The 72089-nt window shown below is 39.5% G+C and overlaps 2 protein-coding genes across 2 annotated transcripts; one reads left to right on the top strand and one right to left on the bottom strand.

Annotated features, from left to right (window-relative positions):
• Positions 1–43540: 43540 nt before the first annotated feature.
• On the top strand, positions 43541–46949 carry LOC136232122 (uncharacterized membrane protein At4g09580). The gene is made up of 4 exons (XM_066021156.1): positions 43541–43992; positions 45569–45839; positions 45918–46088; positions 46505–46949. Exons 1-4 carry the CDS (start codon positions 43769–43771, stop codon positions 46628–46630), a joined length of 792 nt encoding a protein of 263 aa, XP_065877228.1. The 5' UTR covers positions 43541–43768; the 3' UTR covers positions 46631–46949.
• A 969-nt stretch (positions 46950–47918) lies between these two features.
• Positions 47919–50512, bottom strand: LOC136232121 (uncharacterized). The gene is made up of 6 exons (XM_066021155.1): positions 49746–50512; positions 49582–49640; positions 49181–49250; positions 48894–49019; positions 48670–48798; positions 47919–48528 (listed from the first exon to the last, which is right to left on the bottom strand). Exons 1-6 carry the CDS (start codon positions 50424–50426, stop codon positions 48058–48060), a joined length of 1536 nt encoding a protein of 511 aa, XP_065877227.1. The 5' UTR covers positions 50427–50512; the 3' UTR covers positions 47919–48057.
• Between the last annotated feature and the right edge of the window lie 21577 nt (positions 50513–72089).

The following is a 72089-nucleotide window of genomic DNA, read 5'->3' as shown; positions in this document are numbered from 1 at the left end:
GCATCACAAATAGATAAGTCAGTTTGAAATAAAAGATGCTTTAAGATAGATAGTTTGGTCAGCAAACAAACAGATAAAAATGTTGGTCCCTTATAACGTGACAAGTTAGTTCCAAGGTGGGGATAGGAACTATTTAAAATTTTGTCCGTTAAGGCTGACTTCTTTTCTTATGAAAAGGTTTACACAGCGTGACTAAGCAGTTTGAAGACACAAGCTTAGTCAACTTGTGACTAAGTCTGTTTCTTACCTTGAGTCAGGAAATAACACTTAGAGTCTATTCCTGAACTCAGCTTCTTAGTATACTTCACTCAGCATGAGTTCGTTACTTAGTCAGTTTTATAGCAAGCAATATGTAAAGGAGTTTAAGGGTTAGAAAGATATTACTCAGCAGACTTATCCTGGTTCGGCCTCTCCGCCTACGTCCAGTCCCCGGAACTCGTTTCGAGCTTTTTGAATTCTCTACTGAGCTCTTTAAAGGTAGAGCACGAAACCTTTTACAATAGAAGCTGAGTATACAAGAGTACCTTCCTCTATACCTCTACTCACTCCTATATCTACCGCTGAGTACTATAACCGAGTACTCAGCCTCTCCTTTCTATTCTTCTAGAAATGATAAAGTGTTTGTCCTAAACAACGATTGCTAAGACACTTTAGATGATTGAAATCACTCTAGACTTTTACACAATAATATGGAAATTGGTGTAAGGTTTTTGCTTTGCTTTTCTCACAGAACTTCGTGTAGAAATTTGGTCAGCGTTTTGACTAGTTGAAGATCTGCATCGAATGAAGCAAATGAGAGGCCTTTATATAGTGACACTTGAGGCATCGGTCATTTCGAATTTCGAAATAACCGTTGGAGGGAAACGGCTTCCTGTCGTTGTCACTCAGTACGCGCTCAATGTCGTTGGCCAATGAGATTCTTGCATCTTCTTCTGCGGCAGTGCTCGACAGCTTTTCGTCCGGTAAACATAATGTTTCGACATTTTTGGCAAAGTCTTCCAGACAGCTTCCTGTGCCTTCTGAACTTTACCCAAAGTAGAAATACTTTGTCTAGAAGTTGATTCTTGTCTGCCGCTGTCCTGACTGCCTGTCGCTTAACTCAACAGCTTCCTCTTGAAGCTTTTGCTAGAAGGCTTCTCGATCCTTCTTCATGTTGAGTCGTCGTTTTGCATGAAAAGGCTACGTTTCATCTTCTTGGGCCGTGAGGTCTTGATTATGTTGACTTGGGCTTGACTTCCACCCATGGGCTTTTAGACTTTATATCTTAATGTCTTATAGATAAATAAACTCAACATTGAACAAACACATTAGTATAAATAAATCAAAGTATTTAAATTTAATGTGTTAGAATATTTTTTATCAATTACTTAAATAATTTTGTCAAATCAAAATCATGTGGAAAGGTGTTTCAACAAACTCCCCCATTTTAATGTTGGCAAAAATATTCAGTCAAGAACTCAGTGTTGAGCTCCCCCATGATAGTTGACCTTATACTCAGTATACTCCCCCGTAAGGGTTGAGCGGCTGACTTAGATTTACTTTAAACATTTGAAGGTTTAATCAAGTAAGTCTAAGGTCAGTTTTCAGAATTAGGTCAGCTCATGGAACATATTCTATTTAACTCAGTTTATGCGGAAGATTTAGATATCAGAGAGCGCAAAGTATTTCTTTGTTCAATGTGTTTTAAGAAGACATGTAAAAGCGGTCAACATATTGATCAACACAGCATACAATCATAAAGCAATGTAGACAAATAGCACAGTTGATTTAGTGAAGATGTGTTTAACTATTCAATACAAAACATAAGTAAGCATCACACAAGATTGGTCAAATTTTGGAAAAGATAGATGCATGCGTAGTTTTGTATTCAGGTGGTCAGCACAACAAAAATGCATAAGGGAAAGACTACAAGTTTTAACAAAATGAAATCTAGTCAATCCTAGTCAAGCTAAAGCTATTTCTTCTTGTAGTTGAGTTGGGCTTCATGCTCTTTAGCTTTACCCTTTCCCTTTTGTTTTTGCTGACTACCTGAAGCTTCTTCTGAATGTTGGGTTCTTTGAGCTTGAACTTTCTCCCCCGTTTTGCCACCATCAGCAGGAGGAGGAATGAAAGTGTCTTCAATGGCAGCTTGAGTTAGGCGTTTAGAGAATGCCTTTAGCTTTCGTGTGCTGGTATTTATGCCGTCAAAAATAGGAACACCATCATCCAAAATAGCTCGTGGAATCCTGACATCTGCAGCACTCAGCATACTCAGAACATATGCTTGAGACTTTCCAACCCAGTGTATGCTGTCAGTGAGCATTGCAAAAGCTTGATGAAACATCTTTAGCAAAGACGAATCAAAATACTGACGCTGAGCGTTGGTGTGTCGCACGTGGTTGTAAGTAACTCGAGAGTGCTTTAGTATTTCGTTTGTTTTGAGCTGGTCAGTTTCCATCTCTTCCTTGCTTAAGTTTAGCAGACGCACAGCCTCACTAATTTGCTCAATGGAGCATTGGGAGGAGGAAGAGAGTTGGTGATTGGTTTTCTCTTGCTCAGTATGAAGCTGGTTGAATAGTTGATGAACTTCGGCAGAAGTTGCATACATTGAGTTTGCAGCTGACAATTGTTGAAGTTCACCCTGTAAAGAGTTTATATGATTTACCATGGTCAGCTGAAGTTCGGCCAGCTTCGTTATAGAGTCCTGCCTTGAGATTGTAATGAATTCATGACACTCAGAAGATCCTTCAGACCTTTGATCTCAGTTAGAAGCTGAGTGACAGACGAAAGCTGAGTAGGCTCAACATTAATAGACCCAGCGGCATCAGTGTTTGTTTGATGAAGGTCCTGGATAAGAGCTTGAGTTGAGTCAATGATTCTTCGACCAGACTCAGAGGCATTTAGATAGCTAAAGGATCCATCATTTGTTAGCCCAGATGCCGGAGGAGGAGTAGAACCGAATGAAGGCGGTGTTTGGTTCTGCTCAACATTAGAAGTGCCAGCATGATCAGCGGCTGGTTTGGAATTAAGATTTCCAGTAGAAGCTGACTGGATTGGATTCTGCACTTGGATTTGTGGAAGAGGAGGATCGGCAGAAAGTGTTACTTGCTCAGGGTCAGGCTGAAGCTAACTGGACGTTGGAAGCTGAGGAACGTCAAGTATTTCCTTAGAATGCTCAACATGTTGAGGAGCGGAATCTTCGAGCACTTGCTCGGCATCTTCTTGGTTCAAGGGGGCAGATAAGTCGGCATGTTCCTTAGGCTCAGAAACAGAGGCTTGATTTTCTTGTTGCTCTGGTTGAGACTCAGGAGGATTAGAGAAGAACTTAAGGTGTACTTCTGTTAGGTCAGTGATCTCATCCCTCAGCGGTGAGTCACCCATAAGGTCAATGACTGGGGCTCGATATGCCTTCTTATTCTTAAGTCTTCTTAGTCCCTTTAGCTTTGGAGGAGTAGGGTCAGCAGGAATGGACTCAATGGAGTCAGTAGGTGAAGTTTCCCTTTGAACAGCGGGATGATTTGCCGTTGGCTCATCGTCTTCTTCATCAACCAGCTCAGTGTTGATTGGTTCATATTGCTCATCATCAGCTGTCTCCTCAGTGTCAACCTAACCACCCAGTTCTTCTTCTTCTTCAAACTGACCACCTAATTGGTCTTGTTCTTCCTCTTCTTCTGACTGCTGTTCAGTGTCAATGTCTTGACTTTGTACATAATGTGAGTTAGGAGGAATGACGACGTCAGTTGGAAGGGCATCGATGGGTCTTAACTCAAAAGAGAGTTTCTTTTTCTTCCTCGGAGGTTGCTCATCATTGTCCTCTCTTTCTTCTACCTCAGGCTCAGCTTGCCTTGGTCTTTTCTCAGCTGACCTAGGTCCATCCTGACCTTGCTGAATTTGAGGCTTAGTTCCTCTGGACACAAATTTCAGCTTCTTTGGTGGAGAAGCAACTTCTTTAGAGGTGCTTTGAACAGCTTTCCTCTTTCTTTGCGTCCTTCCCTTTCGAGTCACCATTACCTCAGTTTCCTGGTCAGCGGCTGCTTTCCCTTTCTTGGGCACTATTGGTTGATTGTAGAATAGACCAAACAGTGCCGCAACTGTGATCTCTGTCCCTATTGTGTGGATTTCTTCAACTAAGCTCACCCTGTGATCCTTAAGGATTTTGGTGATGATGGACCCCAGCCTAAGGGTTCCAGTGCTCCTTTGAAACCCACCAATTAAGAAGACAGGCATGTTTATCGGTGTATAGGTCAGCATGTGCCAGATGAAGCACTGCTCGAAGTTTGTCGCTGAGTTGGTGCAGTTGATTTTAGGGAAGATGAAATTGGTCAGTATGTAGTGGGCCATCTTCTAATTCCGACCCATGGAGGTACTTGAAATTTCCCCTACATGACCAGGAGGTTTGCAGAACTCAACGACGTAGTTGGTTTTATCTTGGTCACCAGATTTACGAAGAATCGCTCCTTCGTTTTTCAGTTGGAGTAGTGAGGCAAGATAAATAGGGTTTATGAAGATGTCCTTCCCTTTAACCTTGGTAACCATATAGTCCTGGTCATCATCCGCGACCTTTAGGTTAGCATAAAATTCCTTAACTAACTCTGGGTAGGTATCTTCGCGAACTGAGAACAGCTCGGTCCAGCCGTTGTTCTTGATCCAGTCACAAAAGGGTTGCTCAGCTTCCACAAAACCCCTTGAGAACCATCTGGAATGGTCTACCTCATACCCCCTCACACTCTCGTAAACTTGAGTGTAGGTGCGTTCCACAGGCTTCTTTGCCTTATCCTTCTATTGTTTGCCTTTTGAGGAGGCAGCTTGGTCAGCTTTGGTTTGCTTGCTCGGCGTAGTGACCTTGGAGTGGTCACGCTGGGCAGCGGATGAAGGATTTTCATCGGAGCGGTTAACGGCACCAGAGACATTCTGAGAATCTTTCGTCATGATTCTTAGAGAAGTTTGAGAAGTTTGGGAGATTTTAGAGAGAATATGAGAATACCAGAAATTTCTAAGCGTAAAGAGATAAAAGTGGGAAATCATCCACTATTTATAGAGGTGTCGAATTGATCCTAAGCGTTGAGGTGGCCGTTTGACCTCGAGATACTCAATCGACAAATATTCTGGCATTTATGACACATTCGGCGCATGGGTTTTCTAATCATCGCGCTTACGTCATCCTAGGTGGCTATTTAATTCGCGTGTTGTGCATTAAAGTTTGCAACGGATCTTTACTCAGTGTTTAAGAATTTCAAACGTTTAAAGTTCTGAGTAGTCAGTGTTACGCAAACGAATAATTCTCATGCTTAGTTGCTCAGCTTGAGATAAACACTCAGCATGTGAAAGTTATTGATTTAGCATAAATCATTCAACATGGTAATTCACTCGGCATGCATACATTCTATACTTGGAATTTATTGAAGAGGATTAAACATACCAATGGCTTCTCTAAGTATGTTGAATTGCTCACGAGCCAGTGGCTTTGTGAAGATATCAGCAAGCTGCTCATCCATTGGGACATAGGTCAGCTTGATCTCTCCCTTGAGTACATGATCTCTAATGAAGTGATGTCTTATGTTGACATGCTTCATCCAGCTGTGCTGGATTGGGTTCTTTGATAAGTCAATGGCACTTTTGTTGTCACATTTGACTTCAATTGTTTTAGTCCGAATGCCATAATCTTCAAGTTGTTGCTTAATCCATAGGACTTGAGCAACACAGCTTCCAGCAGCAACGTACTCAGCTTCAGTGGTTGACAGGGCTACTGACGCCTGCTTCTTGCTGAACCAGGACATAAGACAGCTCCCAAGGAAGTGGCATCCTCCTGAGGTGCTTTTTCGTTCAAGCTTGTCTCATCCGTAGTCAGCGTCAGTGTATCCAATAAGTGTGAAATCATGAGTATTGGGATACCATAAACCTGCATTCAGTAAGCCTTGCAAATATCTAAGGATTCTTTTTACAGCTATGTAATGAGATTCCTTAGGATTAGATTGATATCTAGCACAATAACATACCAAGAACTGAATGGCCGGCCTACTAGCAGTTAAGTAGAGTAGAGAACCAATCATACCTCGATACAATCTGCTGTCTACTTACTTACCATTTTCATCAGCGCAGAGGACAGTGTCAGTGCCCATTGGGGTAGGTATTGACTTACAATTCTCAAGTTCATACTTCTTCAATATCTCCTTAGCATACTTAGTTTGACTGATGAAGATTCCATTTTTCCCTTGTTTGATTTGAAGTCCAAGGAAGAAATTCAGTTCTCCCATCATTGACATTTCAAACTCAGTCTGCATCTGCTTACTAAATTCCTTGCATATTGACTCATTAGTGGCACCAAAAATAATGTCATCAACATATATTTGAGCCAGCAGGATATCTTTACCATTTCTCTTAATAAATAAGGTTGTATCAGCTTTACCTCTAACATAATTTCTAGTCAACAGGAAACTGGTCAGCCTCTCATACCAAGCACGTGGTGCTTGCTTGAGACCATACAGAGCCTTTTTGAGCTTATAAATGTGGTTTGGGAACTTAGGATCCTCAAACCCTGGAGGCTGATTAACATAAACTTCCTCGTTTATAACTCCATTAAGGAATGCACTTTTAACATCCATTTGAAACAATTTAAAGTTCATATAACTTGCATATGCACATAAAATTCTAATAGCCTCTAGCCTTGCCACTGGGGCAAAGGTCTCACTGTAGTCAATACCTTCTTGCTGACTGTAGCCCTGAGCTACAAGTCTTGCTTTGTTTCTGACCACGTTCCCTTGTTCATCCAGCTTATTGCGAAAGACCCATCTTGTTCCTATGGTCTTCTGGCTTCTTGGTTTTGGCACTAAGTCCCATACTTCATTTCTTCTGAAATGATCAAGTTCTTCTTACATTGCATTCATCCAGAATTCATCATACTCAGCTTCAACGAAATTCTTTGGTTCCTGGATTGAGACGAATGCTACGTTGCTGAGGTATCTCCTGAGTTGATTCCTCGTCATCAGGGTGTTCTCAGCGGCACCAAGAATGGCACTCTCTGAGTGACCTCTTGGTATTCTGATCTCTTTTGGTAGATTGATGTCTTGTGCTGGTTGTGTTTCAACAATCTCTGCAGGTGTAGATTGGTCAGTGAAAATAATTTGAGTTTCACTTTTACCTTTGGTCAGCCCTTGAGGCAATGACTCAGCGGCTATTTCTTGGTCAGCGGGAGCTGAGTGTGGATCATCCTCAGTCAGCTGCATGTCTCTTCCTGTAGGGTTAGTTTCATCGAACTCAACGTGTACTGACTCTTCTAAGACCTGAGTTCGTTTATTGAAACTCGGTATGCTTTGTTGTTTGTTGAGTAGCCTAAAAAGATAACTTCATCAGCTTTTGAGTCAAACTTAGCTAGGCTGTCTTTGGTATTCAAGATAAAACATTTACAACCGAAGGCACAAAAGTATCCAATGTTGGGCTTTCGTCCTTTCCAAAGTTCGTAGGGGGTCTTCTTTAATATAGGTCTAACTAGAGCCCTATTAAGTATGTAGCATGTTGTGTTAACAGCTTCACCCTAAAAGTACTTTGGAAGCCTATGCTCACTCAGCATTTTCCTGGCTATTTCAACCAAGGTTCTGTTTTTCCTTTCAACAACCCCATTTTGTTGAGGCGTTCTAGGAGCAGAAAAATTATGGTCAATGTCGTTGGCTTCACAGAATTCAACAAACTGTTGGTTCTTTAATTCTCCACCATTATCACTACGGATGTGAGCTAACTTAAGGTCTTTATCATTTTCAAGTTTTCTTACTAAATTTGAAAACGTCTCAAAGGTTTCATCATTGCTACTCAGCAAGATGATCCAAGTGTACTGAAAAAAGTTATCTACAATGACCAAGGAAAATCTTCTTCCACCCAAGCTCAGCGGCTGGACTGGACCGAAGAGATCCAAGTGTAGTAACTCTAATGGACGCTTAGTTGAGACAATGTTTTTACTATGAAAAGATTGTTTGGTTTGTTTTCCAGCTTGACAAGCGTGGCATAAGTGATCTTTTTCAAACTTAAGTTCTAGCAGTCCCTCAACCAATTGCTTTCTTGCTAATTTGGCCAAGAGGTCCATGCTTACATGACCAAGTCTCCTGTGCCATAGCCAGGAATTTTCTTCCTTTGACACTAAGTATACAGTTTTTGAAAACTTCTTTTCTAAGTTCAGCATAAAGACATTATCAATACGAGGGGCAGTTAAAATCAACTCATTTGTTTTACCCTCGAATATTTTACATCCAGTGTCATCAAATATAACTTTTCTCCCATTGTCACATAGCTGAGCTACGCTGAGTAAGTTATATTTGAGTCCGCTGACTAGGGAGACAGACTCAATAGTAGGATTACCACCAACGGTTCCTGACCCTACTATCTTACCCCTTTTGTTGTCTCCAAAACTTACACTTCCTCCTCGTTTACGCACAAATGTGATGAACTGGGTTTCATCACCAGTCATATGTCTCAAGCATGCGCTGTCAATGTACCACATCTTTGACTTCTCAGCACACCTCAGGCTTACCTGCAATATAGCTAGTTGCTTTTAGGTACCCAATTCTTTTTGGGTCCTTGTTTGTTAGGTTCAACAGGTAAAGCATCATATTTCATTTTATGACGACATACTAGGACATTGTATCCATTCTTTCCACAGAAGTCACAGCTGACCTTCCGTTTTGGATGTCTCACTGACTGGTGAGCACCCTAGTGCTGAACGTGCTAGCACACCTTTGTGGTGTGTCCTTTCTTCCCACAGAAGTCACACTGGACATTCTGCTGAGGATTCCATCTCTGCTGACTAGTACTTCGGTACCGAGTGTTCATAGGAATATTTCTTTTATTCGGAACCTTAAGTTGGTTCTGAATAGATGTGACATCCTTTTTCAGTTTCTTAGAATCTGATTGGACCTCAGAGACAAACTTTTGCATAATTTCTACATTACTATGCAAAGTTGAGTTGTCCTAGAGAAGATATCGAAGGTCACTCAGTTTGACCTCCTCAGTATCTTCTTGACTTGCTCTTCCTCAGTAAAGATCTTGCCAAGTCTTTTGAGCTCGTTGATTATATTTGTGAATCTTGAGTTCATGTCAGAGATTCCTTCATCATCATTCATTTCAAACAGCTCGTACAACCTCATATGCTGGTTGACCTTGGATTCCTTCACCTTGTTGGTTCCTTCATAGGTGATCTCCAGCTTCTTCCAGATGTCCTGCGCTGATTCACAACCTGAAATCTTGTTGTATTCTGCAGCATCTAACGCACAGTGAAGCATGTTTATAGCCGAAGCATGATTTTGTAGCTTCTTGAGATCATCTTCTGTCCATCTAGTCTCAGCTTTAACAACCGTTTGGCCGTCAATAGTTTCAACAGGAACAAATGGGCCTTGGACTATAGATAGCCATGCACTCATATTTGTTGCCTGAATGAAATTTTTCATTCTATTCTTCCAAAAGGTATAGTTAGACCCGAAGAATAGAGGAGGCCAAGTAATGGACAGCCCCTCAGGTAAAATCTGAGTTGTCTGATTTCCTGGGAGGAACCGAGTGTTGTTCTTAGCCATAGTGGGGATCAGCTCAAGGTAGTTAAACCTTGCACAGTGAGCTTTTAAGCTTTGATACCACTTGTTGGTCCCTTATAACGTGACAAGTTAGTTCCAAGAGGAACTATTTAAAATTTTGTCCGTTAAGGCTGACTTCTTTTCTTATGAAAAGGTTTACACAGCGTGACTAAGCAGTTTGAAGACACAAGCTTAGTCAACTTGTGACTAAGTCTGTTTCTTACATTGAGTCAGGAAATAGCACTTAGAGTCTATTCCTGAACTCAGCTTCTTAGTATACTTCACTCAGCGTGAATTCGTTACTTAGTCAGTTTTATAGCAAGCAATATGTAAAGGAGTTTAAGGGTTAGAAAGATATTACTCAGCAGACTTATCCTAGTTCGGCCTCTCCGCCTACGTCCAGTCCCCGGAACTCGTTCCGAGCTTTTTGAATTCTCTACTGAGCTCTTTAAAGGTAGAGCACGAAACCTTTTACAATAGAAGCTGAGTATACAAGAGTACCTTCCTCTATACCTCTACTCACTCCTATATCTACCACTGAGTACTATAACCGAGTACTCAGCCTCTCCTTTCTATTCTTCTAGAAATGATAAAGTGTTTGTCCTAAACAACGATTGCTAAGACACTTTAGATGATTGAAATCACTCTAGACTTTTACACAATAATATGGAAATTGATGTAAGGTTTTTGCTTTGCTTTTCTCACAGAACTTCGTGTAGAAATTTGGTCAGCGTTTTGACTAGTTGAAGATCTGCATCGAATGAAGCAAATGAGAGGCCTTTATATAGTGACACTTGAGGCATCGGTCATTTCGAATTTCGAAATAACCGTTGGAGGGAAACGGCTTCCTGTCGTTGTCACTCAGTACGCGCTCAGTGTCGTTGGCCAATGAGATTCTTGCATCTTCTATCTGCGGCAGTGCTCGGCAGCTTTTCGTCAGGTAAACAGAATGTTTCGACATTTTTGGCAAAGTCTTCCAGACAGCTTCCTGTGCCTTCTGAACTTTACCCAAAGTAGAAATACTTTATCTAGAAGTTGATTCTTGGATGCCGTTGTCCTGACTGCTTGTCGCTTAACTCAGCAGCTTCCTCTTAAAGCTTTTGCTAGAAGGCTTCTCGATCCTTCTTCATGATGAGTCGTCGTTTTGCATGAAACGACTACGTTTCATCTTCTTGGGCCGTGAGGTCTTGATTATGTTGACTTGGGCTTGACTTCCACTCATGGGCTTTTAGACTTTATATCTTAATGTCTTATAGATAAATAAACTCAACATTGAACAAACACATTAGTATAAATAAATCAAAGCATTAATGTGTGAGAATATTTTTTATCAATTACTTAAATAATTTTGTCAAATCAAAATCATGTGGAAAGATGTTTCAACAAAAAACACCAGACAAGTACTACAAGTCAAATTATAAGATTAACTAATCTATTTCTTCCTGTTGACTTGGGCTTGGTGGGCAGGATTAACTTTGCCTTTTCCCTTGGCGTTTCTTTGTTGCTGACTACCAGATGCTTGTCCTGCTTCCCCTGATTTGTGCTGAGTTCCATCAGCTTGTTCTTTCTCCCCCGATTTGCCAGCATCGGGTGGAGGAGGAATGAAAGTGTCGTTGAGAATAGCACGAGTTAATCTCACTGAGTATGCCTTAAACTGTTTCGTGCTTTCCCTGAGACCATCGAAAACAGGAACGCCATCGTCTATAATGGATCCGGGGACTCGAATAGATGCACTAAGAATACTAAGAATGTATTCCTGTGATTTCTCGATCCAGGTCAACGTGTCAGTCAGCCTAGCATAAGTTTGATGATACATTTTGAGCAAGGCTGAGTCGTAGAACTGACGTTGAGCATTCGTGTGGCGCACATGTTTGAAGGTGGCTTGGGAGTATTGCAGGATTTTATTTGTTTTCACCAAGTCAGTGTCCATCTCTTCCTTACTTAAGTTGAGTAGACGGATAGCTTCGCTAATTTGCTCGATCGAACACTAGGAAGAGGAGGAAATTAGCCCACGAGTATCGGTCAGCTCAGAGTGTAGCTTGGTGAAGTGGTGGTCAACCTCAGCAGAAGTAGCATATCCTGTGTTTACTGCAGACAGAGCATTTATTTGTCCTTGGAGGGAATCCATGTGATTCACCATCATTAACTGCAGTTCAGCCAGCTTCGCTATGGAGTCTTGCTTGGGTTGTTGAGTTTGAACAGTTGTCATGACACTCACAAGGTCTTTGAGACCCTTGATTTTATTCAGGAGCTGAGTGACTGAAGAAAGTTGTGTTGACTCAACATTAACGAACCTAGCAGCATCGGCATGAGAGGAAGTCAAATCCTGGAGAATGGTTTGAGCTGAGTCAATGATTCGACGCCCAGACTCAGTAGCATTGAGGTAGGCATAATTTGCCTCAGGAGTTCGCTTAGCAGCCGGTATAGGAATGGGGCCAGATGGTGGAGGAAGAGGTTGTTTACCAGAACCAGATGGGCCAGCATGATCAACAACTAGACTTTTGTTCAAGTCAGCACTAGGAACTGACTGTTCAACATTCTGCGATGCTGGGTTAGGACGAGGTGGATCGGCAGAGATGTTGACCTGCTCAACATTGGTTTGAATTTGAGTTGACGCAGGAGGAGGTACTTCAGAACTTATAGGATTTTCCTTTGCTCGCTCACCCTCTTGAGCAGCTTGAACTTCGAGCTCTTGCTCGGTAGTGATTGGATTTTCAGGAGTCTTGGCTTGTTCCTCAGTATGAGTAATAGAGGCTTGTTTTTGCTGAAACTGGTCAGGAGTTGGCTCGATGATGGATGAGAAAAATTCGTACTGAAGGCCAGTTAGGTCAGTAATTGGTTCTCGAAGTGGAGAATCAGCTAGTAGGTCTAGAGAGTTGGACTTGTGAGCTTTGCGTTTGAAACGCTTTTCAGAACTGACCGTGTTGGTTGGAGGTGAGGGGTCAGCAGCAATTGAGTCAAGAGACTCAGATGAATAGTTGATCCTTAGGACATCATTAAAGTTCCTCACAGCATGAACACTTACAGTTGGGCCAGCTTGTGGTTCAATTGGCTCAGCATCAGCTGACTTGGTGCCCTTAGTAGCACACTTATCTTGCTCATCATTAACATTGGCTGTTCGCTCAGCTTCAAACTGTCCTCCAAAATCTCCCAAATCATCTTCCTGTTCATAGGGTGTTTTCTCAAGATCAATCTTTTGACTTCTCACGAAGTGGGAATCGTCGGAGATGACAAAGTCAAGAGGGGCAGTATTAATGGGACTCAGATCAGATGTTCTTCTCTTCTTCCTTAGAGGTGTCTCTGGAGTTTCCTCTGTCTCTTCTTCCTCGGGCTCAGTGGGCCTTTTTCCTGCTGACTTAGCTTGCTTAGTAGCAGCTTTCTGCACGCTAGAGACAATCCAAAGTTTCTTTGGGACAATATTGATGTCTTTAGCAGCTTGGTCAGCTTTCCGCTTTTTATCTTGGCAAGTTCGGTCAGTACGGGGTTTTACTGCAGCTTTCTTTCCCTTCTTAGTCGGCATAGCTTGTGCGCCTTCCTCAGCATCAACTTCTTCCTCATTTTCTTCAACAACCCCCTTTCCTTTCTTAGACTTGAGAGGTTGGTTGTATGCTAACCCAAACAGCAGTGCTGCTGTAATCTCAGTTCCCCATGACTCAATTTCACCAACCGTGCTCACCTGATGGTCTTCAAGAATTCTTGTGATGAGAGAGCCCAATCTGAGTTTCTCAGTGCTTCGTTGGAGTGCACCGACAAGAAATACGGGCATATTAAGTGGTTGGTAGGTCAGCATGTGCCAGATAAAATTCTGCTCGAAGTTGGAGGCAGATGAGGCTGAGTTGATTTTAGGAAAGATAAAGTTGGTCAAGATGTAATGAGCCATCTTTTGATCTTGACCCATACACGTGCTGGCTATTTCTCCCTTGTGATTCTTTAGTTTACAAAACTCAACTGGGTAGTCAAGTTTGACGTTTGTGGTTCTAAATTCTTTACCCTTGTTGGGCAGTTTTAGTAAGGTTGCAAGGTATGATGGAGTTACCGTGATGTCTTTGCCCGTGACCTTTGTGACTAGATGGTCAGCGTTGTCCTTATCCACCTTCAGATTCGAATAGAATTCCCTTACTAATCGAGGGTAAGTTTTACCGGAGAGAGAGAATAATTCCGACCACTCGTTCTTGGAGATCCATTCACAGAACGGTTTCTCAGCGGTTACAAAACTCGGGGAGAACCACCGGCAACGAAGTACCTCACAGTTCTTGACATTGTCGTAGACCATAAGAAATTCCTTTTCCTCAGGTTGCTTGTCTTTCTTCTTCTTCTTCTTCTTTTTCGAAGAGATTGCAAGGTCAGCTTGGGGGTTCTTGCTTCGAGTTTGGTCATGCTGACCTTTTCCTTGAGACTTAGTGGGAGTCTCGATGTATTCCTGCTGAGCAGGAGATGGAGGGTTTTCATCGTAGTGATTGCCATCATAACCAGCTCCGGAGATGTTTTGGGAATCCGACATGATTTTTTTAGGGATTCTTTGAGAGTATTTGAAGATTGGGGATTTAGACAGAAATCAATTTGCCAGAGATTTCACAGTGTAAAGAGATGTGAGTGGGAATTCGTCCACTATTTATAGAGGGTCGAGTTGATCTGGAACGTTGGAGTAGCCGTTTTACCTCGAGATGATCAAACGATAATAATCTGGCATTTATGACACGTTCGGCGCAGTTATTTTCTAATTATTGCGCTTACGTCATCCTAGGTGGCTATTTAATGCGTGCGTGCTATTTAATGTTCAAGTGAACGTGACTTGGCATTTAGAATTCCAAACATTTGAGATACTAAGTGCTCAGTTTTACGTAGAAGAAATTTTCATACACAAGTAACTCAGCCTGTAGTAATCACTCAGCATGTATGTCTAGTCAGCATAGGGTGATTCTATATTATTCAGTTTAGCTCAGTTTGAATAAGTTACTTAGCATGCAATAACTACTCGGCATATAGTATAACCACTCAATATTGATCAAGAATTTATTAGACAGGATTACACATACCGAAAGCTTCCCTTAATATGCTGAATTGCTCACGAGCCAGAGGCTTAGTGAAGATATCCGCAAGTTGTTCATCTGTTGGTACGTAGGTCAGCTTGATCTCACCTTTGAGTACATGATCTCTAATGAAGTGATGCCTTATGCTGACATGCTTCATCCTGCTGTGTTGGATTGGATTTTTGGATAGGTCAATAGCGCTTTTGTTATCGCATTTGACTTCAATTGTTTCTGTTTTGACTCCACAATCCTCAAGCTGTTGCTTAATCCATAAGACTTGGGCGACACAGCTTCCAGCAGCAATGTACTCAGCTTCAGTTGTAGACAGCGCAACTGATGACTGCTTCTTGCTGAACCAAGACACTAGACAGCTTCCAAGGAAATGACATCCTCCAGAAGTACTCTTACGATCTAGCTTGTCCCGTCCATAGTCAGCATCAGTGTATCCAATGAGTGTGAAGTCATTTGAGTTTGGATACCACAAACCTGCATTAACTGAGCTCTGCAAATATCTAAAAATTCTTTTCATAGCTATAAGGTGTGATTCTCTGGGGTTAGCTTGATATCTAGCGCAATAGCATACTGAGTACTGAATATCAGGTCTACTAGCAGTATGATAGAGTAGAGAGCCAATCATACCTCGATATAATTTACTGTCTACTGACTTACCTTTCTCATCCGTGCATAGGACAGTGTCAGTACTGTTGGTGTGCCCTAGTTCTTAGGCATTGGTTCATGTATATTGTATTATGCTTTTGATTATTCTTGCATAGATACACTATTTGTGTTACATTAATAAAGGCATTAATCTAATTCATTTATATCTTGTGCTATAATATGAATAGAGAATCCATTGATTGATAATCGTAAAACAATATCCCAAGTCTATTCTATCATGGGAATGATTAGGACCACAGGCTTGTATATTCGACGACTGTATGGTAGTAGTTGATACTAGCCATAGCACTTGATAAGTCAGTTGTGAATATGGGTACATGTTGTATACATGTGACTGGATCGATCCGCCCGAGAAAACTACATGGTGGTTGTGTCATTAGTTTTCTTAAGTAGGTCTCTAACTGTCTTCAGACCAGATTTCATTATAATATCAATGTGGGATTCGGTTCACTTTGACATACGCCTAACAGGTCTGTAACAAGATGCCAAATACAGGTATGATTGGGTGAACAGGTGAACACATTAGTATTGGTAGTGAAGTGATGGAATTACCACTCACATAACAGTGAGATGATATCACAGGCCACTTGATAAGTGAGATTGATAAGTGTGTGGCCACATCCTGATAAGTAGTTTACTTATCTGATTCATTAATCTACTTAAGATCAAGAAATATCATAAACATCAGAGAGGATGACAGCCGCCATGCCACTAGTTTATAATATCGATATCAAATGGTAAAAGGCGTTAAGAGATAACTACAGGGTCTCTGCATCTTTAGACTGCTGAAACTCTGTCTTAGTTAGGGGCAGTAATGGTTTGCTAGAACCCACTTACTGTCTGTGAGCCATAAGCCCACTACTAGCTAAGGACAGTCCCATAGGATCGTGCACATCGAACATCTGAGTTAGAACTTATAGAACGGTACATTGGAGAGATAGAATTTATTAATTGATTGACAGTAAAATGTCAAGGTAATTAATTGGTGGTTATTTAATTGATTAATTGATACTACGTATCAAGGTAATTAATTAATGGTCTTAAGTGTTGAGTATTTAATTGATTAATTAGTTTGCGCGATGTAATTAGTTAATTTGTAAATTAATGAAATTGCATTCGGTGAATAATTAATTAGATCAATACGTTAGTTTATTAATTAGTGTTATTCATTTAATTGGGGTAATTAAATTTAATCTAATCATAATTAATTGCATAGAATAAATATTATTGGTATTTATTTATGTAATTAGATTAGGATTGGATTAGTTTTGTAATTAACCAATTAACCCTAAACCAATTAGGTTTAGGAATACACTATATATAAATTAAAACATTAAAACCCTAATCAACCACTATTCATTCGGCCAACTATTGCTTTGAAGAAGCAATATCAAAATCGCAGCCACTCTTCATGGCTTGGGATTTTATTGGCTAATTACATAATTCCTCCAGTTCATCCTCCGTTCTTCAGCTAGCACCGGTTCTGACTCAATAGTTGTTCGTGCACCTGACTACGGAGATCTTACTACCTTGTGGATTCTTCAGCCGTCTCTAGAAGAGACAGTCCGGGTATGTTTATATCCCTAAACGGATCAAAAGGTTTTATTCAATCAATGGTTAACAGACAAAGATTAAACTCAAAGGGATTAGAAATAAATTTTAAACCGCAATTCCGCTGCGCTACAGTTGATTAACTGGCTTCAATCCCTAACAAGTACCCATTGGGGTTGATATGGGTTTACAATCCTCCATATCGAATTTCTTTAACATTTCCTTAGCGTACTTAGACTGACTGATGAAGATGCCATTCTTCCCTTGCTTGATTTGAAGTCCAAGGAAGAAGTTGAGTTCGCCCATCATAGACATTTCGAACTCAGTTTGCATCTGTTTACTAAACTCTTTGCATATAGATTCGTCAGTAGCACCAAATATTATATCATCTACGTAAATTTGTGCCAGCATGGTATTTTTACCCTTCTTCTTAATGAATAAGGTTGTGTCAGCTTTGCCTCTGACATAGTTCCTGGTCAGTAGGAAATTGGTCAACCTCTCATACCAAGCACGAGGTGCTTGTTTCAGGCCGTACAAGGCCTTCTTGAGTTTATAAACATGGTTTGGAAATTTTGGATCTTCAAACCCAGGAGGCTGACTAACATATACCTCTTCGTTTATAAATCCATTAAGAAAGGCACTTTTAACATCCATTTGATATAGTTTGAAGTTCATGAAACTAGCATATGCACACAATATACGTATAGGCTCTAACCTAGCAACGAGAGCAAAAGCCTCACCATAGTCAATGCCCTCTTGTTGACTATAGCCTTGGGCTACAAGTCGGGCTTTATTTCTAACTACATTGCCTTGCTCATCTAGCTTATTTCTAAAGACCCACTTAGTTCCTATGGTCTTTTGATTTCTAGGTTTTGGTACTAAATCCCATACCTCATTTCTTTTGAACTGATCAAGCTCCTCTTGCATAGCATTGATCCAATGTTCATCGTGCTCAGCATCAGCGAAACTCTTTGGCTCATGTACTGAGACGAATGCAACATTACTGAGATACTTTCTAAACTGATCTCTCGTCATCAGCTTGTTGTCAGCAGCATCAAGAATGGACTTCTCCGAATGTCCTCTTGGAATTTTGATTTCTTTGGGTAATGTTGAGTTGTCTGGAATAGGTGTTTCTACAATATCTGCAGGAGTAATTTGGTCAGTAAAGGTAATTTTGGTTTCGTGTTTACCTTTGGTCAGCCCTTGTACTGATGACTCAGAGGCTCCATTTTGATCAGCGGAAGCTAAGCTTGGTTCATCTTCAACGGACTGAGTTGTCTTTCCTGCAGGGTCAGTTTCATCGAATTCGATATGGACAGACTCTTCTACAACTTGAGTTCGTTTGTTATACACCATATATGCTTTACTGTTAGTTGAGTACCCGAGAAAGATTGCTTCGTCAGCTTTAGCATCAAATTTAGCAAGGTTATCTTTGGTGTTGAGTATAAAGCATTTACACCCAAAGGCACGAAAGTAGCCAATATTGGGCTTCCGTCCTTTCCAAAGTTCATATGGGGTTCTTAAGAATAGTTCTAACTAAAGCCCTATTGAGTATATAGCATGCTGTGTGGACAGCTTCACCCCAGAAATACTTTGGAAGCCTATTTTCGCTCAACATTATCCTAGCAATTTCGACAATTGTTCTGTTCTTCCTTTCAACAACCCCATTTTGTTGAGGTGTTCTAGCAGCAGAGAAATTGTGGTCAATACCATTGACTTCACAGAATTCGTCAAACTGTTGGTTTTTGAATCCTTCGCCATTATCACTTCTAATATGAGCTACTTTTAGGTCTTTGTCATTTTCAAGCTTTTTAATCAATGTTGTGAACATCTCAAATGTTTCATCCTTGCTACTCAGCAAGATGATCCAAGTATACCGAGAGAAATCGTCTACAATGACTAAGGAAAATTTCTTACCGCCCAAGCTGAGTGGCTGGACAGGTCCGAAAAGATCCAAATGTAGTAATTCCAATGGTCTCTTGGTTGAGACAATGTTTTTACTTTGAAAAGACTTTTTCGTTCGTTTACCTTGCTGACAAGCATTACATAATTGATCTTTCTCAAATTTCAATTTGGGCAATCCCTCAACTAGTTGCTTTCTAGCTAATTTGGCAAGGAGGTCCATGCTTACATGACCAAGTCTCCTATGCCATAGCCAGGAGTTATCCTCTTTAGATACTAAGCATATATTTTTGGAAAACTGTTTTTCTAAACTCAACATGTATACATTGTCAACACGAGGGGCAGTTAAAATCAATTTTTATTTGTTTTTCCCTCGAGTATTCGATACTGAGTAGCATCAAATATAACCTGTCTACCGCTGTCACACAGCTGAGCTACGCTCAATAGGTTATATTTGAGACCCTTAACTAAGGAGACTGACTCAATATTGGGGTTACATCCGATAGTACATGAACCTACTATCTTACCCTTTTTATTGTCTCCAAAGCTTACGTTTCCACCTCGTTTAAGCTCAAGTGTGATGAACTGAGTTTCATCACCAGTCATGTGCCTCGAGCATGCGCTATCAATATACCATAGTTTTGATTTCTCCACGCATCTCAAGCTCACATGCATTTTAAACTATTCGTCTTTAGGTACCCAATTCTTTTTGGGTCATCGTTTGTTAGCATAAACAGGTGCTATATCATGTTTTAGTTTGTGACGACATATATTTATTGTGTGGCCAGCTTTACCACAGAAGTCACAGAATGTTACCCTTTTGGGGTGACTTTGTTTTTGGTCAGCACCATTGTTCTGAGCATGCCAGCATACCTTGGTGGTATGACCTTTCTTTCTGCAGAAGTCACATTGGACAATCCGCTTATTATACCAACACACGTCTATTGTGTGTCCTCTTTTCCCACAACAGTCACACTGAGTGAACTGTCTACGCTGACCAGTACCTGAGTACTCAGCATGAGATTTATTTGAACCTTTCATTTGGTTCTGTAGATTTGTGACATCCTTTCTCAGTTTCTTTGAATCTGATTGGACTTTCGAGACAAACTTATGCATGATTTCCATATTGCTATGCAAAGTTGAGCTGTCTTGGAGAAGATATCGAAGGTCACTTAGTTTGACCTCTTCAATCTCGTCACACCGTCTGCTAAGTGCCTTTATTTTCTTGTTACACTTTTTAGTCAGTGTATATAAATCACTCAGGGCGTTAACCATTTCATTTCTAAGCAAGTGTAAGGAAGTTACCTCATTTGAGTATTCCTCCTATTCAGATTCTTCAGATAAGTCAGCTTGCTCAGATTGAGTGTGGTCAGCAGCATCATAGGCCATGAAGCATATGTTTGCTGACTTGGTGGCATCAGCTTCAGATGATGTTGACTCATCGTTGTCACTCCATGTGGCCACCATTGCCTTTTTGCTTCCCTTCTTTTCTTTCTTTAAGTTAGGACAACTTGACTTAATGTGCCCAGTTTGATGGCACTCGAAGCATGTGACAGGCTTGGAGCTGTCCTTTTTATATCTGTTGTCACTGGACTCAGCTTTGTACCTGTCGCTTCTTTTGTATGGCCTTTTGTTGTTCTTGTCGTTCTTTCTGAATAGCTTCTTCATTTTTCTTGTAAACATGGTCATCTCCTCATCATCTAATGAGTCAGCTTCGGTTGAGTCAGCTTTCATGACAAGAGATTTTTGCTTCTTGTCTTCTGACTTTTCTTTTGCTTCGAAGTTTTTCATAGAGATCTCATGAGTCAGCAGAGATCCGAACAGCTCGTCATATTTATATGTGGTCAAGTCTTGGGCTTCCTCCACAGCCGTTTTCTTAGCTTGCTAGCTCTTGGGTAGACTTCTCAAGATCTTCTTCACCTGTTCCTCTTCGGTGAAATTCTTCCCGAGCCTCTTGAGCTCATTTATGATATTTGTGAATCTTGAGTTCATCTCCGAGATGTCTTCATTTTCGTTCATCTCGAACAGCTCGCAGAGTCTCATGTGATGGTTACCTCCAGCTTTTTCCATATCTCTTGTGCTGACTCGCAACCTGAAATCTTATTGTACTCTGCAGCATCTAGAGCACAATGAAGCATATTGATAGCCGAAGCGTTATTTTGTAATTTCTTGAGGTCATCTTCTGACCACTCAGTTTCACTCTTAACAACTTTCTCATTGTCAACAGTTTTATAAGGCACATATGGGCCTTGAACTATTGCAAGCCATGCACTCATGTTTGTGGCTTGAATGAAGTTCTTCATCCTATTCTTCCAGAATGTATAATTAGATCCAAAGAATAGGGGAGGCCGACTAATTGATAATCCTCCAGGGAGTATCTGTGTTGTTTGGTTCCCTGGAAGGAAACGAGTGCTGTTCTCAGCCATTTATCGGGATCAGCTCAAGATAGTTATATCTTTGAGTAGTGAGCTATTAGGCTTTGATACCACTTGTTGATCCCGTGTGATTAGTTCCAAGGGGGGGTTAGGAACTAATATAACTTTTTTCGTTTTAATTATGCTGACTTAATATAATTCTTTGAGTTTCACAACTCAGTTTTGGTCAGCACGGCCGAGTGAGGCGTAAGACGGCTTTAGTCAGATACTGACTAGAACTGTTTTACTAGCGAGTTGGGAAATGACACTTTTGTGGTCAGCTTCCAACTCAGCACTCTTATTTACTCAGTGTCAGCTTAAACAATTTATATACTAAGTAAATATAGCAAGCAACACATACAGATATATATTGAGAGAGAGTTAGAAATTACTCAGCACGACTTATCCTGGTTCGGCCTCTCCGCCTACGTCCAGTCCCCAGAATCCCTCCGGGCTTTTTAAATCCAATACTGAGCTCTTTAAAGGTAGAGCACAAACCGTTTACAATGCAGTTGAATATGCAAGAGTACCATCCTCTATTCATCTACTCAACTCCTACTAAGTGCTATAACCGAACACCTAGATTTCTCTACCGCTGAGTACTTAAAACCGAGTACTCAGCACTACTCTCTCAATTTTACAATTGATACAGAATTGTTCTTTTTCAGACAAAGAACACTTTAGATAATTATAAAAATCACTCTAGCTTTTACACAGAAATGGAAATTTGGTGTAAGATCTTTTTCGTGTTTTGGTGTGCTTTTGTATGTATGCTTTTTCTCTTGTATTTCGGCCAAAGATCCAATAAGTGTACTTGTCCTTTTATAGTTGAAATCTGAAGACACAATCATTTGAATTAGGATCTATCCGTTGAATTCAAACGGTCCTTTCTTGCGACATGTTCTGGTCAGCTTCAGATTTGCAGGCCAATCTTGTCGTCTGAATTCCAAGGTTTCTATTATTGGTGCAGACAGATGTCGGATCTTGTCTTTAAGTAAATGGATCATTGGTGCTGTCCTTAAGATCATTCAGTATGACTTTGATAACCGTTGTCTTTGATTGTTTGTCAATTCCGATACTGAGTTGCCTTTCACTCAGCTTCCACGGTCAGCTTAGTTCTGCAAGATATAGTTTCGAAGAAGACTTCTCTTCTTTCATGCCGAGTTGCTTTTCACTCAGCTTCTACGGTCAGCTTCGTTCTGTAAGCTTCGGTCCTGAAGAAGACTTTCCTTCTTTCGTACTGAGTCATTCTTTACTCAGTTCGTGCTATGTAGTCATGCTGACTACGTTCTGTCTTAATTTGATTCCTGTTCTTATAGGTATTCTTATACTCAATATTGAACAAATGTATTAGTACAATTAAATCAAAGCACTTAAATTTAATTGTCTTAATCATGGATTAACATAAATAATTTTGTCAAATCAAAATCATGTTGGAAAGGTGTTTCAACATTATCTACCATTACAAACGAAGTGCCCACTAACTTCTCAATCATATTTCACGAACAATGAAATCAAGAAACCAATGAATAACAATCTAAATTGATTTCCTCTAAAGGAATCGACATGAGATCAAAGAGAGAGTAAATGAAAGAGTAATTAGATGAGTGGAGTTCGGAAGAATTTCTTCCCTTTGAATAATGTTTGGCTGAATTCTATAGGGTCTATTTATAGCCTTTAAAATATTAACCCTAATCGTATTAGGTTAAAACTCTTAATTAGAATCATATTTCGAATAGGTCTACTAATTAGATAAACAAATACAAATATTATCTTTATCTACATCATTGATAACAGCGAAATTAACTTCTCACTGGAGTGCTATTGGGTTCGGCGGGGGACACTCTGATGCCAAAGTCAGTAATAATTCCAAGAATAATCTCAAAAGTACTATAATGAATAAGTAAGCATACCTAATACTCATTGGGATTGGTGTATTTATACTAGCTAGATTCTGTAACCATCTTTGTAGTATATGAACAGTCTAGGATTTAATGCTCTTTAATGTATTTATTGTTCATTCTTCAGGTTTGTCCGTTAATGTCATTAATGAACCATTTAATGGCATTGATTGTCGTTGTTCCTAAAAAATGGCTCAATGGTAACGATGGCGTATCAGCTTTGAATGGCGTATATGTCCCCTTTTAGCGTATCAGCCTTCACTTAGCGTATCTGGTCCACATGGCATATCCCGGCTCATCTGGCGTATGCATTATCTTTGTATTTGTGGTTTTTCCACGTGTTCATGCTTTGTACAAACATATCCTTTTTCACTTAGCGTATCTGGTCCACATGGCGTATTCGGGCTCATTTAGCGTATGCCTTATCTTTGTATTTATGGTTTTTGCCACGTGTTCATGCTTTGTACACGTATGTCCTTTTATCTGTGGGTTTTTACCGTTTTACTCCAGAGATAATATGCGGATCTTATTAGAATCCCCCCACTTAACTTCCTAACGGGTGGTTGGATCTTGTATGTGATTCGTTCCTTGCGGTGAATCTAGGTATAGATTTGAGTTCATGGGTCTTCTATTCCCTACATATGCTAACTAAGCGTCAGGTGTAAGACCACCTTTCCTTCCAAAAGTTGAAGGGTTATTCTCCTTTTGACTGCAAAATGTTGAATGTCCATAATTGGGGGAGCAAGTTCTTCTTCATCAAGGAAGCAGAGGGCGCTTCCTTGGGGTTTCCCAGGTCTTGGAATTATAACCCTAAGGAACGGGCGAATGGAAGTTTTGTGGACAAGAATGTCATGAAACTGATAAGGTCCATCAAGCCAAACTTCTGGATATACGACCTAGTTTTCGAGTTCAGGAAGGCAGGTGTCCCTCTAGTGGAGATCCGAGAGGGCGCTCTTTATTACCGCTCTTATAAAGAATTTCGTGAAGGTACATTTATTTTTTCCTTTTGCATATCTAACGCTTTTTCATCCCTTAGCAGGGAGGCAACTAATTCAGATTCTCTGATTGCTAGAGCACAGGAAATATAGGAAACCCAAGCAGCTCTAGAGAAGGCTTTATCCTCTGATAAGAAGGAAGGGAAGCGTTTGGTGGCTGATGTAGAGATTGCTCCTTCCTCCAAGAAGCTCCAACCTAGGGCTTTATCAATTGGGGAGAATGCTCCTCTATCATCCCCTCCCCCATCTAGTGGCATAGGCGGCTCCTCACCAGCGGATGGCTTGGTTCCCAAGCCGTCAAAAGTGTCTATTTTGGCACCCTCTTGTTTTTATCATTCCATTCCATTTTTAAACTTCATTTTTTATGCTTAACATTTTTTCTATCTTTGTAGCCGGAGAAGAGAAATCTTGGCAAATACTGGCATGCTACATATGGTCAGTCTTGACCTTGGAATCTGACGTCGTACTCAACGATATGGATGAGGCGATCTGTTAGATTCCAACCGTTCAAATGAACCGAGGGAAGTATCTGCCTTCGAGTCATCTAAAATATGTCAAGAGAAAGGCTTTAGCGGTACGTTGCTTGTGAATCTTTCCTTTTAGCTTTTTATTTTTTATTTTTTCTAACTCTTTTCCTTTTTTCGGCTTTTTAACCATCTCCCGTCTATGGATATTATTGAAACACCTTTCCACATGATTTTGATTTGACAAAATTATTTAAGTTAATCCATGATTAAGAGGCAATTAAATTTAAGTGCTTTGATTTAATTGTACTAATATGTTTGTTCAATGTTGAGTATAAGTATAAATGAAAACAGAAATAAAAAGTAAGACAGGACGAAGTCAGCATGAGAACACAACACAAGCTGAGTGGAGTGCAACTCAGCATAATAGAAGAAAAGTCATCTTCAGAACAAATGCTTGAAGATGAAGCTGACCAAAGAAGCTGAGTGGAACGCAACTCAGTATCAAAGAAGTGAAGTCTTCCTCTAAACTAAAGCTTGCAGACGAAGCTGACCATGGAAGCTGAGTAAGAATATGACTCAGAAACAAAGAACAAAAGCAACGTCAATAAAGTCAAGCTGAGTGTTCGTCAGGACAGCACGAATGATCCGTTTGCTAAAAGACAAGATCCGACATCTGTCTGCACCAATAATAGAAACCTTGGAATTACGCACAGAGTCAATTTCGAGATGCATGGGTCAACTGGCCATTAGCTAAAAGACGAACTGGCGCTAGAAGATGAACCTGTCGGAAGAAGACAAGCCTGACGCCTGCTAATTTCAGACGACAGGATTGGCCTGCAATTCTGAATGCTGACCAAAGGAATGACGCAATAGATCCGTTTGAATCCAACGGATACTTCTGGATTCAAATGATTAGAGCTTCAGAATCAACTATAAAAGGACAAGTACAATTCTTGGATCCTTAGCCGAAAAATACAAGAGAAAAAGAGCATACATACAAAGCACATTCAAACAAGAAAAAGATCTTACACCAAATTTCCATTTCTGTGTAAAAGCTAGATTGAATTTGTATTCATCTAAAGTGTTCTTCATCTAGAAAGAACAAGTTTGTATCAATTGTAAAATTGAGAGAGTTGTGCTGAGTACTCGGTTTTAAGTACTCGGCGGTAGAGAATCTGAGTGTTTGGTTATAGCGCTCAGTAGGAGTTGAGCAGACGAATAGAGGAAGGTACTCTTGCATATTCAATTGCCTTGTAAACGGTTTGTGCTCTACCTTTAAAAAGCTCAGTATTGGATTGAAAAATCCCGGAGGGACTCTGGGGACTGGACGTAGGCGGAGAGGCCGAACCAGGATAAGTCTTGCTGAGTAATTTCTAACTCTCTCTCAATATATACATATATGTGTTGCTTGATTAAATTGCTCAGAATATAAATTGTAAAAGCTGGTACTGAGTAATCTTGGTGCTGAGTTGGAAGTTGACCTTTAGTGTTAATTCCCAACTCACAAGTAAAACAGTTCTAGTCAGCATCTGACTAAAGCTGTCTTACATCTCTCGGCCATGCTGACCTAAACTAAGTTAAGTAACTTAAAGAATTGATTAAGTCAGCATAAATTAAGCAAAAAAGTTACATTAGTTCCTAACCCCCCCTCCCATTGGAACTAATCACACGGGACCAACAAGTGGTATCAGAGCTTAGTAGCTCACTACTCAAAGATATAACTATCTTGAGCTGATCCCGATAAATGGCTGAGAACAGCACTCGTTTCCTTCCTGGAAACCAAACAACACAGATACTCCTTGAGGGATTATCAATTAGTCGGCCTCCCTTGTTCTTCGGATCAAATTATACATTTTGGAAGAACAGGATGAAAAACTTTATTCAAGCCACAAACATGAGTGCATGGCTTGCAATAGTTCAAGGCCCATTTGTGCCCTTCAAAATGGTAAATAACGAGAAAGTCGATAAGAGCAAAACTGAGTGGTCAGAAGATGACCTTAGAAAATTACAAAATAATGCTTCGACTATCAATATGCTTCACTGTGCGCTAGATGCTGCAGAGTACAATAAAATTTCAGGTTGTGAGTCAGCATAGGAAATATGGAAGAAGCTCGAAGTAACCTATGAAGGCACAAGCAATGTCAATGAGTCAAAGGTGAACCAACATATGAGATTATACGAGCTGTTCGAGATGAATGACAACGAAGACATCTCGGAAATGAATGCTAGATTCACCAACATCATAAATGAGCTGAAAAGACTCGGCAAGAACTTCACAGAAGAAGAGCAAGTGAAGAAGATCTTGAGAAGTCTACCCAAGAGCTAGCAAGCTAAGAAAACAGTTGTGGAAGAAGCTCAGGACTTGACCACGTACAAATATGACGAGCTGATCGGATCTGTGCTGACCCATGAGATCTCAATGAAGAACTTTGAAGCTAAAGAAAAGTCAGAGGACAAGAAACAAAAATCACTTATCATGAAAGTTGACTCAACCGAAGCTGACTCATCAGATGATGAGGAGATGGCCATGTTTACCAGGAAAATGAAGAAGCTGTTCAGAAAGAATGATAAGAACAGCAAAAGGCCATTCAGACGAAGTGATAAATACAAAGCTGAGTCCAGCGACAAATACAAAAAGGACAGCTCCAAGCCTGTCACGTGCTTTGAATGCCACCAAACTGGGCATATTAAATCAAGTTGTCCAAATCTGAAGAAAGAAAAGAAAGGTAGCAGAAAAGCTATGGTGGCCACATGGAGTGACAGTGATGAGTCAACCTCATCTGAAGCTGATGCAAATGAGACAACAAATATATGCTTCATGGCCGACGACGCTGCTGACCACTGCCAATCTGAGCAAGTTGGCCTTTCAGATGACACTGACCAAGAGGAACACTCCAATAAGGTAACATCTTTGCTCTTGCTTAGAAATGAAATGGTTAACGCCCTGAGTGATCTATATACACTGACTAAAAAGTGTAACAAGAAAATAAAGGCACTCAGCAGGCGATGTGATGAGATAGAAGAGGTCAAACTGAGTGACCTTCGATATCTTCTCCAAGACAACACCAGACAAGATGAAAATCTAAAAGTCATGCATGGTTTTGTCTCGGAAGTCCAAACTGAATCAAAGAAGCTCAGAAAGGACATCACAACCATACAGAACCAGCTGAGTAAATCGGCAAAGAAAGGGTTCTATCCCAATGCTGAGTATCAAGGTACTAGTCAGCATAGACGGTACACTCAGCAGAACAGTCAGTGTGACTATTGTGGGAAAAAAGGACACACCATAGATGTGTGTTGGTATACTCGGCGGAATGTCCAATGTGACTTCTACGGAAAGAAAGGCCATACCACTAAGGTATACTGGCATGCTCAGCACAATCGTGCTGACCAGAAACAAAATCACCCTCAAAGGGTGACCTATTGTGACTTCTGTGGTAAAGCTGGCCATACAATAAATGTATGTCGTCACAAATTAAAACATGATGTGTCACCTGTTTATGCTAACCAACGAGGACCCAAAAAGAATTGGGTACCTAAAGATGAATGATTCAAAATGCAGGTGAGCCTGAGGTGCGTGGAGAAGTCAAAGCTTTGGTATATTGACAGCGCATGCTCGAGGCACATGACTGGTGATGAAACTCAATTCATCACACTTGAGCGTAAACGAGGTGGAAGTGTAAGCTTCAGAGACAATAAAAAGGGTAAGATAGTCGGGTCAGGTACTATCAGAGGTAACCCTACTATTGAGTCAGTCTCTTTAGTCAGGGGTCTCAAATATAACCTATGGAGCATAGCTCAACTGTGTGACAGCGGTAGAAAGGTTGTATTTGATGCCACTGAGTGTCATATACTCGAGGGAAGAACAAATAATTTGATTTTAACTGCCCCTCATGTTGACAATGTCTACATGTTGAATTTAGAAAAGAATTTTTCAGAAAATATATGCTTAGTGTCAAAGGAAGACAACTCCTGGCTATGGCATAGGAGACTTGGTCATGTAAGCATGGACCTCCTTGCCAAACTAGCAAGAAAGCAATTAGTTGAGGGATTGCCCAAACTTAGATTTGAGAAAGATCAATTATGTAATGCTTGTCAGCAAGGTAAACAAACTAAAAAGTCTTTTCAAAATAAAAATATTGTCTCAACCAATCGCCCATTGGAATTACTACATTTGGACCTTTTCGGACCTGTCCAGCCACTCAGCTTGGGCGGTAAGAAATTTTCCTTAGTCATTGTAGACGATTTCTCTCGGTATACTTGGATCATCTTGCTAAGTAGCAGGGATGAAACATTTGAGATGTTTTCCACATTAGTCAAAAGGCTTGAAACTGACAAAGGCCTAAAAGTAGCTCATATTAGAAGTGATAATGGCGAAGAATTCAAAAACCAACAGTTTGACGAATTCTGTGAAGTCAGTGGCATTGACCATAATTTTTCTGCTCCTAGGACTCCTCAACAAAATGGGGTTGTTGAAAGGAAGAACAGAACAATAGTTGAAATTGCTAGGACAATGCTGAGCGAAAATAGGCTTCCAAAGTATTTCTGGGGTGAAGTTGTCCACATAGCATGCTATATACTCAATAGGGCTTTAGTTAGACCTATACTTAAGAAAACCCCTTATGAACTTTGGAAAGGACGAAAGCCCAACATTGGCTACTTTCGTGCCTTTGGGTGTAAATGTTTTATACTCAACACAAAAGAAAACCTTGCTAAATTTGATGCTAAAGCTGACGAAGCAATCTTTCTAGGATACTCAACTAACAGTAAAGCATATAGGGTGTATAGTAAACGAACTCAGGTTGTAGAAGAGTCTGTACATGTTGAGTTCGATGAAACTGACCCTGCAGGAAAGATAACTCAGTCTGCCGAAGATGACCCAAGCTCAGCTTCCGCTGACCAAAATGGAGCCGCTGAGTCATTACCACACGGGCTGACCAAAGGTAAAAATGAACCTGAAATTACCTTTGCTAACCAATCCAAAACTGCAGAGATTGTTGAAACACATGCTGCTGACAACTCAACGTTACCCAAAGAAATCAAGATTCCAAGAGGACACTCGGAGAAGTCCATTCTTGATGCTGCTGAGAACAACCTGATGACAAGGAATCAACTCAGGAGATATCTTAGCAATGTTGCATTCGTCTCAGTCCATGAACCAAAGAACTTTGCTGATGCTGAGCACGACGAATTCTGGATCAACGCTATGCAAGAAGAGCTTGATCAATTCAAGAGAAATGAGGTATGGGATTTAGTACCAAAACCTAGGAATCAAAAGACCATAGGAACTAAGTGGGTCTTTAGAAACAAACTAGATGAGCAAGGCAATGTAGTCAGGAACAAAGCCCGACTCGTAACCCAAAGCTATAGTCAGCAAGAGGGCATTGACTATGGTGAGACCTTTGCTCCCGTTGCTAGGTTAGAGGCTATACGTATATTATGTGCATATGCTAGCTTCATGAACTTCAAACTATATCAAATGGATGTCAAAAGTGTTTTTCTTAATGGATTTATAAACGAAGAGGTATATGTTAATCAGCCTCCAGGGTTTGAAGATCCAAAATTTCCAAACCACGTTTATAAACTCAAGAAGGCCTTGTACGGCCTGAAACAAGCACCACGTGCTTGGTACGAGAGGTTGACCAGTTTCCTGTTGACCAGGAACCATGTCAGAGGCAAAGCTGACACAACCTTGTTCATTAAAAAAAAGGGTAAAAATACCCTACTGGCACAAATTTACGTAGATGACATAATCTTTGGTGCTACTAATGAATCTATGTGCAAAGAATTTAGTAAACAGATGCAAACTGAGTTCGAGATGTCAATGATGGGAGAACTCAACTTCTTCCTTGGACTACAAATAAAGCAAGGGAAGAACGGCATCTTCATCAGTCAGTCTAAGTATGCCAAAGAAATGTTAAAGAAATTCGATATGGAAGAATGTAAGCCCATATCTACCCCAATGGGTACTGACACTGTCCTTTGTGCTAACGAGAAAGGTAAGTCAGTAGACAGCAAATTGTATCGAGGTATGATTGGCTCTCTACTTTACCTTACTGCTAGTAGGCCTGACATTCAGTACTCAGTATGTTATTGCACAAGATATCAAGCTGACCCCAGGGAATCTCACCTTATAGCTGTAAAAAGAATTTTTAGATATTTGCAGAGCTCAGTTAATGCAGGTTTATGGTATCCAAATACAAATGACTTCACACTCATTGGATACACGGATGTTGACTATGGACGAGATAAGCTAGAGCGTAAGAGTGCTTCAGGAGGGTGTCACTTCCTTGGAAGCTGTCTAGTATCTTGGTTCAGCAAGAAGCAATCATCAGTGGCCCTGTCAACAACTGAAGCTGAGTACATTACTGCTGGAAGCTGTGTGGCCCAGGTCCTATGGATTAAGCAACAGCTGGAGGATTATGGTCAAATGCGACAATAAAAGTGCTATTGACTTGTCCAAAAATCCAATCCAATACAGCAGGATGAAGCATGTCAGCATTCGACATCACTTCATTAGAGATCATGTACTCAAAGGGGAGATAAAGCTGACCTATGTACCAACAGATGAACAGCTTGCGGATATCTTTACGAAGCCTCTGGCTCGTGAGCAATTTAACATACTAAGGGAAGTTATCGGTATGTCTAATCCTCTTCAATAAAATTCTATCTTTAAATTGAATGTTGAGTGATTATCATGCTGAGTGATTTGTGCTAAATTAGTAACTATTGCATGTTGAGCTAAATATGAATTATATCACCCTATGTTGAGTAGACACACATACTGAGTGATTATCTTAAGCTGAGTTACTAAACACGTGAATATTTCCTCTACGTAAAACTGAGCACTCAGAAAGACAAAAACGCTTGGTATTCTAGATGCTGAGTAAAGCCAGTAAAACAATAAATGCTAGCACGCGCATTGAATAGCCACCTAGGATGACGTAAGCACAATAATTAGAAAACACATGCGCTGATTGTGTCATAAATGCCAGAATAATTGTCGATTGATCATCTCGAGGTCCAACCGCCACTTCAACGTATCAGATCAACTCGGTGTTTCTATAAATAGTGGACGAATTCCCACTTGTCTCTCTTTACATTCAAAAATTCTGGCATTCAATCTCTCTCTTTCTTAAAAATCCCAAATCCTCTCGAAAATTTTCTTAAAAATCATGTCTGGCGATTCCCAGAATATCTCCGGTGCCGATTATGACCAAAATCGCTCCGATGAAAACTCTCCGTCTCCTGCTCAGCAGGACTACGAAGAGACTTCTACTGAGTCTCAAGGACATGGTCAGCATGACCAATCCAATGTCAACACTCCGAGCGAAAAATCCCCAAACTGACCAGGCTACACCGTCGAAGAAACAGCCTAAGGAAAAGGTATTTCTTCAGGTTTACAACAGTGTACAGAATTGTGAGGTACTCCGGTGCCGCTGGTTCTCTAAAGGATTCGTAGAGGCTGAGCAACCCTTCTATGAGTGGATCTCCAAAAATGGCTGGTCTGAATTCTTCTGTCTCCCCGGACATACCTACCCACAGTTAGTAAGGGAATTTTACACAAACCTCAGGGTTAACAAGGACAATGTTGACCATCTGGTAACCAGTGTCAAAGTCAAGAAAATAATGATTACTCCATCCTATCTAGCAACTTTGCTAAAGCTGTCGGCCAAAGGTAAAGAATTCAGGACCACAAACGCCAAACTTGACTACCCTGTTGAGTTCTGTAAACCGAAGGACCACAAAGGTGAAATAGCCAGCACGTGTATGGGTCAAAATCAAAAAATGGCTCATTACATCCTGACCAACTTCATATTCCCTAAGGTCAACTCCGCCTCATCTGCCTCTAACTTCGAGCAGTGCTTCATCTGGCACATGCTGACCTACAAACCACTCAACATGCCCGTATTTCTTGTTGGTGCATTCCAACGGAGCACTGGGAAACTCAGGATGGGCTCCCTCATCACGAAAATTCTCTAGGACCACCAGGTGAGCACTGTCGGGGAAATAGAAGTTTGGGGTACAGAAATAACAGTGGCTCTACTGTTTGGGTTAGCATACAACCAACCCCTCAAGTCTAAGAAAGGAAAGGGGGTTATTGAAGAAAATGAGGAAGAAGTTAATGCTAAGGAAGGAGCACAAGCTATGCCGACCAAGAAAGGAAAGAAAGTGGTGGTGAGCAAGGAACCTGCTGATCGCACAAGACAGGATAAGAAGAGGAAAGCTGCCCAAACCTCTCCCAAAGATATTAATTCAGCTCCAAAGAAGATTCGGTTTGTATCAAGTGCGAAGAAAGTTGATGCTGAGCAAGGTCAAGAGGAACCTAAGTCAGCAGGAAAACAGAAAAGGTTAGTTGAAGAAGAAAGTGAAGAAACCCTTGAACAACCTTTGAAAAGGAAGAAGAAGACTTCTGGGTTAATGCCAATTGATGCACCTCCTCTTGACTTTTTAATCTCTGAAGACTCACACTTTGTGAGAAGTCAAGAAATTGATCTTGAGAAAACTCCTACTGACTAGGAAGAATAACTGGGTAATGTTGGTGGTCAGTTTCATGCTAATCAGACAGGCTCTGCTGAGCGAAGTGAGACAGTTGCTGCTGAGCAACAGAAAATAGTTGATGCTGAACAGACTGAGAATCCAACTGTGCCAAGTAAGACAGTTGATACTGAGTCCACAGCAAAAGACAGTTGTGAGGGATCTCAATGCTGACCTTGGACTGAACTCCTCTTCTGAGTCCCTTGACTCCATTGCTGCTGATCCCTCTCCTCCAACTCATAAGAACAGCAAAGGCAAACGACTCAAGCGAAAGGCTCAAAAATCTCCAGTCATTGACATTTTGGATGATTCTCCACTAAGAGATCCGATTACTGCCCTCACAAAACTCCAGTTTCAATTCTTCACTGAACCAACTCCAGATCAACCTAGGGAAAAGCAAGCCTCTGTTTCTCAAGCTGAGGAACAAGCTGAACCCAAAGCTCCTTAAGGTCCTGTTTCTGCCGAGCAAGTGCTCGAAGTTCCTGTTACTCAAGACAAAGAGTTAGCAAAGGAAAATCCTGCTCAGGTCAGCACTAAACTACCTCAACCTTCTGAAACTAATCAGCTTCAGGTTGACTCTGAACAGGTCAATATCTCTGTCGATCCACCTCTTCCAAATCCTTTAATGCAGAATGAAAACCAGTCAGTTCCTGCTGCTAACCTAAACAAAAGACCAGCTGCTGACCACGCTGGCACTTCTAACTCTAGACTGCACCAAACACCTCCTCCATTCGGTACCATTCCAATTCCGGCCTCTAAACCACAAACTGATGAATTCTATGCTTTCTTGCATGCCACTGAGTCTGGACGAAGAATCATCGACTCAGCTCAAGCCCTACTTCAGGATATTCATCAGCCTCATGCCGATGCTACTGGGTCCGCCCATGTTGAGCCAACACAACTTTCCTCTGTCACTTAACTTTTAACTGAAATCAAGGGTCTCAAGGACTTGATGAGTGTCATGACATCCTTCGCATCTCAACAACCCAAGCAAGATTCAATAGTGAAGCTGGCTGAACTCCAGCTGACAATGGTCAATCATATGAATTCTATCCAGGGCCAACTCAATAATTTATCAGCTGCGAATTCAATCTATGCAACCTCTGCTGAGGTTAATCAACTCTTTACCCAGCTAAGTACTGAGCTGATCGGAGCTCGTGAATTAATCTCCTCCTCCTCCCAGTGTTCCATTGAGCAAATTAGTGAAGCCGTTCGACTACTCAACTTGAGTAAAGCAGAAATGGACACTGACCAAGTCAAACAAATGAGATTCTGCAGTACTCTCAAGCCACATTTAAACATGTCCGGCATACCAATGCTCAACGTCAGTTCTATGATGCTGCTTTACTCAAAATGTATCATCAATCTTATGCCAAGCTGACTGACACTATAACTTGGATCGGGAAATCTCAAGAGTATCTTCTCAGTATGCTCAGTGCCACCATAAGGATACCTGCTTCCACTCTGGACGATGGCATGGCAGTCTTTGACGGTCTTCGGGAGAGTACGAGTCAACTCCAAGCTTACTCATCCAAACTGACTCGTGCTGTGCTTCGCGAGACATTTATTCCTCCTTCATCTGATGCTGGCAAAACGGGGGAGAAAGAAATGCAAGCTGCTGGAACTCAACAGAAAATGGGAGAAGAATTTGGTTCCACAACTCAGAGTCAGCAACAAAGAAACGCCAAAGGCAAAGGAATAGCTAACCAAGCTCAAGTCAACAGGAAGAAATAGATTGGCTAGTCTTAGTTTTTGACTTGTAGTTTTATCTCTGGCGTATTCTATTTTGTTAATGTTGACTATCTATATATATTTATGTATCCTTTATTCAAATTGACAAATCTTATGTGATGCTTACTTACTTATTGTGCTTTGTGCTGATCTGTCTTAAATGAACAAACAAACAAAATTAAAAAGGAACATACTCAGTACACATTAGCTCTGATACATCCTTTCATAACTCTAATACCTAAACTGACTATGTATCAAATTGAGTAAACATATGTTTCAAGCATTGATCTCTTCTGAAAGCTGACCTAGGCTCATCTAATTAGATCTTGGAAGATCTAGAATTGAACTAAGTCAGTATAGGCAAGTCTTAATTTTACTCTATTAAATCTTAGAAGGTTTAGAGTTAACTTAAGTCAAATAGATGCAACCCTTACGGGGGAGTAACTTCAGAAGTATAAAAAGAATTTCAATCATGGGGAATCTCAATGCTGAGTTCCACAATTATATATTTCGCCAACATCAAAATGGGGGAGTTTGTTGAAACACCTTTCCACATGATTTTGATTTGACAAAATTATTTAAGTTAATCCATGATTAAGAGGCACTTAAATTTAAGTGCTTTGATTTAATTTTACTAATATGTTTGTTCAATGTTGAGTATAAGTATAAATGAAAACAGAAATAAAAAGTAAGACATGCCGAAGTTAGCATGAGAACACAGCACAAGCTGAGTGGAGTGCAACTCAGCATAATAGAAGAAAAGTCATCTTCAGAACAAATGCTTGAAGATGAAGCTGACCAAAGAAGCTGAGTGGAACGCAACTCCGTATCAAAGAATTGAAGTCTTCCTCTAAACTAAAGCTTGCAGACGAAGCTGACCATGGAAGCTAAGTAAGAATATGACTCAGAAACAAAGAACAAAAGCAACGTCAATAAAGTCAAGCTGAGTGTTCGTCAGGACAGCATGAATGATCTGTTTGCTAAAAGACAAGATCCGACATCTGTCTGCACCAATAATAGAAACCTTGGAATTACGCACAGAGTCAATTTCGAGATGCATGGGTCAACTGGCCGTTAGCTAAAAGACGAAATGGCGCTAGAAGACGAACCTAACGGAAGAAGACAAGCCTGACGCCTGCTAATTTCAGACGACAGGATTGGCCTGCAATTCTGAATGCTGACCAAGGGAATGACGCAATAGATCCGTTTGAATCCAACAGATACTTCTGGATTCAAATGATTAGAGCTTCAGAATCAACTATAAAAGGACAAGTACAATTCTTGGATCCTTAGCCGAAAAATACAAGAGAAAAAGAGCATACATACAAAGCACATTCAAACAAGAAAAAGATCTTACACCAAATTTCCATTTCTGTGTAAAAGCTAGATTGAATTTGTATTCATCTAAAGTGTTCTTCATCTAGAAAGAACAAGTTTGTATCAATTGTAAAATTGAGAGAGTTGTGCTGAGTACTCGGTTTTAAGTACTCGGCGGTAGAGAATCTGAGTGTTTGGTTATAGCGCTCAGTAGGAGTTGAGTAGACGAATAGAGGAAGGTACTCTTGCATATTCAACTGCCTTGTAAATGGTTTGTGCTCTACCTTTAAAGAGCTCAGTATTGGATTGAAAAAGCCCGGAGGGACTCTAGGGACTGGACGTAGGCGGAGAGGCCGAACCAGGATAAGTCTTGCTGAGTAATTTCTAACTCTCTCTCTCAATATATACATATATGTGTTGCTTGATTAAATTGCTCAGAATATAAATTGTAAAAGCTGACACTGAGTAATCTTGGTGCTGAGTTGGAAGCTGACCTCAAGTGTTAATTCCCAACTCATAATAAGTAAAACAGTTCTAGTCAACATCTGACTAAAGCTGTCTTACATCTCTCGGCCGTGCTGACCTAAACTAAGTTAAGTAACTTAAAGAATTGATTAAGTCAGCATAAATTAAGCGAAAAAGTTACATTAGTTCCTAACCCCCCTGGAACTAATCACACGGGACCAACATATATGGGCCTGATTGAAGGTGTAGCTTTGGAGGCTCGTATTAAAGAGCTCGAGTCAGAATTGGCGATTCAGAAAGCAAGTAATGTTGCTGCCCGATCTATAATGGATAACTTCGAGGAAAATATATGCACCATCGATGCTAAGCTGGCGCAAGAAAATGCCAATTCTGAGAAGGTTAAAGATGAGCTAGTATTGGCAAATGCTTCCCGGGAGGCGGTTGTGAAAGGGCGCGAGCAAGATGAAATCGACCTAGAGAGGGCGTGTGGTCTTCGGGCGTATTACTATGACGAACGGATCTGCGCCATTATAAAAAGAGACTATCCGGAGCTAAGCTTTGAGGATCCTGAAGTCAACGTCCCTTCCATCAAAGAAGCCTTTCATTATGACACTTTGGCGAACGCTTCCAAGGTCATATATGAGGAAATTATGGCGGTGGCAAGTCCAAAGGCTTCGTCAGATATGGAGGGCGAGACTTCAGAGCTTCCCACCAAGAATGTTGAAGGTGTCATAATTATTGAGATCGAAGATGCGGATGCTAAGGATACGCAAGATGCCACGTCTTCTCATGTTGAAGTGGAGAAATCTAAGGAAGACTCAGCCGCTTCTTTATAGGTTTTTATTTGTAAACATTTTTTGTATAAGGAAATAGTGTTTCCTTATTTGTAATGATATAATTTGCTTTTATATATAATATTTTTGCTTGTTTGATTCTATTTTTTGTATAAGGCTAAAACCATGTCTAAAATGTTATATAAAATGGTGCTAACAATGTCATGATTTCTAATCAACATAGTGCTAAAGTTAAGAACTTTTATTATGATCTTAGAGGTGAATTTAAAAAATTACAACCCTTTCTTAGGAACCATGGCATTGTACATAAAATTGCGTGTCCTCACACTCATACTCAAAATGGCATTGCTGAAAGGAAACTTAGGCACATAGTTGATACGTGTATTACCTTATGAGCCAATGCATCTCTACCATTGAAATTTTGGAACTATGTTATGCTTTATACTATGCAATTAATCAATCGTTTAGCTATAAAATTTCTCAAAAATAAATCACATTATCTCATTTTTTAATAATAAATAACCCAATTATTCATCATTGCGCATCTTTGAAAGTGGAATTTATCCTCTGCTTCGTCCATATAACCAGCACAAGTTCGACTTTAGATCCAAGTTATGTGTTTATCTGGGTCTTTCTGCAAATCACTCTAGGGATCTTCGTCTTGATTTTACTATTGGTCGGGTCTATGCCTGTAAATTTGTTCAATATAGTGAAGTTGTGTTTCATGTCTCCTTGTCGGCTTCCTCAACATCGTCACCTAGTAGAAAGGACATCTTGTCAACTACCATCTTTACTCGGTCCATATCTAGGTAATTTCTCCATTCCCAATCTTGCACCTTCTTCTTGTTCTGATTCTTCTTCTTCTTCATACCCCACTACACCTGTGGACTCTCCTTGGGTTCTGCTACTCGTAATACCCATTCGGATTTTGATAACACATACACTGATCCTCTAGTTTTGATACGGTCTTCATCTCCTACTAAGCCATCCACTAGATCTGATCACATAACTGCCACGCCTGCGAATTCTCTGGACTTAACATCATCAGCTACACTTGACTCGTCTGCTGCACCAGAACTGAATACTTCACCTGCATAAGTGATACCTACCACATCATCTCCTATAGTACACGATGTTGTGTCAACTTCACCTACCACTCCCTCTCCTACGGTTGGTACACTATCTCTTTCCACATCTACAGTATTGGCTGCTTCAGTTCGTCAATATAACATATAGCTCTGTCAATCCACCTTGAATTCTAGAGGGCGATTTGAGGCTCTGCTTACTGATGCGAGTCGCGCTAGCAGCGATTATGCGCTCGAGGCGACCACTACTCCAACTCGACAACTAAGGGATAAGTGTACCCCGTCATATCAAGTAATAAATCTGGTTAAGTCCATGTATCGAATCCACGGGATTTATACCCACAAGTATTAAACTACTCGGTTCTATACATTATCTAGGCGGTGAATACTTTAGATTTGAGTTGGTGACACTATAAACTACTTATAAACTATGGGTTAAACAGTTTTGTATAGTTCAAACTCTAATGGAGTGATACGGGTGGCGGTAAGTTACAACATACGACAAACAATATTTCAGAATATATACGAGTAACAATTTACTCTTGCAAAGATGATTATTTATGAGCCGAACAACTCCGTGAGGTTCTTAGATCGTAATTCCCTCTTAAGGCGGCTTTAATTCTTAGGTTCAGAAAATAGGGCCCGTAAGTTCCGTAGCTTGTCAATTCCTACGATTTCTGGTTTGTCACTTCCGGTAAGGCAACACCTATGTGAATCCTAGTGGATTTCGGAGTTCGTAAGCGACCTACACAATAATCAATTATAAGTATCAAAGCAAGCAATAAACATCAACACGTATAGGGAAACTGAAAACGATGAATCATATATTATTACTGTGGAAATGTAAATGCGGAATACAACCAAGTCTAGCACATAGGAAGAGTACAAGCTAATTAACAAGTAAAAAGGGAAGAAGAATCGACCCTTAGAACTAGCTAACCAGACTCAAGACCGTCACTTCAGATTTGGAGGTGGAACTCTCGAGCTTGGGGAATGCGGATGGAACGTAACTTCAACGGAGTAACAGAAGGATTACACAAGCTCTCAAGGTGGTAAAGTTTTATTACACAAAAACTGGATATCTAATTGAGTGTCAAGCACTCCTATTTATACACAGATCAAGCTTGGGGCATAATCTTAATTACAAAGGTCTTCGGATAGTTCACGTTTGATGCTGAAAATAGAGGCCACACTCCGCGTGGGACTTGTCACGCTCCGCGTGAAATGTATTTTCTTCATACATTGCAGATTTCACACACTAAAAGACTGAATCCCCAATCGTTGACCCGATCCACGCTCCGCGTGGTGCTGGCCAAGCTCTGTGTGGATGAGCTTCTGAAGTTTATCAACATTTTATCAAGGTTCCAAGCTCCGCGTGGAATGGTGTTGACTGTGGGACAAGGATAAGGTTGACATCGTTGACTGCCGTATTTTAGTGGGCACCGCATGAAACATGTCAAGCTCCGCGTGGGTGTGAGAATTTTTCATCGTCTTTTGCATCTCGTGTGTGTTTCTCGAAACTACAAAGCACAACTATAGAGCCTGAGATTACTTGATTTCTTTATTTTACTGGAATATTATTAAAAAGAACGAAAAATTACCAAGAGCACATGTTTTATTATTGTTTTACTAATTAAATAAAACATACTTATTTTTAGAATTAAACTTAATTATTAGCTCAAAATAAACCGTAAATCACCCTAAAAAGATAGGGATCAAACGTCCCTATCAACCTCCTCGAACTTTAAAGTTTTGGAATAGCCATGCCTGTAAACCTATAGATCAAATTCACTGTTACTCTGATAGTGATTAGGATGGGTGTCCAGATGAGAGAAGATCGATAGGTGCATTATGTGTTTTTTATAACCTAATCAGTAAAATTAAAATTTATAAAACTAATTATTAACTAATTTTAATTTTAATGTTCGTTAAACACCCTTTAATTGGATTTCAATTAATGTTTTTACGCACACTAAGACTTGAACTTGAGATCTCTAGCTTAAGAACTCAATTCAATATTAATTGGTTTGGTAAAAAATAGCTAAATACTACATTATTGATTTTTTCAATATATTGATTTATCGAACATTATGAAATACTAAACTAATTTTATGATAGATTGGTACATTTGTCATTTTTAGTGATAAATGGAGTAAATGGGTCTTGACTGATTTACTGATCTATTTATGGTCCGCCCGTAACCTAATCAGTTTAGGATTAGGGTTAAGGGTTTAACCTAGCTACAAATAGATAGCTATGGAGGCTAAACCCTAAGAGACTACGTAAGAGAAACACACAAAAGAGAGACCGCTCTCTCTCTCTCTCTCTCTCTCTTTCCAAAATCGTTGCCCCTCTCTCTCTCTTTGTCCTCGTTGCATTCTTAGTTCATGGAACAACGGAGATTACTCCTTCGGTGTGGTAACCTCCTAGATCGGTGATACGGAACCAACGTCAATTACTTCTACTGCTATTTAATAGATCTACGCTACAAGATATAAGTCTAAATCTGTTGATTTACTTATTGTCATATCTGGGTTCATTACCCATCCCTTGGAGGTTAGAGAAATCCATTTGACTTCTCCATGAAGCCTTCATCATTTTATTTATAATTATTTATTAAAATAATTTTTTAACATATTATTGATATATTTATATATAACGGTACGTAACTTACGAACGCTGTATAAAATATAATATTATATGAAAAATAAGTTTATTATTCAAATTAAAATATTATATTATTATAAATTTAATTAAAAATACATTAAACAATAATGTAATATTAGTACTAATATTATATTTTTATAATTGAATTAATGTAATAAAAAATTTATATAAAACTTAATTAAAAAGCATCTATATAACTTAGTAAATGGTAAAAGGATAAATTCGTTATTTATATAAAATCTATGAATAGAGGGATCAAATAGTTATTTTTGTCAAAACACGATAACTTTAAAGTATTTTTAAAAATAGATAGACTAGTTAAGAACAAAATTATTTTGTGGTATAAATTTAAATTAACATTTAAGAAAAATTAGCCTAGTAAATGGGAAAATAAGTGGTTACCAATTTTTCTATAATAATTATTATCAAGGAAGTAATTAAAAATATATGTTTTTTTATTAATCATAAAGGTAAGGTAAAAAAATTATATATGATTAAAAATGTATAAATATTGTTTAAAAAAACTTTTAAATATAAATATGTGGTTTGTGTTGTTTATAAATTTGGATATTCCAAAAATTATTATCGTGTTTATTTATTCTAAAATAAAGCAGCTTCAAATAATTAAAACAAATTATTTTACAAAAATATATATATATATATATATATATATATATATATATATATATATAAAAGGTATGATTTTATGAATGGGAAAGTATAAAAATAAACCTTGTGGTATGGGTCATTTTTAAACATAGACTATATATGGTTTAAAAGTTGGCAAACAAGCATCTTGAGATTTATTCCGTTAGCAAACACATAGTAAATTGACTAACGATGTTAAAGAAAGTCAAAGGGAAGAGAGTTAATTTTATCCTTATATTTATTTATTTTATAAATTAACTCCCCTTATTATCTAATTATCACAAATAAACCCCAAAATAAAAAATAAAAATCAAATACACCATCTTCTCGATCTCTCTTTAATTTCTTATTTTTCTTCTTCTTTCTCTCTCTTCTCTCTCCTCTTTGTTAATTTTTCTCTCTCTAAAATCAATTAAACAACCAATATAGAACACATAATATGATCATAAAGTGTAACAAAAATATAAAAAAAATCAATAGCAAATAATTACAAAAAATACTATGGAATAGCTTATCAAAAAAAGTGAATTAGAAATATGAGCAAGTCTAGATACAGGAAATTGAAACTTAGGGGAAAACAATCAATTCCACTAGTAAGGATCTTTTTGCTTACCCTAATTTTGACCGTCCGTTCATGCTCAGACTCCAGCAATTGAGCCAGTTCTCTCTTCTGTTGCTTCACCTGCGCATCTTTCTTATTCTTCAATAGCTTTATATGCGATACCGCTAGCTTCAAAGCCGTTTTGTCGCATCAAAAGGAGCATTTCAAATACCATCAAATTACAATGAACAAATTCGACCAGTAGTCAAATAGTATTTACTTGCTATATATATATATATATATATATATATATATATATATATATATATATATATATGATAAAAGAAAATAATCAATTGTTGCTGGCCAAAATTAAATCTAATCCAATTTCGATCATACTGATTTGTATGCCTCATTTATTTCTCTAGTGATTTCCAGGAACCAAACAGACTAACTTTTCTAAATAAGATCAACATAAAATAAAAAAGATAATTTACCATTTTGCTCTTTTGAAGCATAGCTATTCAATTGGCGTTCTATCTCTGATTATCTATCTTTTTTTTAGAAAGAGAAAAATTGATTTTAGAAAGATAAAAATTAACAAAGAGAATAGAAAAAAGAGAGAAAGAAGAAGAAAAATAAGAAATGGAGTATTTGATTTTTATTTTTTATTTTGGGGTTTGTTTGGGATAACTAGATAACAAGGGGGTTAGTTTATAAAATAAATAAATATAAGAACAAAATTAACTTTTTTTTCCTTTTAACTTTTGACTTTTTTTTAATATCATTAGTCAATTTGGTCTGTGTTTGCTAACGGAATGAATTTCAATATACCTATTTACCAGCTTTTAAACCACATAATCTATGTTTGAAAATAATCCATACCACAAGGTTTATTTTCGTACTTTTTCTTTTTATAAATTAATTAAATTATAAATGCTTTTCTTACTGATATATATGGTAAAGGCTATGCTTACTTTGTTTTTTATAAAGTAAGTCTTACTCTGTGTGTTTTCACCATTGGATTAATTTTATGCTCCATCATCCAATGGTGAAAACACAATAAGTAATGATACTTTGTCAAAAACAAAGTAACCATAAGAGGCACCTATATTCTTGAATTGTAAACTGCAAAAAATAAGTTTTATTTATAAAGATTTAAATTAGGAAAGTGCATTTTACAAAATAAAATAGCGCAAACCAACATTTAAATTTTTTATTTTTTTCAATGGTGTAATTGAGAAGGTGTCTTTATTTATGGATCTAAAGAAAGGAATATGCGTAAATATGGAGTTTTGAGAGTTTAATAAGGATTGGATTGGATTGGATTGAAACACAAACACAATTCGCATCAAACAAACAAACAAACAGAGAGAAGAGAAAGAGAAGAAGTGCCTTGAAAGCAAACAAGGTGAAACTTGCTCTTCTCCTCTCTTCTCCTTCTCCTTCTCCTCCTTCCCTTCTCTCTCTTTCTCTAATAAAAGAGGAAACCAAGGAATTCTGTGTTGCGAGAGATGAGGACGGAAACCACCGGAAGAGGAGAAACTGGAGACACAACTATACCGCCGACTGTAAATGTGGGATCTGCTTTTCCTTTAAACGTTTGGGAGGTCACGGTGGCTTTCACTGTTATTTTGGGATTTTCTCTTGGTCTTTTCGGGGTTTACCTCACCATGCCTGCGTCTGATTACAGCTTCCTTAAGCTGCCTCGTAACCTTGAAGATCTTCAAATCCTCAGGTTTCTCATTGTTTCCCTATTCTTCATTCTTTTTCTTTTAATTTCGATTCTGAGGTGGAAAAAATGAATAAATAATGTCAATTTCATTTTACAAGGCAGTTGCCTATATTATTCATTATTTGGGGGAAATTATTTCTTTTTTCTTCGGATTTTTTTAACCTGAATTACTTTGTTTTTACACGGTCAACCAATTGCTTTGCCTCAATAGAAAAATGGGTATGATATATCGTCTGGATATGGGAATATTTAGGTTCATACGGACTTCTTTTGATGCTCTGCATGTTTGTCTAGATTCGAACTTCTATCTGGTTTCCTACTGCTGTAACTTAGAATTGGGTGAATCTAGGAATTTTCCCACTAATTATCACGGAAAAGCTTTACAAAATAGAAAAGGCATGAATTTTTTCTGTAATATGTCAATTGGATGGCTTCATTTAAGACAACTCACATGCAAGTGTGTAATAGCTCATATTATATGGCAATGACTAGGCAAAAGATTTATTAACATTATATTATATAGAGATAAACGGCTTGCATTCCGTGCTATTAAATTTAACACATTGCAAGTTTATGGGACTACCAGGAAGTCAATGACTTGGCATTGGCTACAAGCAGAGGAAGTTAAGTTGCTTACATGGTTACTAGCAAGGTCTTTTGCAGTGATTGGTTGGTCAAGTTTGATGTTTACTGTATGATTTTGCCAAGTAGATTCCTCTTTGGGTTAAGAGCTAAATGCTTAGGTAAACTCTTCACATGACCTTCAGAAATCAATACTATGAGTGATTTTGGTAGCCATTACTCATCAGTCTTCCTAGTAATAATGACATATAATTTGAGGTTTAAACAATAACCATGAAGATCTTATCTGATCTGATGTGGTTCTGAGTATTCTGACTCTGGGACTTCTGTATTCTTCTGGTGGGAAAGTCTTTTGTTACGTGTTAGTTAATTCAGTTGATGTAGAAAAAGTTATGTGGTCGTGACTGGTTTAGCATTTTATTGTTACATCTTTACAGTCATACATTTCAATCATCTTTATGGGGGATGGTAAAGTTTTACTGTCAAATTCTTGAATGGAGAAGTAAAGAAAAAGATCATTTCATACCTATACTCTTTAAATAAGTTGTCTAGAAATTGGTACTAGATTATTGAAGGAAGAGATGTCCTACTTTTCAACAACAACAACAAAAAAAAAAAACCCTACTCTGTTACAGTGTTTGATTTAATCAAATGTAGTCTGTTTTCTGATCTTGAAACCAAATATTATGCAAAATATTAAGTTTGTTGCTACATCATCTATTAAGTTTGGCAAATAGAGATTTCTGAGAGTAGCATGCATTTGCTCACCATAAGGCATATACCAGCTCATGATATCTGATGTGTTCGGCATGGATTTGGTAAATATTTAGTAGCATTCAATTGCTCACCATATGGCATTTATTTCCTTCAGGTTTTAGTGAATAAGTCTTCGGCATTTATTGGTACTTGTTATCCATGTATAGATTTCTTAAAGTTGCCACTTTGTTTAGTTTTCTTCGTATATAAGCGTCATGTGAAAAATAAACTTTTTCTGCAGAGATCACCTCGAGAGCTACACAAGTGACTACACTGCACAAGTTTTGATAGGGTACTGTGTTGTGTATATTTTCATGCAAACTTTTATGATTCCGGGGACTGTGTTTATGTCATTGCTTGCTGGAGCTCTCTTCGGAGTATTTAAAGGCGTGGCCTTGGTAGTGTTTACTGCTACTGCTGGTGCTTCTTCTTGTTTTTTCCTTTCAAAACTTGTTGGGCGGCCACTTGTTTTCTCTTTGTGGCCTGATAAGCTGAATTTCTTCCAAGAGCAGGTGAATCTTTGGTTTTGTTCTTTGCTATGCTTGCCTACAAAAACTTTCCATAAATTCTTTCTATTTTTTCATTTTCAGGTGGCTAGAAGAAAAAGTAGCTTATTAAACTACATGCTTTTCTTGAGACTAACTCCAACTTTGCCAAATACATTTATAAATGTTGCTTCACCTATAGTCGATGTGCCATACCATATTTTCTTCCTGGCAACTTTTATAGGGCTTATTCCTGCTGCTTATGTCACTGTCAAGGTACGGTACATCCATTCTCAACTATTTATATTACTGAATAATTAAGTAAACTGAACTCAGATGTTAGTTATTTGGGTTAATGGAGAAGCTTTTAAAAAAAAAAATTGGAGTTTGAAGCTGCATAGCTTTTTCCTCAGCATGTATTTAAATGGAGTAGCTTCGGCTTTGATGTTTAGAATTCTAAAGCATATACTAGAGTGATATTTGAAAGCTTATGTTGTTAGTACTGAATCATAATCTTCGTCATAGAACTTTAATTTGGTGATGTTTACCTCCGTACTTTTAACTAAAATTAAACCCCTCTTTATCAGTACCAAATTAAAGCTCGGAATCAGGAGCTAAGTGTCATAATTTGAAAAGTGCAAAAGCTCAAAATAGGTTTATACTTGAGTAACAGATACCTGAATGTTGTGCAGGCCGGAATAGCGCTTGGAGAATTGCAATCGCTGGGAGATCTTTATGACTTCAACTCAATGGCTACGATATTCCTTATTGGGGTTGTGTCAATAACCCCAACACTGATAGGAAAGAGCAAACCATAACCTGATAGCGAAACAGGAATACACATTTGTATACCAGCAGCTGTACAGGGGGGCTGCACCTTCACCTTTGTATATCAAATAAATGCAAAGTGCTGACTAGGGGATGCTGCAAAGAATGGTGATACTGATATCTGAAAGGTGCTGTTGGAAGTTATTTTTGTTGCAGTGCAGGAAGGGGGGCTGGGGTCATTGTATAATTCTATATTTTTTTCTTGGATCAGTTTCTCACAAAGCAATGTAGTAGTAGTAGTAATGACGTTTTCATGGTTCACTGTTTCAATTTTACTTCTCATTATGCAAAGATAAAGCTTTTTTTTTTTTTCTCCTACTTCTGGTTTTATCTTTACGAAAATGTAATTATAAGAAAGCATGATGTGCGATGTAGCTGATGGAAGTGTAATTTATCTTGGGAGGAGATGATTATACGGTGGTTTTCATCTAGTCAGTCACAAAGTGAATTTGGTCGCTCACCAGACTTATTAAAATTCTACGGTGGAGATTAAAATAATTGTAAGGTTACACGTCCAAAAGTTTAACGTTTAAAAAAGGGTACCAATTTAGGTCTCGATAACGGAACGAGACATGACGTTGATATTACTCTGTTAAGTTCTGTTAATTATACGTGAAGCGAGAAATCAAAACTTAATGGAGTAATAGGGATGTCTGTCCAATCCATTTTCGATGTCTAAACTGATACCTCCTTTTTTTTAAACGTTAAGTCTATATTGGCGCTATTTTATATGTGGAACCTAAATTGATACTTCCCAAAAACCATTTTGATACCTTATCCTTAAAAAAAAATAATAATAAACTTCAACTGTTATTAATCCTTCGAATATTGGACTGTTATAATTTCTTATCATTACATATTTTATAAATACTTGGACTATATGTCAACTAAACCCTGCTGGTGTTGCTATATGTTAAAAGATCAACTACGTGTTTTGTTTTATTTGTTAGTATGTCAACTAAACCCTGCTGGTGTTGCTATATGTCAACGTCTTTTGTTTTATTTGTTAAAACAAACAAATTCAAACAAAAACACGTACATCTCACTGTACATCTCACTCTATCACTAAACACAATACTTATAATTTATTCTTTTATTATTTTTATTTACTAATGATTAGAAACCAAAATAAAAGATTAACCGTTCGAAATAATTGGTTAACTGAATTTGGTGGACTAGTGTATTATCAGTGTTCTAAAATAACCGATCAAATGATTAACCTGCCGAAACTTTAATGGACTGCTTAACCGAACACGTGCAGCTGCAATCACTCCTCTGTAATCCAACAAGTAAATATTATACTTGAACAAATATTTTTTGTTACATCAACAGAGTTTTGCTTTAAAAAAAAAAAAAAAAAAAAAAAAAAAGCCACTAATTTGCATGAGCTAGTGATTTGAGTTTTTTTATGATGTTGCTATCTACATCTTTTGGCCTTCTTGTTAGACTTCAAACTCTCAGGAGTTCGGTTACTGAACTTGCGCTTTTGCCCTGCTGCTTGTTTAGTAGCACTGCCATCTTTAACTGCATTTGCTTTCGCCTTCCTTGCTGCAACTGATGGTCTCTTCCCCAGGCGCTTCTCACCACTTTGTGTCTTATATTTCGACTTAACAGACCTAGTTTGCTTTGGACGTGCTTTCTTTTGGACCCCAGATTTACTAGCACGCAAACCCTGGTAGGAAGTGGAAGCCATTGTATTAAATCCTCCTTTATGGTCAGGAGTCCTTGAACCTATCGCAGCCTTCTTGTTGGACGAACCAGTTGCATCTGCAGGAAACGAACTTCTTTTAGATGGTGTAGAAGTAGAATCTTGCCTGGCATGAGAGATTCTCAACTCCCGATTTCGAATCTTCAGGTTTCTTTTCTTCAACACCAAATTTGCAGCTTCCTGCATTTAATTGCAATCATCAATAAGCATCTCATCCCTAACCGCCAGATAAAACATTCTATATCTCAAACCAACTAAGTATCTGTATAAAAACATGAGTAAAACTTGAATTCCCTTTTGCAATGAAATTTTTCGACATACCCTTGTTTTAAACAACACATAGGCAATACCCTTCCCAAGACCTATATGAGTATCCCTTATAACCCGAACAGCTTCAATGCTAGACTCGAGAGCTTTGATGCTGGAAAAGAGTTGATAAATTTCTTCATCCTGCAGCAGCGACAATAAAAGCACAAGAGTTTTGAAGTAGAAGAAAACAAAAATAAAGGGATCTGAAATCAGAGAGAAGTCATAGAAGCTGATACCTTCACATCGAATGGGAGGTTGCCAACAAAAATGGTTCTTTTGTTGTCATAAAGTGGAGCACCTTCACCCTTCAATTTCTTACGAGGTGGACAAGCCCTATCCACACGAATATGATTTCCAGCAACCTTCATTGACATAAAGACATGACTATTTCACATATACTGCTTTCATTCTTAAACAACATGATTCCAAATTCTTGGGTGTGTGTGTGAGAGAGAAAGAGAGAGTAGTGTTATACATTTACTAAATGTGATGTTTGATTAGACAACTATAAAGAGCAACATACCACAGCCATATTATGTGAGAGAGAAGCCACTGCAGATTCTTCTGTTTCGAAAACAATGTAAGCATGTACACTGCCAAAAATAGAATTATGAACTGGCAATAACTTTTAAGTTGAGACGGCATATGAACAAAAATAGATCATTCACAGTTGTGCATATAGAAGGCAATTAATCAGGTCACAGTTTGGCAATAGCATGGATTTTCTGATGTTGTTGTGTAGCTTTCATCTTTGTTAACTACCTCCCTAACAATCTCATGTTCTGAGCGAAATATAGCAAACAAGTGTTTTGTTAAAAATTGAGCTAAGAACTTTACTGAAACCCCTTTTCCAATGCAAGTATCTTTTTGTTTCCATGAAAGGCATGAATCAATTTGGTTTAGAAACGCAAAATTCAAACATACCTATCAGCACAATCATTGAATTTCTTCAGCATAACAGCTCCCTTTCTAGGTATCTTAGTCTGGCCAAACACACAAGAAATTTCAGAACATCGCAACCAAATTGGTAGTTGAAAATAAAATAATTACGATATCTGAAATTCACCAAAAGAACAGAAACAACTTACATCTGCAATGGGCACCGATCGAATCCTCACAGATTCGATCTCCCCAAATTCGCTGAACTCCTTAATGAGCGCCTTCTTCTTGACCTTCAGAGGCAAGTTACCCACGAACACCGTCCTCAAGAGCTTAGTTTCATCATCGAACCCCTCTGGATCCTTGGAAACCATCAAATCCGCAGCATTCTCCGTCTTTTTCCTCTTCTCTCCAACAACAACCGCATTTTCTGTATCTTCTAAAACCGTGCCGTACTTTTTGGCTTCATATTCACTCTCAATATCATCTCTTTTTCTCTTCTTTCTCATGTTAGTTTCATTTTCAGAACCAATATTGGGGTTTCCTTTCCCATCTTCTAACATTTGAATTGATTTAAAAAATTTCGACTTTTTTGCTTTCTTAGAACCCGAAGGAATCTCTATGGCTTCTTCTGTTGAATCGCCATCACGGCTAGGAAATTTCTCTACGAATCGCTTTCTCTTGTTCAAATCATCGACAGTATCGCCATCCGTATGGTTTTGATTGGATTCAGAGCGTGTCTCTGTTGGTTTTCTTTTAAATGGATTGCTGTCAGAAAAGATGGAAGAAACAGCTGCGTTTTGCTCAACGTTATAGAAAAGGTCATTGAAAACGTCGGAGGTGGAGGCTGGGGGGGCGGCGTCTTCTCCCTTGCTTTTCTTCTTACCCATTTCTACTGATTAATAGAAAGAGAATTCGAAACCCTATTGGTATTTGGTATTAGTTTAGGACGGAGGGTGGAAGGCAAAAAAGATGAACCGCCACTGGTTGAGAAAGCTGGAGAAGTAATTCAACAATTAATAATGGGCCGGATTGGGCCTTGTCTTTCGGGAAATTACCCAAACTTAGTAAAAAGGTGCTCTAAAAACCTTTTTGATGAGTTTCCAACCTAGTAAAAAATTCAAATTAAATAATTAATAATAATAATTTATTAATTATTAGCCAATTAATTAAAGTAATAAAAGAAAATAAGTTACAGAAAGAAAGATGAAAAAATATAAAGCGATGGAAATCCAAAAGTCGCAATTAAATCTATATAGGGTTAATACACATATTTGCCCATGTGTTTTCGCGGAAAAATAGATTTGTCCTTAAATCAAATAAACTCATAAAATTAAGGGCAAATCTGTTTTTCCGAGAAAACACAGAGGCAAATATGTGTATTAACCCGTCTATATATAAAATATGATAGATAATATTCCACAATTATATTCACTAGTATTGTGTCCGCGCGTTGCGCGGGTGGATGATTTTTTTGTACATAAATTTAACATTTTAAAATTTTTTAAAATTTTATATTATTTATATATAGTGATATTAATATTTTGTTTTAAAATAATTTAAATTTACAAATTATAAATAAATTAACAAACATATTTTTATAATTGTTTTATAATAGTTTGGAAGTTGTTGAAGTCATAATCTATTGTCCATGTTGACATGTTTGTAAGGGTCCTTTCTTTCCGTTCTTGTATCATATTTTTTCTATGTAATTTTATAATTTTAAAATATTTACTACATTTTGTAATAAGTCAATTGCATCTGTTACTAGAGATTTTTTAAAATTTACCAAAATCTTCAGCAAACGATGAAGAAACGACAGAATAACACAAAGGTGAATTAGTAATTAATAATGAAATAATAGTTTTGAAAGATTCAGAGGATGGATATTTTAATTTGCATATGAAACATAAGATGCTATTTGTAATTCAAGGTTTTGAATTGATGAAACTGTTGATGGAATTTGTATATGCTGTGTAATTAATGAATTTATTTTAACGATAAAACTGAAATAGTATTTATGATATTAATATGGTAGTTATGATATTTCAATTTTCTAAAACACTTCTTATCAATTCTTTCTGCTATAACTTAATATATATAATAATCAATTAAAACCAATAATTTTATAAAAGCAACTTCATGAACCATCAATATTGTTATGACTAATAACCTACATAATAATAATAATAATAATAATAATAATAATAATAGACTTAATATATTAATCGGATGAACTTGTCCTGACAAAATTAATTGGCCTTGAACTTTAAAAGGTACCATGTTAGTCCATAAACTTGTTTAAAGAACTAAATATAAATACTTAATATGTCAATTAAAAACTTTTTGGAAGTTGCTGTAGTCGTAATCTATTGTCCATGTTGACATGTTTGCAAAAGTCCTTCATTTCCGTTCTTGTACAATATTTTTTTTCTATATAGTCTTGCAATTTTAAAATATTTACTACACTTTGTAATAAGTCGATTCCATCTGTTAATATAAATTCCCTAAATTCGTCAAAATCTTCATAAAGCGATGAAGAAACGATAGAATAATACAAATATGAATTAGTAACTAATAACGAAACAATAGTTATAAAAGATTCAGATGATGGATATTTCAATTTGCATATGAAACATGTAGATCGTGATGCTATTTATAATTCAAGGTTTTGAATTTATGAAACTGTTTGATGGAATTTGTATAGGTTGTGTAATTAATGAATTTATTTTAACGACAAAACCGAAATAGTATTTATGATATTAATGTAGTCGTCATGATATTTCAATTTTCTAATTACTATTAATATAGATAATTTAAATTCATGCATTTTCTCCTACGGTCACAATTAAACGAAAAGACCTCTAAAACACTTCTTATCAATTCTCGCTACTTTCGATATTATGTATGAAAGGATTAGCGGCAACTAATCCAATAGAGATTTGGGTTCGGACATACCTGAATGTAGAACCAAATAATCTCTGAGCAGTGGAAGCGGAACTATCACCACGATCTTGTATCACCGGTAACTATCAACCACACGGTGATTAGTCGGGGAAGAGAGTATGATCCACAAACTAGAAGCTAGGGAGATTGATTGATGGAGAGAGAGGGGTGGCGCAGAGGATAGATGAGGAGGCACACAATCTGCTTGTGATCGTCTAGGGTTGTGTTGATTAGGTTAGTTATTAGGGTTTGGTGATGCTCCTATTCATAGTGAGCTCAAACCCTAATTTTCTTCCATCTCATAAGATGGGCCTGGCCTATTCCATTTCGGGCGGGTCAGATTAATTTGATCCATATACCCAATTAATCATAACATCTCCCACTCGTACGCAATGGAACCAATTCCAATAAGAACTCATCTCCAAGAATCAAATCTTACCTTTTTGCTAATAGCATGTGCGACTGGCATACTATCGAGAGCTCAATTGCTATATACTCGTTGGAGATATACATCTGCTCGATGTGCATGTTTCAAGCTTGGGACTATATACTCGTTGGAGATATGTAGCCTTTAGACTTGAACATGGATCATCTTTAGTGTATGCATTATCACAGATTCCTTATCACACCCACTGTAATAATCTATATCTCTACAGTTCATCTGATTTCACAAGTACGCTCAAAAGCATAAATGTCCGGACGGTGAAAACAGAATGTCTCAAGATGTGAACTCAATGGATATCTTTCCTTCTTGTTGTATTATGTCCATCATAGTCTGACTCGCTTATCTAGTTAGGCTCCTTTTGGTTGGAATTAGCACATCAACCTGAGGGTAACCCTTTCCAAGGTAGCTACATCAAACTATACTTCTAGAATAAACTAGAAGTCACAAGGATAATATATCTCTAGAAATCATAATTTCGAGATGTAAGTCTCATACTAGGAAAAGAAGAGATCGACTCTTTTCCATCTTGTGGTCGCTAAAGCACATATTGTCACATACACATGCCATGGTGTTCAATCCTACTTATAAGAGAGCATGTATCTAAATTATAACACCATGCATGAGCATAGGTTTAGACGTGCCAAGACATCTAACTTTAGTCCACTATCTGCAGCGAACACTCTTGGCTATAAAGACAGAAGGCTTTAAGTTGTCACAAACTTGCCTATCATATTTCATAAAATCTGTCACATATACCTAAGGTGTATGTTGTTATCTTGTACCATGATAAAATTACTTTCATCATTCTTACAAGATGGCCTCTGCTATTGAACGTGCTCTTGTATGTTCAAAAGCGGTCTCATCATTCTATTTGTCATATATGACAAAAATAAGGGTAAACACTCGTGTGAGTGAGCTACTTCTCTGTCTGACATGCATTTGAAAAAATATAACAACAAATATGAACATATAAATATTCGCACTCGTGTATTGGAAATAATTCTGAAAACCTTTATTGACAATTCAAGTTCACTAAACATTGAAAAGATATAGAAGTACATTTAGATCCTACGTAATCCTTGGGATCTTATATGTTTAACATAAACATCTTTTTTGACAGGTTTGGTAAGGGGATCAGCAACCATATCATGGGTAGAAATGTACTTCACACTAACTTCTTTGCATGCAATGAGGTCCCTGACGAAGTGATATCTAATTTCTATATGCTTAGCCTTACTGTGGAACCTTTGATCCTTAGCTTTTCCTTTTCCCTTGAATTTCTGCTGACTTCCTAAAGCTTCTCCTGATTATTGAGTTCTTTGAGCTTGTTCTTTCTCCCCCGTTTTGTCAGCATCAGGAGGAGGAGGAATGAAGGTGTCGTCGATGGCAGCACGAGTTAATCGGCCAGAGAATGCCTTAAGCCTGCATGTGCTTTCATTGATGCCATCAAAAACAGGAACACCCTCATCCAAGACAGAACGTGGAATCCTGATAGCCGAGGCACTGAGCATACTCAGGATGTATGCTTGAGAATTTTAACCCAGGTTATACTATCAGTCAGCATGGCAAAGGCTTGATGAAACATCTTTAGCAAAGCCGAGTCAAAATACTGACGTTGAACATTGGAGTGGCGCACATGGTTGAAAGTGACTCGAGAGTACCTCAAAATTTCATTCGTCTTGAGCTGGTCAGTGTCCATCTCTTCCTTACTCAAGTTGAGTAGACGGACAGCCTCACTAATTTTCTCAATGGAGCATTGGGAGGAGGAAGAGAGTTGCTCATTTGTTCTAGCTTGCTCAGTGTGAAGCTGGTTGAAAAGTTGATGAACTTCATCAGAAGTTGCATACATTGTGTTCGCAGCTGACAGAGAATGAAATTGACCCTGAAGAGAGTTCAAGTGATTGACCATAGTCAGCTGGAGTTCGGCCAACTTGGTTATTGATTCCTGTCTGGGCTGTTGAGACTGAAGTGAAGTCATGACACTCAGAAGATCCTTAAGACCTTTGATTTCTGTGAGAAGCTGAGTGACAGGCGAAAGCTGAGTTGGCTCAACAGGATCTGACCCAGCGGCATCGATATTTGTTTGATGGAGGTCCTAGAGTAGGGCTTGAGCTGAGTCAATGATTCTTCGACCAGACTTAGAGGCATTTAGGTAAGAGTAGGATCCATCATGATTTGGCTCAGTTGCCGGAGTACGAGTAGAACCAGATTGTGGAGGTGTTTGGTTCTGCTCAATATTAGAAGTGCCATCATGATCAGCGGCTGGTCTTGAGTTTAGATTTCCAGTAGAAGCTGACTGAATGATATCCTGCACTTGTATTTGTGGAAGAGGATGATCGGCAGAATTTGTTACTTGCTCAGAGTTAGGCTGAAGCTGACTGGATTTAGGAAGTGGAGGAATTTCAGTATTGTCCTGAGCATGTATTTCCTTAGCTGGCTCAACATGTTGAGGAGCAGGAACTTCGAGCACTTGCTCGGGATCATCTTGGCTTAGTAGAGCAGTTGAGTCGGCATGTTCCTTAGGATTAGAAACAGAGGCTTGCTTTTCCTGTTGCTCTAGTGGAGACTCAGTAGGATTAGAGAAGAACTTAAACTGCATATCTAAAAGGTCAGTGATATGATCCCGCAGAGGTGAGTCACTCATAAGGTCAATGACAGGGGATCGATGTGCCTTCTTCTTAAGTCTCTTTAACTTCTTAGTCTTTTGAGGAGAAGGGTCAGTAGGAATGGACTCGATAGAGTCATTGGGTGAAGTTGCCCATTGATCAGTGTGTTCCTTTGCTGTTGGCTCAGCTTCGTCTTCTTCAACCTGCTCAGTGTAGGTTGTTTCATGTTGTTCAACATCTGATGGCTCATGTTGCTCATCATCCACTATTTCCTCATTATCAAACTGACCACCCAGTTCTTCTTCATCTTGTTCATCCTGTGGTTGCTCAATGTCAATGCCAAGACTTTGTGCAAAGTGTGAGTCAGCAGGAATAACGAAGTCAGTGGGAGGTGCATTGATGGGACTCAACCCAGAAAAGATTTTCTTCTTCTTTCTCAGTGGTTGCTCCTCAGTGTCCTCTTTCTCTTCTACCTCAGGCTCAGCTTGCCTTTTGAGGTTTTCCGTTGACTTAGGTCCAACCTGACCTTGTTGAATTTGAGGCTTAGTTCCTCTGGACACAAACTTAAGCTTTTTCGGTGGAGAAACAACGTCTCTAGAGGGACTTTGAACAGCTTTCCTCTTTCTTTCCTTCTTTCCTTTTCGGGTCTGCATCCCCTCGGTTTCCTGAACAACGGCCCCTTTCCCTTTCTTGGGCACAATTGGTTGATCGTAGAATAGACCAAACAGTGCAGCTGCAGTGATCTCTGTGCCCCAAGTGTAGATTTCCTCAACCAAGCTCACCCGGTGATCTTTGAGGATTCTTGTGATAATGGAGCCTAACCTAAGAGTTCTAGTACTTCTTTGAAACCCACCGATTATAAAGACAGGCATGTTGATCGGCTTATAGGTCAGCATGTGCCAGATGAAGCACTGCTCGAAGTTCGACGCTGAGCTGGTGGCGTTGATCTTCGGAAAGAGGAAATTGGTTAGTATGTAGTGGACCATCTTTTGATGTTGACCCATGGAGGTACTCAAAATTTCCCCTATATGACCAGGAGGTTTACAGAACTCAACGGGATACTCAATCTTATCTTGGTCACCTAATTTTCTGAGTTGAGCTCCTTCGTTTTTCAGTTTGAGCAATGAGGCAAGGTAAGCAGGGTTGATGAAGATATCCTTCCCTCGAACCTTGGTGACCATGTAGTCCCGATTATCATCCGCGGCTCTTAGGTTAGTGTAGAATTCCTTCACTAACTCAGGATAGGTAGCCTCTCGTACTGAGAACAGCTCGGTCCAGCCGTTCTTTGTGATCCACTCACAAAAGGGTTGCTCAGCTTCCACAAATCCCTTTGAAAACCATCGAGAGTGGTCAACCTTATACCCCCTCACACTCTCGTAAACCAGAGAGTAGGTGCGTTCCACGGGTTTCTTTGCCTTATCATGTTTTTGCTTCCCTTTCGAGGAGGTGGCTTGGTCAGCCTTGGTTTTCTTCCTCGGTGTAGTGACCTTTGAGTGGTCACGCTGACTAGTTTCTTGAGACTTGGTGGGAGTCTCACCGTGTTCCTGCTGAGCAGGAGATTGATGGTTTTCATCGGAGCGATTAACAGCGTAACCGGCACCGGAGACATTCTGAGAATCTTTTGTCACGATTCTTAGAGAAGTTTGAGAAGTTTGGGAATTTTTAGAGAAGAGTATTTGAATACCAGAGATTTCGAAGCGTAAAGAGGTAAAAGTGGGAAATCATCCACTATTTATAGAGCTGTTGAGTTGATCTGAAGCGTTGAGGTGGCCGTTTGACCTCGAGATACTCAATCGACAAAGATTCTGGCATTTATGATACATTCGGCGCATGTGTTTTCTAATTATTGCGCTTACGTCATCCTAGGTGGCTATTCAATTCGCGTGTTTTGCATTAAATTTTACAACGGATCTTTACTCAGTGTTAAGGATTCCAAATGTTTAAAGTTCTGAGTAGTCAGTGTTACGCAAAGGAATAATTCGTATGCTTAGTAGCTCAGCTTAAGATAAATATTCAGCGTGTATATCTACTCAGCATGTGATAGTTATTGATTTAGCATAAATCATTCAGCATGGTAATTCACTTAACATGCATATATCACATATTATACTTGGAATTTATTGAAGAGGATTAAACATACCAATGGCTTCTCTAAGTATGTTGAATTGCTCACGAGCTAGTGGCTTTGTGAAGATATCAGCAAGCTGCTCATCCGTTGGGACATAAGTCAGCTTGATCTATCCCTTGAGTACATGATCTCTGATGAAGTGATGTCTTATGCTGACATGCTTCATCCTACTATGCTGGATTGGGTTCTTTGATAGGTCAATGGCACTCTTGTCGTCACATTTGACTTCAATTGTTTTAGTCTGAACGCCATAATCTTCAAGCTGTTGCTAATCCATAGGACTTGAGCAACACAGCTTCCAGCAGCAATGTACTCAGCTTCAGTGGTTGACTCGTTAGTGGCACCAAAAATAATGTCATCAACATATATCTGAGCCAGTAGGGTATCTTTACCCTTCCTCTTAATGAATAAGGTTGTATCAGCTTTACCTCTGACATAATTTCTAGTCAGCAGGAAACTGGTCAGCCTCTCATACCAAGCACGTGGTGCTTGCTTGAGACCATACAGAGCCTTTTTGAGTTTATAAACGTGGTTTGGGAACTTGAGATCCTCAAACCCTGGAGGCTGATTAACATACACTTCCTCGTTTATAACTCCATTAAGGAATGCACTCTTAACATCCATTTGAAATAATTTAAAGTTCATATAACTTGCATATGCACATAAAATTCTTATAGCCTCTAGCCTTGCCACTGGGGCGAAGGTCTCACCGTAGTCAATACCTTTTTTCTGACTGTAGCCCTGAGCTACAAGTCTTGCTTTGTTTCTGACCACGTTCCCTTGTTCATCCAGCTTGTTGTGGAAGACCCATCTTGTTCCTATGGTCTTCTAGCTTTTTGGATTTGGCACTAAGTCCCATACTTCATTTCTTCTGAATTGATCAAGTTCTTCTTGCATTGCACTCATCTAGAACTCATCGTGCTCAGCTTCAGCGAAGTTCTTTGGTTCCTGAACTGAGACGAATGCTACGTTGCTGAGGTATCTCCTGAGTTGATTTCTTGTCATCAGGGTGTTTTCAGCAGCATCAAGAATGGCACTTTCTGAGTGTCCTCTTGGTATTCTGGTCTCTTTTGGAAGAGTGATGTCTTAAGCTGGTTGTGTTTCAACAATCTCTACAGGTATAGATTGGTCAGTGAAAATAATTTGAGTTTCGCTTTTACCTTTGGTCAGCCCTTGAGGTAGTGACTCAGCGGCTGTTTCTTGGTCAGCGGGTGCTGAGTATGGATCATCCTCAGTCAGCTGCTTGTCTTTTCCTGCAGGGTTAGTTTCATCGAACTCAATGTGTACTGACTCTTCTAGGACCTGAGTTCGTTTATTGAAAACTCTATATGCTTTGATGTTTGTTGAGTAGCCTAAAAAGATAGCTTCATCAGCTTTTGAGTCAAACTTAGCAAGGCTGTCTTTGGTATTTAGAATAAAACATTTATAACCAAAGGCACGAAAGTATCCAATGTTGGGCTTTTGTCCTTTCCAAAGTTCGTAGGGAGTCTTCTTTAATATGGGTCTGACTAGAGCCCTATTAAGTATGTAGCACGTTGTGTTGACAGCTTCTCCCCAAAAGTACTTTGGAAGCCTATGCTCACTCAGCATTGTCCTGGCTATTTCAACCAAGGTTCTGTTTTTCCTTTCAATAACCCCATTCTGTTGAGGCGTTCTAGGAGCAGAGAAATTATGGTCAATGCCGTTGGCTTCACAGAATTCAACAAACTGTTGGTTTTTGAATTCTCCACCATTATCACTTCGGATGTGAGCTAACTTAAGGTCTTTATCATTTTCAAGTTTTCTTACTAAAGTTGAAAACGTCTCAAAGGTTTCATCCTTGCTACTCAGCAAGATGATCCAAGTGTACCGAGAAAAGTCATCTACAATGACCAAGGAAAATCTTCTACCACCCAAGCTCAGCGGTTGGACTGGACTGAAGAGATCCAAGTGTAGCAACTCTAATGGACGCTTAGTTGAGACAATGTTTTTACTATGAAAAGATTGTTTGGTTTGTTTTCCAGCTTGACAAGCGTTGCATAATTGATCTTTTTCGAACTTAAGTTCTGGCAGTCCCTCAACTAATTGCTTTCTTGCTAATTTGGCCAGGAAGTCCATGCTTACATGACCAAGTCTCCTGTGCCATAGCCAGGAATTTTCTTCCTTTGACACTAAGCATACAGTTTTTGAAAATTTCTTTTCTAAGTTCAGCATAAAGACATTATCAATACGAGGGGCAGTTAAAATCAACTCATTTGTTTTACCCTCGAATATTTTACATCCAGTGTCATCAAATATAACTTTTCTCCCATTATCACATAGCTGAGCTACGTTGAGTAAGTTATATTTGAGTCCGCTGACTAGGGAGACTGACTCAATAGTAGGATTACCACCAACGGTTCCTGACCCTACTATCTTACCCTTTTTGTTGTCTCCGAAACTTACGCTTCCACCTCGTTTACGCACAAATATGATGAACTGAGTTTCATCACCAGTCATATGCCTCGAGCATGTGTTGTCAATGTACCACATCTTTGACTTCTCAGTACACCTCAGGCTTACCTGCAATATAACTAGTTATCTTTAGGTACCCAAGTCTTTTTGGGTCATTGTTTGTTAGGCTCAGCAGGTAAAGCATCATATTTAATCTTATGACGACACACTTGGACAGTGTGTCCATTTTTGCCACAGAAGTCACAGCTGACCTTCCGTTTAGGATATCTCACTAACTGGTCAGCACCCTAGTGCTGAGCATGCCAGCACACCTTTGTGGTGTGTCCTTTCTTCCACAGAAGTCACACTGGACATTTCGCTGAGGATTCCATCTCTGCTGACTAGTACTTCGGTACTGAGTGCTCAGAGGAATATTTCTTTTATTCGGAACCTTGAGTTGGTTCTGAATAGATGTGACGTCCTTTTTCAGTTTCTTAGAATCTGATTGGACCTCAGAGACAAACTTTTGCATAATTTCTATATTGCTATGCAAAGTTGTGTTGTCCTGGAGAAGATATCAAAGGTCACTCAGTTTGACCTCTTCAATCTCGTCACATCGCCTGCTGAGTGCTCTAACCTTCTTGTTACACTTTTTGACAAGTGTGTAGAGGTCACTCAGGGCATTAATCATTTCATTTCTGAGCAAGGGTAGTGATATTACCTCAGTTGATTGTACATCATCGTCAGATGCAATGGAGGGGTCAGCATGCTCAGAAACACAAGGCTCAGTAAGCTCATCTGCCATGAAGCAGATCTTTGCTGACTCAGTGGCGTCAGCTTCTGATGATGATGACTCATCACTATCACTCCAGGTTGCCACCATTGCCTTCTTGTCGTTCTTCCTTTCCTTCCTCAAGGTAGGACAACTTGATTTGATATGGCCAGTTTGATGACATTCAAAGCATGTAATGGGCTTTGAGCTGTCCTTCTTGTACTTGCTGTCGCTGGACTCAGCTTTGTACTTGTCAAACTTCTTGTAAGGCTTCTTGGAATATTTATCATTCTTTCTGAACAGCCTTTTCATCTTTCTAGTGAACATTACCATTTCTTCATCGTCTGTTGAGCTCCTATCAGTGGAGTCAGCTTTCATGACAAGAGACTTTTGCTTCTTGTCTTCAGACTTCTCCTTCACCTCAAAGTTTTTCATTGAGATCTCAAGGGTCAGCAGCGAGCCAATGAGTTCATCATACTTGTAGGTGGTTAATGTTGGTCCCTTGTTTAGTTGCAAGTATAGTTCCAAGGGGGGGTTAGGAACTATTTAAACTTTTTTTCGCAATTTAGGCAGACTTCTTTTTCTAAAGAAAAAAGTTTGAACAGCGGCGCTGAGTAAACAGCAAGATACTGGCTTAGTCAACAGGTGACTAGGTCAGTTCCTCAGCTTGAGTCAGGAGATAACACTTGGAGTCTATTCCTGAACTCAGACGTTCAACGCGCACAACTCAACTTGACCTCTTTACTTGGTCAGTTTTGATTATTTAAAGCAAGCAATATAAATTAGGAGTTAAGGTTTAGAAATACTTCACTCAGCAGATTTATCCAGGTTCGGCTTCTTCTAAGCCTACGTCCTGTCCCCGGAACACTTCCGAGATTTCGAATCCTCTACTGAGCTCTTTAAAGGTAGAGCCTCAAACCTTTTACAATATCAGCAATTGAGTATGACAAGAGTACCTTCCTCTATACTTCTACTCAATCCTAATCTCTCCGCTGAGTACTTAAAACCGAGTACTCAGCCTCTCCTTTCTATTTCTAGAAATGATAAGTGTTTTTGTCCTAATACAAAGATGTGCTAAGACACTTTAGACGATTTACAATCACTCTAGACTTTTACACAAATATGAAAATGTAGTGTAAGAAATTTGCTTTGCTTCTTGCTTGCAGAACTTGTAGAGATTTGGTCACCGTAATGGCTTGATCAAGTTCTGTGTGTTGTGAAGCTTGTGATGGCACTATTTATAGAGACGTCTGGTCATTCGGTCATTTCGAATTTCGAAATAACCGTTGGAGGGAAACGGCTATATGTCGTTGTCATCCTGACTTGCATAGAGCTCTCGGCCAATCATAATCGTGTATCTTCTGTCCTCGGTCAGCACAGCAGATGGTCTCTCCTTTTATGGTAAAGTCAACTGGACAGCATACTGTGTCGTCTGAACTTTGCCAAAAGAGGAAACACTTTGTCTGGAAGTTTTCCTTTGCCAGCTGCTGTCTTGTACGCTTTGTCGAGACTACTCAGCAGCTTCATCTTGAAGTTGTTCCCGAAGGTCTTCTAGATCCTTCCGATTGCTGAGTTGCGTTTTGAACAAAAACGGCAGCGTCTTGACATACGCGGGCCGAGTGTACTGAGTTGTTTAACTTGGGCCCTGGTTTCCGTATTGGGCTTGGGCCTTCCAATCCTTATGACTTATAACATTTATACTCAACATTGAACAAACACATTAGTAGAATAAATCAAAGCATTTAAACTTAGTGTGTTTAGGATATGTGTTATAATTTATATTTAAACAATTTTGTCAAATCAAAATTATGTGGAAAGGTATTTCAACAAACTCCCCCATTTTGATGTTGGCAAAACTATTCAGCAAGGCATTCAGTATGAGCTCCCCCATGATAGTTGACCTTATATCATTCAGCAAACTCCCCCGTAAGGGTTGCACTACTGACTTAGTTTTAATTGCATCATTTAAGAATTTAAATGAGTGAGTCTAAGGTCAGTTTTTAGGTGTAGGTCAGCTATATTACATATTCTATTTACTCAGTGTTAAGCGGAAGTTTTAGATATACAGAGCGCGCTGAGCAAATTATTGTTCAATGAGTTCTTTATCAGAATGTTTCATAAGATCATAGTATGATGTCAAACATGTTATCAGCATATCATTTAGTCAATAAATATTATAAGTGTTAAGTATGGCTGATGAAGATACAAAGTAACTCAGTACTATAAAAGCATATATCATAACTCAGTATTGAAATCAGGAAATAAAGTATGATATATATATTGAGAGAAGTCAGCAAGTATATAGACAAAAGAAGTAAACTAGACAAAATGGGTTACACAGATGTGGCTTAAGCATGCTAGTCTATCTATTTCTTTTTCTTGCCCTGTGACTGACTTCGCTCGTACTGACGTCGCTCATGCTGAGCTCTGGCAGCTTGCGCTTTCTCCCCCGTTTTGTCAACTTCAGGGAGCTTGAACGCACCGGTTAAGACAGCACGAGAAAGTTCTTGTGAAAGCTCTTTTAGTTTGTCAGCACTTTCGTTCACGCCATCAAAAATGGCAACCCCATCAGCTGAGACTTCTACTGGTATATGAAGATCAGCAGCACTGAGCATATTTACACTGAAGGCTTGAGCTTTGGCTTGCCAGATGAGAGCTTCAGAGAGGCCAGCGAAGACTTGGTGGAATGTCTTCAGAAGTGCTGAGTCATAGTGATGTCGTTGAATATTATTATGACGGATATGGTTGAAGGATTGTTGTGCGAGGGACAGCAATTCATTCTGCTTCAACGCGTCAGTATCCATTTCTTGCTTGTTCAGGTTAAGTAGCCTGACAGCCTCACTGATTTGCTCAACTGAGCACTGACTATAGGACACCATTTGCTCATTTGTCTTGAGTTGCTCAGTATGCAGCTGAGCAAAACGCATCTTCAGTTCTGAGGAAGTGGCGTAGTCAGTGTTCACAGCAGATAACCTCTGGACTTGCTGATGTAGCGAGTTCAGATGTTGAATTGTGGACAGTTGAATCTCTGCCAACTTGGCAAGTGAGTCTTGCTTTGCTTGCTGGGCTTGAAATGATAAGATGACATTCAGTAGGTCCTTGAGTCCCTTGACTTCGTTGAGAAGTAGAGTGACATGGGAGAGCTGAGTTGTCTCTGGGAATGAGGATCCAGCAGCAGGTGAAGCAGACTGTTGAAGATCTTGGATGAGAGCTTGCACTGAGTCGATGAGCTTCTTGCCGGACTCAGTGGCATCCCTATGTACATCCGTATGACCAGAAGAGAAGGGTGTGAGAGGAGTACCCTGGTCAGTGACAGGATGAGTTTGCTCAATCTGCACTTGAGATGGAGGAATTGTTGTGTGATCGGTAGAGAGATTGGTTGTAGAGTTGTTAACTCGAACACTGTCTGTGCTGACGGCAGAAGGATGGGGAGTCAGCACCATGCTTGAGGAGACAGCATGAGCAGTGGTCGGTTCAACCTGACTGGTTGAAGTAGTGGAAGTATGATGCTCGACATGTTCCTGTTGAGAAGAAACAGAGGCTTGTTTTTCCAACGGCGTTGTAGTAGAGGAAGTTGAGGGCCGTTTGAAAAATTTTAATTGGACGGTAGAAGGATCCTTTGTTGTCTTGGAGAGGACAAGTTCAGGAATAGATGGTGATTGCAAAGGGGGTTCACTGACCATTTTCTCACTGGCCTTAACCAGCTTTCGCCTTCTACATGGTGGAGAGGTATGATGAGCAGGTTCTTCTGAGTGAGTAGGTTCTTTTTCCTCATTATGGGTCTGGTCAGCTTGATCCACTTGCTCAATTCCAGCAGCTAACTCAGTGTTAGTCTGCACAGCTCCACCAGCTAACCCAGTGTTAGCGTCCTCAGCTTCAATTTCGCTGTCATACTCTTCAGACTCCTCAGCGTCATCCTGACCCTGGTTTCATCGTCTTCTTCTTCTTCAGTATTATCTCCATCAAGTTCTTCCTCAACTTGGGAGATGAAGTGGTCATCTAACTGGACCTCAGGTTCCTCAGCATCAGTACCTTGGCATTGAGTGAAATGAGAATCACCTGGTACAATAAAATCTGTCGGCATGACGTCGAGAGGTGCCAGTGTTGAAGACTTCTGCTTCTTCTGAGATAGCTCAGCAGCTTCCTCAGTGTCAGGCTCATCTTGCCTGCTTCTCTTCTCAGCTGACTTTCCAGCTGACCTCTGCCTCTTTGCTGGAGACACAGCATTAGGTGCCTCAGCAGATTTTCTCTTGCGAGAAACTGGGGCCTTAGTTCTTCGCCCTTTCTTAGGCTCAGCAATAGTCTCTTCAGTCTGATCAGCTTGGCCAGCAGCAGCAGCAGCTTTTCCTTTCTTCAAGGGCTGTCCAAATTTAAGTGCCCTTAGCAAGGCAGCTGTGATTTCGGTTCCTCTAAAAGATTCCTCACCTTCGAGGTCAATCTTGTGGTCGATGAGGATCCTAGTGATGATTGATCCCAACCTCATTGTACCCGTGCTGCGTAGGAACCCAGCAACTAAGAAAACTGGCATGTTGATGGGGGTGTACGTCAGCATGTGCCATATGAAGCACTGTTCAAAGTTGGTTGCTGATGTAGTGCAGTTGATCTTTGGGTAAATGAAATAGCTCAGCAGGTAGTGAGCCATCTTCTGATGCTGTCCCATCGAAGATGCTGAGATCTCTCCTGAGTGACCCTCAGGTTTGCAGAAGGTATGGACGTAGTCGGTCTTGTCCTGATCTCCTGACTTTCTCAGCCTTACTCCCTCAGTTTTGAGCTGGAGGAGATTTTCTATGTACAGAGGGTTGATGAAGATGGTTTTCCCTTTTACTTCAGTGCTCAGGTAGTCGGCGGAGTCACTGGCAACCTTGAGGTTGTGGTAAAATTCCCTCACTAGGTCAGGATATGTCTCATCCCTGACCGAGAACAGCCCAGTCCATTCATTCTTGGAAATCCACTCAGCAAATGGCTGTTCGTTCTGTACAAAGTGCTCCGAAACCCATCTAGAGGGTTCTACCTTCCATTCACGTACATTGTCGAAGACCTTTGAGTAGGTCCTGATCTTAACAGTTTTCCCTTGGCCAGAGGTTTGGCCAGTTTTACCCTTGCTCGGTGTAGAGGGGTTTCGTGAAGGTTCATCGGAGCTGGACTTTTGGTGGCCGGCACCGGAGACGTTGAAGGATAGCTTAGTCATTCTTTTAAGATGGAGAGAATAGAGGTATTTGAGAGAGAGAAATTTGAGTAATTTCTTAGCCTTAAGAATTTGTTAAGCGTAAAGAGTAAAAAATGGGGAAATGCCCATAATTTATAGACAAGTTGAACGGTGTGGATCTTAACCAAATCCATGTGTCAGTTTTGCCTTGGGATCATGTACCGACAAGGATCCTGGCATTTATGACACATTACGGCGAATACGTCATCCTAGGTTATACGCGTGCTTGGCATTTATGCTAACAGATTAATCACTCAGTATTTAGAATGTCAAGCGTTTGATATTCTGAGTGGTTAGTGCATTATTTAAGGATGATTTTAAGTTCAAGTTCTAAACTAATTTACTCAGTGTGCAAGTTTACTCAGTATTGTATATTCAGTCAGTTTCAAGGAGATACTCAGCAAACAATAAATCATTCAGCATGTAATTCACTCAGCATTCAATATTCATTTAGCACAGGAATTTACTGAAGAGGATTAAACATACCAATTGCTTCTCTCAGTATGCTGAACTGCTCACGTGCCAGTGGCTTCGTGAAGATATCCGCAAGCTGTTCGTCCGTTGGGACAAAGGTCAGCTTAATCTCACCCTTGAGTACATGGTCTCTAATGAAGTGATGTCGGATGCTGACATGCTTCATTCTGCTGTGTTGTATTGGGTTCTTGGACAGATCAATTGCACTTTTGTTGTCACATTTGACCTCAATTGTCTTCGTTTGAACACCATAATCTTCAAGTTGTTGCTTGATCCACAGGACTTGAGCAACACAGTGACCAGCAGCAATGTACTCAACTTCAGTGGTGGACAAGGCTACTGACGCCTGCTTTTTGCTGAACCAGGATACAAGACAGCTTCCTAAAAAGTGGCATCCTCCAGAGGTGCTTTTACGTTCCAGCTTATCTCGTCCATAGTCAGCGTCAGTGTATCCGATAAGTGTAAAATCATGAGTATTTGGATACCACAAACCTGCGTTCACTGAGCTTTGCAAGTATCTAAGGATTCTTTTTACAGCAATGTAATGAGATTCCTTAGGGTTAGATTGATATCTAGCACAGTAGCATACTGAAAACTGAATGTCCGGTCTACTGGCTGTTAAGTAAAGTAGAGAGCCTATCATACCTCGATATAACTTGCTGTCTACTGACTTACCATTCTCATCAGCGCAGAGGACAGTGTCAGTGCCCATAGGAGTGGATATTGGCTTGCAATTTTCCAAGTCATATTTCTTTAAGATCTCCTTGGCATATTTTGCTTGACTGATGAAGATGCCATTGTTTCCTTGTTTAATTTGAAGACCGAGGAAGAAGTTGAGTTCTCCCATCATAGACATTTCAAACTCAGTCTGCATTTGTTTGCTAAACTCCTTGCACATTGATTCGTTAGTTGCACCAAATATTATATCATCAACATAAATTTGGGCCAGCAGGGTATCTTTACCCTTTTTAATGAATAAGGTTATATCAACTTTGCCCCTAACGTAATTTCTAGTCAGCAGGAAACTGGTCAGCCTCTCGTACCAAGCACGTGGTGCTTGCTTGAGGCCGTACAGAGCCTTTTTGAGTTTGTAAACATGGTTTGGGAACTTAGGGTCCTCAAAACCTGGAGGTTGATTTACATAAACCTCCTCGTTTATAACTCCATTAAGAAATGCACTTTTGACATCCATTTGGAATAATTTAAAATTCATGTAAGATGCATATGCACATAATATTCTAATTGCCTCCAGCCTTGCCACTGGGGCAAAGGTCTCAGCGTAGTCTATACCTTCTTGCTGACTGTAGCCCTGAGCTACAAGCCTTGCTTTGTTCCTGACTACGTTTCCTTGTTCGTCCATCTTGTTCCTGAAGACCCATCTTGTTCCGATGGTCTTTTGACTCTTTGGATGAGGCACTAACTCCCATACATCATTTCTTCGAAATTGATCGAGCTCCTCTTGCATTGCGTTCATCCAGAATTCATCGTACTCAGCTTCAGCGAAATTCTTCGGTTCTTGTACTGAGACGAAAGCAACATTGCTGAGGTATTTCCTGAGTTGATTCCTCGTCATCAGGGTATTCCCAGCAGAATCAAGGATTGCACTTTTGGAGTGCCCTTTAGGAATCCTTATTTCTTTGGGTAGATTCATGTCTTGTGCTGTTCCTGTTTCAACAATCTCTGCAGAAGTAGATGGGTCAGTAAAAGTAATCTTAGGTTCACTCTTACTCTTGGTCAGCCTTTTCGTGAATGACTCAGTAGCTGGTTCTGAGTCAGCGATGGTTACTGAGTTTGGATCATCTTCGGTCAGCGGCTGGTATCTACCTGCAGGGTCAGTTTCATCGAACTCTACATGTATTGACTCTTCTAAAACTTGAGTTCGCTTATTAAAAACTCGGTATGCTTTGCTGTTTGTTGAGTAGCCCAGAAAGATAGCTTCATCAGCTTTTGAATCAAACTTTGCTAAGCTATCTTTGGTATTTAAAATAAAACATCTACAGCCAAAGGCACGAAAGTATCCAATATTGGGCTTTCGTCCTTTCCAAAGTTCATAGGGGGTTTTCTTGAGTATAGGTCTAACTAGAGCCCTATTAAGAATGTAGCATGCTGTGTTAACAGCCTCACCCCAAAAATACTTTGGAAGCCTATGCTCATCCAGCATTGTCCTGGCTATTTCAACCAGAGTTCTGTTCTTCCTTTCTACAACCCCATTTTGCTGAGGTGTTCTAGGAGCAGAAAAATTATGGTCAATGCCGCTGGCTTCACAGAATTCAACAAACTTTTGGTTTTTGAATTCTCCACCGTTATCACTACGGATATGAGCTAATTTTAGGTCTTTTTCATTTTCAATTTTTCTAACCAAATTTGAAAATGTCTCAAAGGTCTCATCCTTGCTGGTCAGCAAGATAACCCACGTATACCGAGAGAAAGCATCTACAATGACCAAGGAAAATCTTCTTCCACCCAGACTCAGCGGCTGGACTGGACCAAAGAGATCCAAGTGTAGTAATTCTAACGGACGTTTAGTTGAGACAATGTTTTTACTGTGAAAAGATTGTTTGGTTTGTTTTCCAGCTTGGCAAGCGTGGCATAATTGATCTTTTTGGAATTTAAGTTCAGGCAGTCCCTCAACCAATTGCTTTCTTGCTAGTTTGGCCAGGAGGTCCATGCTTACATGACCAAGTCTCCTGTGCCATAGCCAGGAATTTTCTTCCTTTGTTACTAAGCACACAGTTTTTGAAAACTTTTTCTCTAAGTCTAGCATAAAGACATTATCTATCCGATGGGCAGTTAAAATTAACTCATTAGTTTTACCCTCGTATATTTTACATCCAGTAGCATCAAATATAACTTTTCTCCCATTGTCACATAGCTGAGCTACGCTGAGTAAGTTATATTTGAGTCCGCTGACTAGGGAGACAGATTCAATAGTAGGATTACCTCCGATGGTTCCTGAGCCTACTATCTTACCCTTCTTGTTGTCTCCAAAACTTACACTCCCTCCTCGTTCACATTCAAACGTGATGAACTGAGTTTCATCACCCGTCATATGCCTTGAGCATGCGCTGTCAATATACCACATCTTTGACTTCTCGGCACATCTCAGGCTTACCTGCATTGTAACTAGTTACTTTTAGGTACCCAATTCTTTTTGGGTCCTGACTTGTTAGGTGCAACAGGTATAGAATCATATTTTATTTTATGACGACATACATGGACAGTATGGCCATTCTTTCCACAGAAGTCACAACTGACCTTCTGTTTAGGGTTTTTTACTAACTTGTCAGCACCCCAGTGCTGAGCATGCCAGCACACTTTAGTAGTGTGTCCTAACTTCCCACAAAAGTCACACTGGACTTTTCGCTGGGGATTCCATCTTTGCTGAGTACCTTGGTACTGAGTTCTCAGAGGAATGTTATTTTTCTTAGAAACCTTTAGTTGGTTCTGGATGGTTGTGACGTCCTTCCTCAGTTTCTTTGAAACTGTCTGGACTTCAGACACATACTCATGCATGATCTTTATGTTATCATGCAGAGTCGAGTTGTCCTGAAGAAGGTATCTGAGGTCACTCAGTTTGACCTCTTCCACTTCGTCACAACGCCTGCTGAGTGCTCTAACCTTTTTATTACACTTCTTAACAAGTGTATAGAGATCACTCAGGGCATTAACCATATCGTTTCTGAGCTGGGGAAGAGAAATTACCTCATTTGATTGCTCTTCATCATCTGATGCGATGGATGGGTCAGCATGCTCAGAGACGCATGGCTCAGCAAGTTCGTCAGCCATAAAGCATATCTTCGCTGACTCGGTGGCCTCAGTTTCTGTTGATGAAGATTCATCACTGTCACTCTAAGTAGCCACCATTGCCTTCTTCCCACTCTTCTTGTCTTTCCTCAGCGTGGGGCAGTATGACTTAATATGGCCAGCTTGATGGCACTCAAAGCATGTAATGGGCTTTGAGCTGTCCTTTCTGTATTTGCTGTCGCTTGAGTCAGCCTTATACTTATCAAACTTTTTGTAAGGCTTTTTAGAATATTTGTCGTTCTTCCTGAACAGCCTCTTCATCTTTCTTGTGAACATGGCCATCTCCTCATCATCAGTTGAACTCCCGTCAGTGGAGTCAGCCTTCATGACAAGTGACTTCTGCTTCTTGTCATCAGATTTTTCCTTCACCTCAAAGTTTTTCATGGATATCTCATGGGTCAGCAATGAACCGATGAGTTCGTCATATTTGTAGGTGGTTAAATCCTGAGCTTCCTCAACTGCTGTCTTCTTTGCTTGCCAGTCTTTTGGAAGACTCCTGAGTATCTTTTTGACTTGTTCTTCCTCAGTGAAGATTTTCCCAAGTCTCTTGAGCTCATTAATGATGTTGGTGAACCTTGCGTTCATGTCTGAAATGCCCTCATCATTGTTCATCTCGAACAGCTCGTACAGTCTCATCTGCTGATTCACCTTGGATTCTTTTACTTTGTTTGTTCCCTTGTAGGTGACTTCCAGCTTCTTCCAGATCTCTTGTGCCGACTCACAACCTGAGATTTTGTTATATTCTGCAGCATCGAGCGCACAGTGAAGCATATTGATAGCCGAAGCATGGTTTTGAAGCTTCTTAAGATCATCCTCTGTCCATTTGGCCTCAGCTTTTATAACTGTTTGGCCAGCCACAACCTCAACAGGTACAAACGGCCCTTGGACTATAGATAGCCAGGCACTCATGTTTGTAGCCTGAATGAAGTTTTTCATCCTATTCTTCCAGAAGGTATAGTTTGACCCGAAGAATAGGGGAGGCCTAGTAATGGACAGCCCCTCAGGCAGTATTTGAGTTGTTTGGTTTCCAGGGAGAAACCGAGTGCTGTTTTCGCCCATGGTAGGGATCAGCTCAAGGTTGTTAGACCTTTTAAAGTGAGCTTTTAGGCTCTGATACCACTTGTTGGTCCCTTGTTTAGTTGCAAGTATAGTTCCAAGGGGGGGTTAGGAACTATTTAAACTTTTTTTCGCAATTTAGGCAGACTTCTTTTTCTAAAGAAAAAGGTTTGAACAGCGGCGCTGAGTAAACAGCAAGATACTGGCTTAGTCAACAGGTGACTAGGTCAGTTCCTCAGCTTGAGTCAGGAGATAGCACTTAGAGTCTATTTCTGAACTCAGACGTTCAACGCGCACAACTCAACTTGACCTCTTTACTTGGTCAGTTTTGATTATTTAAAGCAAGCAATATAAATTAGGAGTTAAGGTTTAGAAATACTTCACTCATCAGATTTATCCAGGTTCGGCTTCTTCTAAGCCTACGTCCTGTCCCCGGAACACTTCCGAGATTTTGAATCCTCTACTGAGCTCTTTAAAGGTAGAGCCTCAAACCTTTTACAATATCAGCAATTGAGTATGACAAGAGTACCTTCCTCTATACTTCTACTCAATCCTAATCTCTCCGCTGAGTACTTAAAACCGAGTACTCAGCCTCTCCTTTCTATTTCTAGAAATGATAAGTGTTTTTGTCCTAATACAAAGATGTGCTAAGACACTTTAGACGATTTACAATCACTCTAGACTTTTACACAAATATGAAAATG

This window comes from Euphorbia lathyris, chromosome 6, assembly GCF_963576675.1.
Source record: "Euphorbia lathyris chromosome 6, ddEupLath1.1, whole genome shotgun sequence".
Taxonomy (NCBI): domain Eukaryota; kingdom Viridiplantae; phylum Streptophyta; class Magnoliopsida; order Malpighiales; family Euphorbiaceae; genus Euphorbia; species Euphorbia lathyris.
This window is presented reverse-complemented; position numbering and strand designations above follow the sequence as displayed.

Bases quoted from the DNA above. Each gene is read 5' to 3' on its own strand.
- LOC136232122 (XM_066021156.1), top strand. From the start codon at position 43,769: ATGAGGACGGAAACCACCGGAAGAGGAGAAACTGGAGACACAACTATA. The intron at 43,993-45,568 runs GTTTCTCATTGT...CTTTTTCTGCAG, and splicing joins GAAGATCTTCAAATCCTCAG to AGATCACCTCGAGAGCTACA. The intron at 46,089-46,504 runs GTACGGTACATC...AATGTTGTGCAG, and splicing joins CTGCTTATGTCACTGTCAAG to GCCGGAATAGCGCTTGGAGA.
- LOC136232121 (XM_066021155.1), bottom strand. From the start codon at position 50,426: ATGGGTAAGAAGAAAAGCAAGGGAGAAGACGCCGCCCCCCCAGCCTCC. The intron at 49,251-49,581 runs GTATGTTTGAAT...TATTTTTGGCAG, and splicing joins TTCAATGATTGTGCTGATAG to TGTACATGCTTACATTGTTT. The intron at 48,529-48,669 runs GTATGTCGAAAA...AATTAAATGCAG, and splicing joins ATGTGTTGTTTAAAACAAGG to GAAGCTGCAAATTTGGTGTT.